Source organism: Coptis chinensis, chromosome 2 (assembly GCF_015680905.1).
Source record: "Coptis chinensis isolate HL-2020 chromosome 2, ASM1568090v1, whole genome shotgun sequence".
Classification (NCBI taxonomy): Eukaryota; Viridiplantae; Streptophyta; class Magnoliopsida; order Ranunculales; family Ranunculaceae; genus Coptis; species Coptis chinensis.
Window position 1 is genome coordinate 82,837,216 of NC_141457.1, and position 72,089 is coordinate 82,909,304.

General features: G+C 38.0%; 3 protein-coding genes and 1 long non-coding RNA gene across 11 annotated transcripts; 2 read left to right on the top strand and 2 right to left on the bottom strand.

Annotated features, from left to right (window-relative positions):
* Nucleotides 1-2,240: 2,240 nt before the first annotated feature.
* Nucleotides 2,241-4,726, top strand: LOC147518319 (uncharacterized). 2 transcript variants are annotated; one of them, XR_015214040.1, is made up of 4 exons: nucleotides 2,241-2,461; nucleotides 3,125-3,307; nucleotides 3,401-3,463; nucleotides 4,477-4,726. It is a non-coding gene; the product is annotated as an uncharacterized LOC147518319 (long non-coding RNA). The 2 variants fall into 2 exon arrangements; XR_015214039.1 differs by having other exon boundaries at nucleotides 3,130-3,307.
* Nucleotides 4,727-10,259: 5,533 nt separating this feature from the next.
* Nucleotides 10,260-15,398, bottom strand: LOC147518320 (uncharacterized). Of its 7 annotated transcripts, none has more exons than XR_015211760.1 (9): nucleotides 15,050-15,398; nucleotides 14,581-14,664; nucleotides 14,298-14,399; nucleotides 14,114-14,182; nucleotides 13,599-13,657; nucleotides 13,441-13,512; nucleotides 12,636-12,771; nucleotides 10,595-12,531; nucleotides 10,260-10,446 (listed from the first exon to the last, which is right to left on the bottom strand). XR_015211760.1 is itself a non-coding variant. In XM_086590185.1 (8 exons), exons 1-6 carry the CDS (start codon nucleotides 14,856-14,858, stop codon nucleotides 13,481-13,483), a joined length of 327 nt encoding a protein of 108 aa, XP_086446311.1. In that variant the 5' UTR covers nucleotides 14,859-15,019; the 3' UTR covers nucleotides 12,048-12,531; nucleotides 12,636-12,771; nucleotides 13,441-13,480. The 7 variants fall into 7 exon arrangements, 2 of the variants coding, with proteins under 2 accessions (XP_086446311.1, XP_086446310.1); XR_015211759.1 differs by having other exon boundaries at nucleotides 14,320-14,399; nucleotides 15,050-15,397; XR_015211758.1 differs by having other exon boundaries at nucleotides 13,599-13,771; nucleotides 15,050-15,396.
* Nucleotides 15,399-30,251: 14,853 nt separating this feature from the next.
* On the top strand, nucleotides 30,252-31,332 carry LOC147518321 (uncharacterized). Its single transcript, XM_086594762.1, has 3 exons — nucleotides 30,252-30,353; nucleotides 30,467-30,751; nucleotides 30,832-31,332. The coding sequence occupies exons 2-3, from the start codon at nucleotides 30,530-30,532 to the stop codon at nucleotides 31,240-31,242; spliced, it is 633 nt and encodes a 210-aa protein (XP_086450888.1). The 5' UTR covers nucleotides 30,252-30,353; nucleotides 30,467-30,529; the 3' UTR covers nucleotides 31,243-31,332.
* A 5,379-nt stretch (nucleotides 31,333-36,711) lies between these two features.
* Nucleotides 36,712-37,656, bottom strand: LOC147518322 (uncharacterized). Its single transcript, XM_086593888.1, has one exon. It carries the CDS (start codon nucleotides 37,654-37,656, stop codon nucleotides 36,712-36,714), a length of 945 nt encoding a protein of 314 aa, XP_086450014.1.
* Between the last annotated feature and the right edge of the window lie 34,433 nt (nucleotides 37,657-72,089).

Sequence of the window (72,089 nt, forward strand, 5' to 3'; positions counted from 1 at the left end):
CATGGACTATTATAATATATGGTTCGAAACTATAACCAAAACCAAAATTGCCCAACTAGATTTATCACAAATAAGGATTAAAAAGGAAATGATATACAAACCTGCTGACGCAAGAAAGACAAGTGATGTACAAGGAGATAAGACTTTGAAGAAACAGCAGATGATTTCATCTGGAAGAACTTGTGAGTCTCAGGTTTGCAATCTTTTTACCGAACTTATGATTTGTCTACGCGTCTATTTTTCACTTTCCCCTCGTCTGACATACTTTAGGCTTTCACCCTTCTTTCTTTTGAACTTGTGACCAAGCCTTTAAAAGGTTAATTTCTTTCAGAAATTTAATCAAACGGTCGGTATTCATTTTCATGAAGACTTTTTAGAAGTCAAAGCTGCCAATTGAAATAAAAACATACAGGCTTAATTCGAACCTGATGATAGATTGAGAGAGTGATAACCGTTGCTACTCCTTGGTTTCGCTTAAACTTCTACTTTTCGGATCGAAACACCCGGTGTTCTAGTTTTTCCCTCTCCTCATCAAGCTTTGCTTCCAAAATATAATAACAATATTAGAGATCATCAAATTTACGGTCAGTAAAACTAAATTCATTAAAGGGGGAAATCAGGAAAACCCACGCCAATTAGCAGGAAATGAAATGAAAAGGGTTAGAGAAATTAAGACATATATGGAGGGATACCTTGATCGATCCAAAGCCTTCCACTGCTATCGTTTCAATCTGTCAAAAACCCGAACAAAAATTCAGTACTGATAACCAATTAAAACCAGAATTTGAGAGAAAAGGAGGCACCTTTTCTCCATGGCCATATGAGATGAGAGGCAAAAAAAGATTCGTCCAAAAGAAAATGGTGACATTCCAAGAAGAAAATGAGGCGCCTTTTTTTTTCATAGTGAAAAATAAGAAGATGAAAAAGAAAACTTACTTGTTCGCATTATAAGTAAGGGAAAAATAGAGCCCTTGACGCTTTTTCTCTTTTTTTGGTTTACTTTTGTTTTTCCTGAGACATGCTCAAGTCTAGATTGTTGACGCTTAACTCCCGAGCCTTGAGTTGTTGACGCTTCCATTAAACACACCAGCAACCCATAAGTTTTTCACTTTTTCTTCTTGGGTATTTCTCATGATGCCTTGACCACTCTTAACGCTTGACTATAAAATAGAAACACTAATTTAAGGGTCCCTTAATAAAATGTTAACCAGCAAATTGTATTGACGGTTTAGGAACTTCGGGAGTTATCGGTAGTGCTAGAACCCGTCAAAATAATTCTTGATGGATCTATCTTTACTCTCATAAAAAATAGAACTATTTTAGCTGATGGTTTCGCTAAGTACGTCATAAATTATTATGACACCTGTCTTGGTTACGTCAAAATTGGACAAAACCGTCAAATTTTTTTTAAGTACTTTGGTTTATTATATTGATGGCTTGACTGTTTTAGGAAACCCGTCAACAAATTATCAAATTTTCTTGACGTTTGTGTTATACGCGACATAATATTGCAACAGCCGTCATAAAACCATCATATTTTCTTGACGTTTGTGTTATACGTGACATAATATTGCAACAACCGTCATAAAACCATCATATTTTCTTGACACTTATGTTATACCCGACATAATGTTACAACAGCCGTCATAAATTTTTTACCAAAATACCTATGAAAACCGTCAAGATAGATGAAAAGCATGCGTCATAATATGCCTTTTTTTTTAGTAGTGAGAATGTAGAGAAAAAGGGTGTTTTTTCTCTTTGGTGTTAAGGGCGCGACCCGCGCTCTATTTTTGCCTGGACAAGGCGAGACCCGCGCTCATGCCTTTGGCAACCTCCAGTACTTTTGGCACGACCAAGGCGCGACCCGCGCTCGACTTTGCCTGGTCGAGGGCGCGACCCACTACTAAAAAAAGGACATATTATGACGACTATTTTTTTTCTATCTTGACGGCTTTGTTGAAAACCATCAAGATATGTGTCCTAGTGATATATTTATGACAGTTGTTACAACACTCTGACGTATGTGACACATGCGTCAAGAAAATATATGACGGGTTTTCTTAAACAGTCAAATTAGCAATATAAGAAAACAAAATACTTAACAATTTCTTGACAGTTTTGCCCAAATTTGGACGTAATTAAGAGAGGTGTCATAAAATTTAATGACGTGATTGGCAAAACCGGCAGCTTCTAAACGATCATTGTTTTTTTTGGTAACTTAAACAGTCTCGCCAAAAATGAAAAGAAAAGAAAAATAGGGTCAAGGTAGTTTTCAGAGCAAATATAACGAAAAAAAACTGAAAAACAGATGAACTTTTCAGCCCTGCTGTGCCGCACCTCTCTCTCTCTCTCCCTGCCATTTTGAAACCAATTGAATCGATTGAGAAAAATGAAGATTTTCGCTCGAACTCGACATGGAACTTAAAGGCTTTATTTTTGCATGACTTATTGAGAACAAGTAAGTTTTAATTTCATTTCCATCTTCTTATATTTTTCAGTGTTTTTTATTAATGTTTTCGTATTCTGAATCTTGTTATCCCTAACTTGAACGTATTGGTTGAAAAGTTTGTATTTTTATCGAAACTTTGATTTCAAAAAAGTGAGGTGTTGCGTTAATGCGTAATTAAAATGCTTATATCGTTGTTTAGTTGCTGATTCTAATATTATATGTAGTAGTTTAAAATTATTTCAACACTTGGGGGGTTCTTTGTTTGTGGGCGGCAGATGTTGATAAAATGGTCAGATGGGGTTTTCATTGAGCAATCTGGTTATATCAGAGCTTACTCAGCGAGCTTTTGTAAAACCTTTTTAAGTGTGCAGAACGCCTTTAGTCAAGGCTTACTGTTAAAGTGTTTCTAGGATGCCATATACCAGAGCACAAAATATGTTCTTGGCTGGACCTCCCGTGGGTGTGACTATTTGAAATAGATAGCCTCTTCATGAAAGTTTTATTGTAAAATTTTCCTTTTGGTACCCCTATTCATTATGATAGGTAGTAAAATAGAACAGGAGATCATAGATGGGTTTAGCCGAGTGTATTCTTGCACTTGCTTGGTTGCCAACCCTTGACATCGTCTAATGTTGACTCATTTAATTTATTTCTCAATGCCTTTGGATAAAGTTCAGTTTGCTAGTTGTGAATGGCCGTATGCCTGTATGTCATGCCTTGTTTCTTAGGAGTTGGGTCCAGCATGGGCTTATTGCCAGGCCATATGTCATGCCTTGCTTCTTCCCTTAATTTGCTGGAAAACATCTCTTGAACTTCGCATTTATCTACAGATGTGTTCTAGTCTCATCACCAACGGTATGCATTGTTCCTCCATATACTTCTCTTATTTTAAATCATTCTGAACTATCATCTCATCATCTCATACCCCCACCCCTTTCTTATTGCTAGGTTAGGTCCATTCGAATAGGAATAACGGTGAAAGGAAAGAAGCAACCTCCCGTATGTCAAGTGGTGAGATATAAGCTTCCTTTAATACTTTATCCTTAACACTTGATTAGTTATTGAACCCACATGCACACTAGAAGAGGCTCCTTTCGTTAATGAAGTCAACATGATATTTAGCTACAACATTAATCTTTACTTTAAATAATTAAAAGTGTTGGTAAGACTGCTTTTGAAGTGTCAGTAGACTGCTTTTGCTGGTTAAGTGGTACTATTTGAAGAATCGAGAGATAAAGATTCATTACTTGCAATTTTCATATCATATTTAATTGTATATACTATGTGGATTGAAAATTGGTTTTTAGTTCACTATGTATGCTTGAATATCATGTACGCTTTGAGTCCTTTTTATATTTGGTTTTCTTCATCTGGTTTCCTTTGGGTTTTTGGTTTTGGTTTTTTTCTTTTTGTTTGTGTTTTTCCGCTAATCTTCTAGGTTTTCTTTATTTGTGGATTAAGTAGTTGGTAACAAAATTTTATACTGCCACATTCCTCTTAGGCTTGTCTACTATGGTCTCCCTAGCAATTTTCTTTGTTTGAAATCTATAGCATGTTTTCAGTTTGTACACATCCATTATGAGGGTGTTGTCCTAATTATATCTATAGTTTGGTTACTTTTGTATAGCATAGGAATTCCAATGCTATTCGTGTGGTGCCACCCAGGTGAAGAATCTGACATCTATATATCGAACTTGTAGTTGCACATGTATTAAGCTTCATTTAATTTCATCAAAGATGTTATTTCTCTCATCTACATAGGACTTATTCAAGTACTTTAGCTTGGTCCTTACTTTTGCTTTGGCTCAAGATGTCTTCCCATTCTCTATGTCCTAGTTCTTGACTTGATGTGCACACTTATTGCTTTCTTTACTATACCCTTGACCTAAACTTACTTGCTAAAGTGTTTACGTGTACTAGCTTAAGATTAGCTGATTTGTATTTTTGTTTTAATATATGAATATAATCGGTTTACTTTATTAGACAAATTTACTAATATTTACTTTATTCACTTTGTTTATTAGGTTGGACAATGTTGGCTTTGATAAAGGAAGGACTATATTTTAGACCTTGGCAGCTCGCTCATTTTGTTGAAGATAAAGTTTGATTACAACTTTTGTTGAAGTGTTCAAATTATTGTAATTAGGGTTCTATTGAGACGAATTTTGAGTGTTTTAGATATCTTCAACTAGTACTTAATAAGCTCTTATTTTTCTTGGTGAAGAAATCTTGTAATACCAATTTTTTTGAATGATTATATATATATGGTTGAAGTTTCCATATTGAGGTTCATTATTTACACGTTAAAGATCCTTTTGAAGTTTTTGTATTGTTGTTTTTTTACATACAGGTTTTTATAGTTTATCAAATTTTAGAGGCAGTATAGAAGTGGTACAAAATGTATTGATGTAGTTGGCGGAGAAAAAAATAATAATAAATTCTTCAATGTCAGGTGCGCCAATAAAAGTTATGACAGCTTCACTAACAAATTATGACAGTTCTAGAACAAGTGTTTGAAACCTTGCTTTATTTCTTGACGCATTTGCTTGTCAGTAATGATGGTTTCGCTCCATGTGACATAATAGCTCGTCCCTATTTTGACGGTTTCAAATACGGTTTCAAATAAATATGTCATGATAGCAGGAGCTTCTAAGACAGCTTTCTAATAACTGTCATAAACTTAATGACGGTTTTGGAACACTTTTTATGACACCCCCAATAATGACAGTTTTTACTTCAGCGAAAAGTTGTCATCACAAGTATATCATGATAGCAAAAAGCTGTCATTAAAGGCCATTTTTTTAGTAGTGACCCGCGCTCCACCGTATTTCAGCACGAATTTGACTTATTTCGGAAGTTTTCTGAAATAGTATAAATATAGGTTTTTTCTGTATAAACCTAACTTAACCAAAACCAAGAAAGAGAGAGATTATAAGAGAGTAATTCTGTGTGAGTTGAGTGTTCATTCTTTGTGAGTGAATTGAGAGACTTGTAATCTATTACTCTGGACATCTAGTAAAGCTTGGAACTCGCAGTGTGGACGTAGGCAAATTGCCGAACCACGATATATCTCGTCTTGTGGTTTGTTCTTCCTTTACATTAATTGTTTTACTTTAGATACTTGTTTATTTGATATTGAGAAGTGTTGGGATTACTTTGGAGGGTGTTGAAGTCTTGTCTAGTGAGAAGGATTGATCTTTGTGTAGGATTGATCTATTTGTTGTGGTTAACGTTGTTTCCGCATACTATTCACAACAAGTATGTTGGGCAGGACATCATGCAAGAACAAACATTCATGTGAGTGTGTCTGTTCTTCTCCGGGTAGAATATCGCTAATTTTAATTCCTAATTACTACTACTACCACTACTACTACTGATGCTACTACGTACTGCTAGTGGTGGAGCCAGGTGGCAGGGTACGCCCTGGCTCACCCCTTAAATTTTGATAGTAAAACAAAAAACCATACCGTATAAATGTGTTATCATTCCTTCAACCAATCACTTTGACTTTTGTATTTTTAGTTGGTCTTTCGGTTTTTGTGACCACTTCCATACTTTGCCCTTTAGCTAGCTATGTGTCTATGTGTCTGTTTTACGTGGCCCATTATAACTATTTGTTTTTTGAGAACATGTTTAATGGTAAACATTGACATTGCCTAGTGTAAAATTAGCGATTGAGAGTGTTTTCCAGACGTGTGCCTTTGTCGAATTCTATTGGCTAGTCTCACAGAAAAATTATTTGTTACAATTTGGTATATGAATTAGTCTCAATGTTTTAGCCCTAAGAAAAACCCTTAAAAAATACCACCAAATTCCTTTTCAAAGTCTCAATGGTAGACTAATTTCTGATCCCTTACCTCCCATAAGCGGCTAAGCCTACGTATTTACATAGAATTTGAAAAAAAAAAAATCTTGTTTTTTCAAAATTATTATGGTGAGCGCTATATATATAATCTATGATAATTGTACATTTTGCCCTAGCTTCAATGGCTACTCTGCCCATCTCACAAATGAGCTATGAGATTACCTTTATAAATAAAAGTTGATCATCCTAATGAAATTCAATAATATACTCCAATCAAAAGTTAATTATATCTATTTGATACATGTTAGTGAAAATAAAAATACCAGAAATTGTGTTTTTCTTTTCATCCATTAATTAGTGAAGTGATTGGTATCTTAATTGGGCTAACGCTCACCCGAGTTCTTGACTCTGCCACTGCGTACTGCTACTGCTACTACTACTACTACCGTGTTATGTGTTAGACAAATTTGTTCTATTTTGGTTGATTTGAATTGACTAAAGCGTCCTTTTTTTGTTCGCAGTCTTCTTATGGGCTTTGGCCTATAAATGACTTTTGAACCAATTTGTCTATTTACTTTTCTGGGACCATGCAATCACCACATCTTCTCTATATTAAAGGCATAGTAGAACTGATATGGAAGGTCTCTGCCCTAGGTGGCATTTTACCAAAACAGAGATCACCCATGTGGATAGAGTTCTCCCATGTGTATCCAATTACGTATCATAACCCGAAGGAAAAAAAAATAAAAACCTTTTTACGAGATAGTTCTTAATGTGGCTAAAACTAAAATATTTTGGCCATCACCGGATCCACACCACTTTACTCCCAGCCTTTTCCTTCAAATTTGTCCTATCCTTAGCAAGGAGACAGGTTGCTTGGAGGTGTAGTTAGCACTGATTCATCTTTTGTCATGGGTCTTTCCCGCAAGCGTATTGAAAAGACTATGACTTTGATGGACTGTTTAGTTGTATTGGAAGATTCACAATGTGAGTTAGCGCTCTTATGAGCTTGTGTTGGGCTTTCTAAGTTAGTTTTCGCGATTTGTACTTGCCCACCATGCCTTTTTAAAGAGGTAGCTAAGACTTTTGATCGACATCTCCGCAGTATTCTCCAGGGTATTATGGTTTTTGATGATCCTGACTTTGGTGATTTGCAGTGGCGTTTAATTATCAATATTCCCATTACGTGTGGGTAGGTTAGGTATTTATTGTGCCACTGATGTCTCTACATTTGCTTTTGTGGTCTCTCGTTTTCAGACTTCTGAGCTTCAAAACCACATTCTTAGGAGTTGTGGTCTAGTGCCTTTGGATGAGATTCTTGATGTTGCTAGCACTGCATTGAGTCTCTGTCTGCCCGATTTTGACCTAAATTTTATGGCTGTGAATGTTACCGTCCCCTCAAAACCACAAAAAGTTATGGCAGAAGCGTTATATTGTAAGATTGTTGTTGGTCTTGAGAGGGAGTTTGATTAATTATCTGCTCGTCAAAAGGCAGTCATGGGATGCTTGTAGTCAGAACACACAAAAGATTTTCTACTTTATATTCCAATGGAGCTGGAGGGACTTGGACACATCGTATGTTGCCGGTGGAGTATCGTTCTATTCTCCAGTACCGTCTCATGATTCTTTTGTACTCTGACAGTGGTCTATGCCATGTTTGCAGATAGAGTAGATTGGATGCTTTCGGAGACCATGCAACACATTGTAGACATTGTCTAGGTTTAAAATACCGACATGATTGATTGTCAGAGACATTTTATGTGATGCATTTTGGAGGGCTGGGGTACAAGTGAAGAATGAGGTTTCTGTCAATTTTCTCACTAATCCAAATGAGGAAAGATCGACGCTTCGGCCTACGGATGTATTGATCTACAATTGGTCTGAAAGGAAGCATACGTGTGTTGATGTAACTGGAGCCTCTCCGTTGGTATGGCTTGGGAATGGAGTCTTTAAGGTGGGAGAAGCAGCTAATAGAGCGGCAGGGAAGATTGAGAAACACGAGGATGTTTGTAGGGCTAACTAGCACTGTTTCATTTCATTCATTTTTGACACTTTCGGTTTCTTGGCACAACAATCTGTTGAGTTCTTAAAGAGGTTGCAGAAAGTTATAGATAGTAACGTAATGACAACTAGTTCTAACAAGTTTATATTTAGAAGGATAGGATTTGCCATTCAGAAAGGACTTGCATAACAACTTGTTGCATAACTACTATTACTACTAGGTATAAAAAATTTACCCAAAAGAAAAACCCCCGGGCTGAAAAACCCACGATTGATCTTCTCCCCACGATTAATCTTCTCTTTATCAGAAGAATTTTGTTGCACTATCTATTGCTGATCGAAAAAAAGATATGATTTCTTTATGAATTTAATGTATTCGTCTCCAGGTAATTTAATGTGTACCTGAAAACTACACACAATACATAAACTTCTTAGAAATAAATTATATAAAAAATCATAACATTCATTTATAGTTAGTGAAATGCATAGTTTTTATGGTATTTAAAATGTTAACTAATTTAAAAGTATAGCTAACAACCTTAAAAATGGTTTTTCTTCACATACAATTACAATCGAATGAAATAATCATTTTATATCAATGTGTGGTGAATTAAATAAAAAAAATATAATATATTAAAAAAATGTGTGGGGCCCTCAATAGAGAGAGAGAGAGAGAAAACCCAAAAATAAAATAAAAAATGGTAAATTAACATATTTACCACGGCTTGTTAGTTGTTGGCTCTCCCATGCCGCATATAATATAGTATAGATCTGGGTCATTTATTGTTTGTGTGGGGCCCTCAATAGAGAGAGAGAGAGAAAAAAAAAACCCAAAAATAAAATACAAAATGGTGCAAATTAACGTATTTACCACGGCTTGTTAGTTGTTGGCTCTCCCATGCCGCATATAATATAGTATAGATCTGGGTCATTTATTGTTTCAAGTTTTCAATACACACTCACTTAAGCCCTGTTTGGTAGCATGTATGGGCCAACCTGTACATGAGTTAGGGTGCACTATCCAGGTTTTTATGTTTGGTTCTTATATTTTGGGCCCAATTCGGTAGATCGTAGGCAACTAGGTGGTTGGCCCAACCACAAAAGCATATATAATGGTACCCCTTGTGGAGCATTGGATTTCAATCTACAGATTAAGTTAGAAAACCTGCAAACAAGAAAATAAATGAGAAAAACCATGAGAAAAAAAAAAATGACCGCGAAAGAGAAGTGAAGAAACGACCTACCAACTCGCTCCCACCATTTTTATCCATTGATCTCTCCACCTTAACGTCTTTTGATCCAAACTCAAGTATGTCTTCTCTCTCTTACTTTTATATTTCAGTAACATTGGTAATGGAAGTGTGAGTTTGACAATATAAAAGGGTTTCAAAATTTAAGGAATGTTGGTAAATTGAAAACACAAATTCCCCCCTTGAAATCCATCACTTTTTTGCAATCATCACACGTTATATTCGCACTACACCATAACAAGCTATTTGCAACGGCAAAAAACCGTTGCTAATAATTTTTGCAACGCATTTTAAACATTGCAAATATGGCGTGGATAAAGTGTTGGAAATATTTGCAACGGTTAATAAGCGTTGCAAACAGAAATTTCCAACGCTTATTAACCATTATAAGAAAAACTTTCCAACAGTTTTTAAGCGTTGCAAATATTATTTGTAACGCTTGTTTATGCCTATTTCGTACAAAATTTTAGCAACGTTTTTAAATTTGTAACGGTTATGAACCGTTGCTGATGGGTTACAAATAAAAAAAAATCTCATATTTTGTAGCAACTAGCTAAACCTGCCCCATTTTATTATGACGCACTTAACCTGCAAAAATAACACTACTTGTTCTATATTGAAACAAACATCTCATTTCCATATTGAAACAAATATCTCAATTCCATGATAAAGTCCCCATTGCCTTTTCATACCATTTGACAAGTAAATAATCGCAAACACAAGTAAAAGACTGAAAAAAAAATAGGATATATTCGTTAAACCATGTATGCAATATAACTTCAAAATATTTTCTAAGAGTTACAAATTCATATTTACAAATAAAGGTAACATATTCAATAAGATTTTCCAAGCAATCTCGAATCATTGCAATACCAAGTATTGGTGATGGCTTCACTCGCTATAAATCCTAGTGCGGCTCCACAAAGTCCATCTAATTTCTAAAAATTCACAAAACAAATAATGAACTTAGAAATACAATAGTACTAATTAAACTCGTGCAATTAATTAAATATTTGAAAAATCCACCTAAAGAAAGTAAGAAGTTGAACAAATGAGAAAATGGATGGTGGAATTTTAAACTTTTACCTTGACGAAGAGCTTGAGGTGAGCATGATCATTTGATTGGGGAGCAATTATTTTGGTCTGCTTCTTGCTTTTCCCTCTATCAAATTGATACCCTACACAACACACTGAATAACACATTGAACGACAACAAAATGATCTATCTAGCTATTCTAAAAGGCTTTGAAACACTTTATATATAAACAAAAGCACCATTTCTATAAACCTAGGACTGTTCAAAAATATTGTCATGCATCAACATGTACTAGCAAGCCATGGACCCAACATAACTCTAAAAAGGCGGGGTCGGAACATAACAATGTATAGAGCAGGTCGACCTACTTTGTACCAAGTGAAATTCAAATTTTCAAACAAACACTTGTGTCCAATGATAATATATAGAGCAAATAATGTGGATTCTCTAACCATGACACCCAACTAGAAACATTTAGTCATCAAGACATTAGTTTCAAACACGGAGATAAATGGGGCAGAGAAATTGTAGATAAAAAAAAAGGTAAGAAAGAGTTGTACGAAAGATTTGTCTAACCTGTTTTAAATTTCTTAAGCACAATGCAAACTCAGATACCGAGTAGTCCACCAATAGAAAAAACCAAACCTAAAAAGTCAACAAATAATGATAAATTGTGAAGACATTGACACGTGGTCGAGCCGCGCATCCTTGTAGAGTTAGTATAGCAGGTCATAAAGAACAATGAGGGTCATGTGCTCCATTGCTCCGTAATATATATATAAAGTATTCATCCCATGACTAGCTATGTATGTACTAGTGCAACTGTGCAAGTTATGAATGAAACAAAACTTATGTGCTTGTGTACTTAGTCAAATATGCACAATAAATGCACAATAAACTTGTGTGCTTATGTACTTCCCAATAAATGGAAGCTCAAAAGGAATTAATTGGAGCTCTACAGTGTTAAGAAACTTAAATTACATGTTATAATTCACATATCTGAGAAACATGAATAAAGTGCAAAACCATATAAGAGTATAATGAATTCCAAAGGAATTTAAAAATATTGTGGGTTGCAACAATACATTATCAGCTGTATCTGTTGGTGTAGCACATAAAGGATCCAAAAAGATGTAAGATTTAAAAGTAACAAGTAAAACACACAAGAGGCAGAACTTTACATGGGAGTATCTGCTGGACAAGAGAAAAATCCGCTAACAGAAACAATGAACATTTTTTATAAGCAGATTGAGTTATTACAACTTGAGAAGCAGCAACCAAGTTCTATAAACAGACCACGCACTCCAACAAAGCTTCTTGAAACCAAGAAATCACCAAATGAGCTACAATAGAGATTCATCTCAATCTCTAGGTTCATAAACAATAGATTAGTGCAAGATACTTCCAAGTCGTCAAATTTCACATTAAATCTATTTATCGCACAAATATTTTTAAATATCAGAAAAAACATCTCTTAAATGTACCTATTTTTGCTAACAAATATTTTTAAATGATATATTCTTCACTGATTTGTAAATACCAAACAGTTGAGGTCAAATAATATATATAACAACATTCCACCACTCAACAGCCTAAAACATAGCAAAAAAGGAATTAAAACAAACATATTATTACTGGTGCTCAATGCTTGAATCCGCAGAAATAATCTCAGAAGAAATAGAAATTGTACAAGTGTTGTCAACACCTGACTCACCATCTTCATCTTCTTTCACTTCATCTTCTTCCTTCTTTTTCTTCACTTCCTTAACTTCATCAGATCTGACTTCTTTCACAGCTTCTAGTCTCGCATTCGTTGTAGCAACAACGTTTTTCGTAGCAGTTCATGTGGTAACTTTTCCATCCTCCAAGCTATTGAAGAAGATGTTCTAGGTACAGACAGAGATCTATTGCTTTCACCACGGATTGGCAATGCATGGACTAGCTGACTTTTCTTGAGAAGTTCGTTTTTTATATTATTCTCCAATTGCTGAAATTATTTAATGACAATAGATTCACATGTAATTTCAATACAAAATAACTGCCTATATATTAGGTATATTGATCAGCCTGTTCATTATAACTGTTTATTACCTGATCATCAAAACAAGTTTGAACGCTGCCCGACACTAGAAGAGAGACATGGCAAGAACTACAGGTTGAAAAATCACATCGCATGGTCACAACACCTTGACAAAATGCCCCTGCGTGGAGAGGAGGTGGGGGAGCACTGCAATGAACAACTCAAATTAGCACAACTTTTATTATTTTCAACCTTTAAATCCCTCTTCCCTGGTGAAGGTGGGAACCGATTTCGAGCCTTTTCTCAAAAATATGCTATATAAACCAGTTAAATTTCATCTCTCAAGTGTTTTTCAAAAAATCCATTTCAGAAATAACAAAGAATTCATCTCATATCATTTCCAACATAAATATATGTGAAGAAAAATATTTTATATGACATATTAAGATCAAGAAAAGGTACACAGTAAGCATAGAAACTCAGAAAGGATATAAGGCTTGACCATAGCTCTTACAATCACTCAAACATGTCTATTTTCCAAGGAACTATATAATATACTTGTATAAGGTTCTCTTGATTATCAGCCAAATTACAATCACTCATGCATTTAACTCATTATCAGCCAAATTACATACAGTTTAAAATTCACTAACCATTTATAATACTTACAATCCAATAGCAATTCAATAAATGCAACAAAATAAGAACATCAAGAGATAAAGATAGAGTAACCCCATCAAGCATCATTTAAGGTATTCAAAGCAATGAAGTTTTACCATTTTACCTGATACTAGAAACACTTTTATAAGATTCAAGTCATCACTTTACAAAAGCATGATTGTAACATGAAATGATCTAAAGGTATTAAATACATACCTTTGTTTCCATATTGGCAGTAAAACTATAGTCTGTCACCTCAGAGAAATGGTGGGCAAGAAAAGCTGACACCTGAATATCACAAAAGATCCACTTAAGAAAGGCTTGGCCCAAAGGACACAATGAAGGGAAAGGTACTAATCAAAGGCAGAACATACCATATGACCACGGAATTCTGGATGTAGAATTCGACTTTTTATCGTTGCATAGTTTTTGTCTTGATATCACAAGAAAATGGCATCAAATTTTCATCTAAACCCGAAGTAGATGATACTATTAAGCTTAGCGAAGATGACTTTCCTAGAAGTATCCAAAAATAGTAGAGACAAAGCTGAAATATTCAAAACATACAGTATATGACAACGAGGCAAAATATTCAAAAAGCAGACATCATCTCTGAGACATTCCTAGATATGAATATAAGATTACTCTCAAGTTCAACTAATGCACTAGCAGTATAGCACATAAATCTCTTAGACTAGATAATCACATAACTCCATAATCGAAACAAATATTCGTAATATTACTACTTAGACACTTCAATATAGAATTTATGCACAGACAGACAGGGGTTGGAAATATTATTTGGAAGTAACTTAATTTATTTATTCAAATTATAATTGAATTCAAATAGAAGAATGATAACATGACCAATTACACACTTCAAGAATACCTTGAGAACTTTAATAGTGCTTGCATATGTAGAAGGCCTTCCAATCCCAAGTTCTTCAAGTTTTTTAACCTTTCAGCATAGCAGGAGAAGTGACAAGTACGATCAGCAAAAATAAGAGATTCCATAGTCACTTTTCCAATTTAAGATGCTAAAACCTAAATAGATGTCGTAGCAATCAACATACATAGCAAGAAAATGGGACGCACCAATAATCCCTCATTGTACCATGACGGAGGCTGAGTGGAGTGTTCCTTGAGATCCACTTTACCAAGTTGCAATGAATCTCCTTTATGAGGAAACGAAAAAATGATAGTGACAATAGAAAAGAAAATAAAGATCGGCAATCATAAAAGAATGTAACTACTTAAGAGACGAGCACAATGCACCTAATAAGTAAGAGAGGTCATATAATTCTCTTAAACATGTGGTGCATATACTGATATACCAATCAAGATACTCATCGTTACCTTCAGTTTACAAAGAACTTCAAAAGCCTCCTCACGAGCGTCTCCTTCCTTCTCATTAGACCCTAGGGCAGCAGCTTCTTTGTCCTAATAACATTGACGAAATGAAGTTGAGTAACAATTAAAGTAATAGGATTTAACAAATGCAATTGTTGGGGAAAAGAAACTACTGTACAAAACTACCTTGAGTTGGAAGGATAATTGAACTATATTAAGGCTTGCCGCTAAACATCCTAGACATTTGTGTAAGACATGAAAATGGGTCTTCAAGTACTAACCATGAAAACAGTCTAGCATGTAGCAACAATAAATTTTTGCAGTCATCTTGGTAAATCTAGGACTATTAGAACATGACAAAGTGCAATCATGTACCAAAAGAACATCAAGCTTTATTTTTTAAGCTCAAAGTGAACAAACTTTTTAAGGTAATGAACATGAAACAGGGGAAAAAAAGCAAGTAAAAAGTAAAAACCTTGTAAAGTGCTTGATATCCAGGAAAGTTGACTCTTGAACATGTAGATCGGAGACCCAAGAAACTCCCTACACCTCCAATATCAACTTGAATCTAGTTCAGTCAAGATAATATCAAACGCCATTAAAGACTTTTCATTAAATCTAAAACCCAGATGCATAAGCGTAACAAATTAATAACGTTGGTCTCTTAAAGTTTCAAAATTTGGTAGTTAAAGTTTGAAAATCGAGCAGAGCAGTGAGAGAAAAGATAATAAAACCCTAACATTGGTAGCGCTATGAGAGAGAAAGAGAGGGTTTTTATTTCGACATACGAGAGTGATTTCTTTTTTGTTTCCCTATTTTTGAAATTTCAAAGTTGTTTTGGTTTTTTGGATTTCTAACACTTATCACACGGTTTTAAGCGTTAGAAATTAATTCTTGAAATTTATGTGAATTTAAGCAACACTTAACAACATTCCCAACGCTTAAAAACCGTAGGCGACTTACCAACGGTAAAAAACTGTTGCAAAGCAAAAAATATGTGTGTTACAAATTTCCTGTTATGGTGTTTCTTTTATTAAAAGTTTGAGCAATTTGTTGAAAGTTTAAGCTTTTCGATAACACTAGTTAGCTTGTACATTTCTCTTGTAGCATTTTGTTTCATTCTTTTCTAAACAAGATTATTGTGCCTAGTTAGCTCGTACATTTCTCCTAGTGATGGCATGTTGCATTCATTTGTTTTTCTAACAAACTTGATGTCTACTTTTAGCTATAATATTGTATCTGTATGATATTGTCTTTGAACCATCTATATCATATATTGTCTTTCAACTAACTTGGGTTATACTCTTTGCACCACTCGACCACGCACTGAATTATTATCCTTCTAACTTAGAAACAATGGAGAAAGAGACACATAATGTAAAAGGCCAAAGTAGTAGGAGGACAGTGTGGACGCCTTCAATGGATAAAAGGTTTATGAAGTTTATGGTGGCACAAGTGCATGATGGACAATACCTTGATGGCCAATTTAGTAGACATTCTTGGAAGTGTATAATGGAGCAGTTCAAAACTGAATTTGGTATGAATATAATTATGATATGGAAAATTTTAAAAATCACTATAGAGCATTGAAGAAGAACCATAGTGCTATAAAAACTTTAATTGATCAAAGTGTATTTGGTTGGGACAATGATAGAGAAATAGTTTATGTCGATGATGACCAAGTTTAGGATGATTATGTCAAGGTGATTTTCTTACTTTACTTTAAGAACTTATTGTCTTCCAAAAGAACCATGATTCACTAGAGAATTATATATGTCCACATATATGCAGGCACACCCGGATTTCGGAATTTGGAGAACTAAGTTTATTACAGGATATGAGGACTTATGCATAATATTTGGTGATGGTGGGCCTAGTGGGCAATATAGTCATGCACCTAGTGAGTTAAGAACCATGGAAAACATATTCTGAAAGATGCGGGGAATATGATTGGAGAAAATCTGAATGGAGAGGGGTCCCAAAGTCGACTTGACTCTGATTATTTGGGTAAAGGTACTCTAAAACTGATAAATTTAGACAGTGAGTTTGAAGGTTGTGCCCAACTAAAAAAGAGACGACCAAAGATGACGCCAAACCTTCACAATACTAAAAAACCGCAACCTAAAAGCAATGGAGAGGGTATGGTGGTAGAAGCCATTCAGGGAATGGCAACAACATTTACTGAAATAGCAAACAAGAAGAAAGAAATTGCAACACCTAATTTTGAACCATCATCTGAAGCAAAGTTGATTGTTGAATTAGAAGCCATTCCTGATCTTGACAATCGTACTTTCATGCACGCTTTGGATTTCCTAGAGGATGAAAAGAAAGCAAGGGTATTCATGGGGTTGCGTATGGAAAGGCGAAAGGAATGGTTGCTTTATCAGCTTGAAGAAAAGTGATCAAAAAGTTTAGGACTTACTTTTTTGATTGATCCCCAATATACTTGATGTGGAAAAATGTATATTTTGTATGTTAGCCTATTGGGGATCATTATGCGTCTAGGTGTCGTAGACTTTACAAGTCTACAAGTATATATTTTGTAAGGGCACATACTGGATGTGTATTCTTTTTGTTAATTATGTTGGCTCATGGGAATACAAAACTTGATTGAACATGTATTTGTTCTATGTATTTAATGAGAATGCAAAACTTGTTTGAATGTAAAGTTTGTTCTATTTGTTCAATGGGAAAACTTGTTTACTCATAATGAAGTAGTCCTTTTATATTTGCTCATAATGAAGTAGTCCTTTTATATTTGTCATTGAGTGCAAATGATTGGTTAATGCCAATATCGTTATAAATCGTATTTCAAATCAACAAATTAATTTCCTACTTAATATTCAATGAATAGTATAGTGCTAAGTAAGGTCGTATCCACAAAGACTAATTTAATTTCTACTCAATTTAAAATGACTTAACAACTAGAACAATAATAATTTAATATTTATTTTTAGTGAAATTTATAACTAATGAAAATAAAGCGAGAAAAATAATTGGTACTTAAACGATTATAACTAAAGTCTAGGATTTCAAAGTTTCATCTATATAATTCATGTACACTTTTCTCAACTTCATTTATTTTATATGACTCAAATTAAATCATGGCTACATGCATTTAATTTGGAGAATATATCTTTAGACACCAATATTAACGTAGCCATGATTTAATTTAGAGAATATATCTTTAGACACCAATATTAACGTAAAATATATAAACTTTAATTCCTCATCTTTTTAACCTTCCATAAATTAAATCTAACTATTGCATGGCAAAATAAGTACACATTATCAAAGGACTCAACCTAAGTATAACATGTCAAATTAAGTACACACAACGAAAGATATTAATTAAATATTTAAAGCTAAAGGTGTGCTCTCGTAATTGGAACTAAAATTATTTGACATGCAAAACAATAATGAATGAAGTTAAGAAAAAAAATGCACAATCATTATATTGACTACATCTTGAAATCCTAGAAAAGAAATTAAGCTAGACACATGTAGAATGAAGAAGCTATATAAATTTTATTCATAATGAAAATAACTTACATAAACTTCTTCTTCTACAATGAATTCTTTTAAAACTTCTATCTCTACTAATAAATCTAATAATGAACTAAGGAATGAATGAAAAGTGGATAATGTCTTGAATCCTCCCCAAAAGTCTTTATTTATAGGCTCACAATGTGCTAACAATAGAAAACTTTCATTCTCAAAACAATTGAAAATGGTAGCAAAATATTTAGACACCAAACAAAATATTCTCTTGCATAAAATCTTGCAAAAGCTTTCCAATTCGGGCTTGCCATTAATATTCCATTTGAATTGTTTCCCCATTATATATTTTCTCCCATGAAATTATGGAATGGATAATATTTAGGTGGGAATATTTTTGTATGAAAATGGAATGGTGAAATATTATATGGTTGGCGGCTATGATTTGCTGGTGATGATTAATAGGATGGAAATATGTGAATATATGATGTAGTGGTTTTTTAATGGGTAAATTCCTGATTCGGCCATGATAATGTCATTTTGTTCTTAATCCGGTCATTGTCAGCAACTCAGTGCAAAAAGTTGCTGACATTATCCCACTAATTGCTGACAAAATGCGTTGAGTTACATTTTGTGGCCGAATTGGAAATACATTGACATTATCATGGCTGAATCAGAAATTTACCTTTTTCTAATGGAATAAGAGATGGTGTAAAGATACTAAGAATATTCTCTAAGCTTGAGGCGGCAGTGCTAGTTTGGTAATTTTGGAATGAATTAATGGGTAAATCAAATTGTGGTCAAAGGTGTGGTGGCGTAAGATGGAAGGGAATAATGAGAATCGTGGGTTGGAAGGTCCAAATGTAATAAAGATATGATATGGGTGACAAGGTTAAAAAGAAAAGATTTGGGCTACCACGAGGATATCCCTATAGGGATGAGTGTTTCGAGACCGTTGGATCCGACGGTCCGAAAATCAAAAACAAAAAGGAAGAGAGAGAATATGGGTTTGTTTTTTATTTTCGGACCGTTAGATCTCGGATCCAATGGTCTCGGCTGGTGTCCCTATAGGGATATCCTCGTGGTAGACGAACTCGAAAGAAAATATGAGGTGAAATATAATGGACAAGATTGCATGTGGGTCCAAAGTTCAAATAGGTAATTACCAATCTTTTCAATTCTCCTTGTTGTTCGCGTGCTTGGCTAGTTCCAGATGATGTCATCCATCAATTTCCATACTTTGCAATTTTCTAGCACCAAACTTTGTAGCAACATGGATCGGTCTTTGACTTAATCACCTTACTTGACTTTTGCAACTCACTTCGGGCTTGGGGTTTAAACATTAATTTTCTGCCTATCAAAATTAGAGCTAATCAAATTTGTCACATTGTATGGACCACTTCTAGAACATGCAATATATCATAGAACTCGTAAAAATACGCATTTCACAATGAAATAATAAAAAATCATGATTTTATGTGAAAAATGTGGAATTATACATAAAAGAAGATTGATAAGGGTCTGTACTAGTATATAAAAATAAACATATTTGGGCACTTATCAATTTGTTCTATATGATTATTAGAAGCTGACAATGTCTCTAGAAGATTGCCCAGGCCATTTGGTTACTTATCCTTTGTTTCTTGGCAGACTCCCTTTCTTTGCTATAATTTTTACTGGGGACTTATTCTTATAATTTTTATTGGTGACTTATTCCTATAATTTTCTTTTTAACATTATTATTAAATGTGTGGATAGAGACTATATCATGTCTGACGACTCCGATGAAGAAGGTATGATAATAACAACATTGTGTGTTACTACCATGCTAACAAGTACATATTATCAATATTATGTTAGTAAAATTCCGATCATTGTCGCACTTCATCCCTTAGTGGCGCAGAGCGGGTGGAAGAAGTGATCACTGGACATGATGTGCGGTGCCAAGAAAACTTACGTAGGGAAAAACATGTGTTCTTGCGACTGTGTGATATTTTACAAACAAAAGGTCTACTTACTCACTCTGATGGGGTACATGTCGAGGAACACCTAGCAATGTTTATGTATAATGGTCATGACGAACGTGACCGAATCCTTCAAGAACGTTTTCAGCATTCTGGAGAAACTATTAGTCGCCACTTCAACAGTATCTTGAATGCAATAGTAGCACTATCCGAAGATTTTCTACAACCAGCTGGAACTAGTACTCCTGAAATTCTTGAAGGTGGCTATATTTTACCCATATTTTAAGGTATTGACTACATGTGATTATCTTTTTCCTTATTTACTTAAATTGCATGACACATCTTAATTACTTAGCTTGAAATATAATTTTATTAGGATTGTGTTGGAGCAGTAGATGGAACACATATCCCCGCATTGATTGGTTCAAATGAGAGAGTTATTTTTATAAATAGGAAAGAAAATGTTACGCAAAATTTTTTGGTGGCATGTTCGTTTGACTTGCAGTTTCAATTTGTTCTTGCTGGTTGGGAAGGTTCGGCTACAGATTCATGTATTTTAAATTCAACACTAACAAGGAAAGACAAATTACAAGTACTTGAAGGTACATAATGCTTATTATTATGTTAAATCAGTGTGTAGCTTCATTAACCTAGGTTTTTATATTGTTTGAACATGTTTATGATCATATCAACTTAGATGTTTGGTATTGAATTCAAATTTAGTGCGGGCTTGATGATTTGGTATTAAGGATGAATTGTGTAAAAAGTGAAAAATTTCCAGTTCTGCAGTGATATTTGAAATTCCGTCTAAAATTGAATACTTAGTATTGTTTACCAAATCCAACTCTGAATGAAATTTTATTGAGTCCTATATCCAATGCAGCAAACCACACTCCTTTTGGATTTGTGAGGAGAGAGTTATGGGCTCGACAACTTAGGCTACCAGAATTTTCTGACTGCAGAAATCAGGTTGTGTGCACTAGATTGGGTCTACGATTTCAGATTATTAAGTTGAGATTTAAGTTTTAGATAAACATGAAAAAGTAGGTTTTGCGTGTCTTGTTTCTAACCCAATTAGCCTCATCCCATTCTGAGGTCTGTGAGATAGAAATGGCATCTACAAATTTGATTGGCAGAAAAATACTACATCAAAATATAGTTTTTACGCACTGTATTCGAGCCCAGTTTTCGTATAGTTAGCATAAGAGTTAGAATTTTTGTAAAACATATAAAAGTAAGGTCTGTGAGTCTTCTTTTCAACGCAAAAGGCCTCATAGTTTTTGGACATATATGGAAAGACATGTGCTATCCGGAAGATAGTCGGTCTGATTTCTAGTCTGCGGAAATCAAGATTTTTACTGAGTTTGTGCAATATTTACTTCTAGATAGGCTGGCATTGGGACTTTGTGTTCAGTATGAAAAAGTAAATATATATATCCTAGTTTCTAAATAATCAAGTCACGTGTCATTTGGATGAATGTAGGTAAATTTATAGCTTCACCAAGTTGGCTAGAGAACCTACCATATTCTCGTTGTAGGTGCATGGACCTATTTTGGAAAATATTTATAGTAATAAACTAAGAGTTTATTGAATCTTTCTAGGGTGTTTTGGATTTATTTGTAACATGATTTTATTTAATTTGCAATATAGGTAAAGATTATTTGGCGGATGTGGGCTATGCCAATGGACCAAATTTTATTGCTCCATTTTGTGGCACTCGCTATCATCTAAAAGAATTTGGAGTGTTACATCCTACAAATTACAAAGAGTTAATCAATCTTCGTCATTCATCTCTGAGGAATATTGTTGAACGTATCATTGGTATTTTGGAAAAGCGGTTTGCCATTTTGGCTCTTTCACCTCCATATCCATTTGAAACACAAGTAAAGATAGTAATAATAGCATGTTGCATTCTACACAATCACAACGAAGAGAGAAACTTAATGATGATTTTTTTATTTATAACGATCGGAAAGAGCCAGAAGAATTTGAAGGAGACTCTGGAATGATGAGACAAGATCTAGGAAACCTTAGTAGAAATTGAATATGAGAAATGGCATTAGATTATAGAAAGTCTATTGCAATGTGGAATGACTATTGTGACTATCACAATGCAGATTGATGTAATACTTTTGATTTTGCTTTGGATTTGTTTCATCTTAAGAGTGAAATGATCAGTGATACATGTTTCTAATTAAATACTTTGTTGAGTTTTTTTATTTTTTTTTTTTTTTTATGTTTTTTTGGGTGAGAATATGGACCTTGTAATTAAGTTAATGTTTTCATTTTGCTTTATAATGTTCTATTATTTTTTTCACGTATGTAACAAGTTATCAATGTAACAAATACAGTGTGAACCAAACAATGGGCACACTAAACTTGTGACAGAACGAGTATCTGCCAAACAACTTCCAAGTTACCACTACACCAAAACAGAAAATCAGTAACGCACACTTTTTTTGTTTACTAACGCTTTTTAGGCGTAACTAAGTTCCTAACGTTTATTTAGCATTAAAATTGCAAATAATGTGTTAGTTAATTTTCCCGGATTTGAGAATTAATTTGTAACGTATTTATAAAGTTTTGTTTTGACAGGAAACCATAAAGGTTATTAAGATAATAGAAACTAGATTAGCGGAAAAAAAAAAAAAAAAAAAGATAATAGAAACTAAATAAAATCCAAAATTAGAATTTTTGGTTAGAGGAAAAAAAAAAAAAAATCGCACTCTTCTCTCTTCTCTCTTATATTTTTCATCCCTCTTATTGTTTTTCCAACGCCTCTCTCTCTCTCAACCAAACAAACACTTACGCCACCGACATCAGGTAGTTTTCTCTTCCTTTTCCTTCTTCTTATCACGGTGCATTAATTTTCATTAACTAATTTCCACTTTTATGCTTTTTTCACACTTTGCTCTAGGTGTTTAATCCACAACCTGCATGTAATTTCGGTGCTAGTTTGCTTCAGTTATAACCAAAGGTATGATATTTATTTTGAAATACAACTAAAAAATTTCAATTTTTATTTGATATCTTGTGTTCTTCAAATAAGTTTTCTTGGTTATCCATCCATGTACACGACACACACTCTTGAGAAGTATGTCTTTGTTGAAGCATGCCAAACAAGCACCTTAGGCATTCTTGAACTTGTTATGCTAAAATATACTTAAGCCTAGTAACGAGACCTTTAGTTTTCCTTGTAGATACACCATCAAACCAGTTAAGGAGAGCCCAAAAATAAAAAGAAAAGTTTGGAGAAAAGTAAAGTGGCTCAAGTTATGCTCTTGCTTGTCACGATTCTAGGCTGTTCCTTGGTGATTGGAGATGAAATTTTGACTCCATCTATCTCGGGTAAGTTGTATAGACTCCCATCTGATGTAACAACCGTCTAGTTATCATCCCATATAACAGGATTAAAGCTACCCATTGTCAGCATTGGTTTGTGGATTGTTAGATTGTTAGTAGTATCTAACTCCCCTTTTTTTTGGAGTTAGATAGCGTGGATAGGGTTTTCTAGAGTTCATGTTGGAATGGGTTGAAATATTTAAACAAATAATAACCCATGTCTTGTTTCTGGCAACTGTGGGTTTTAATAGATGAAATCTGAACTGGCACACAAAATATCTCTTTTTGAAATTCAGACTCATTTGAAGCAGGTTCAAAATATTTGAGTTGAGAGATAAAATTCATAGCAGGTTACATAGGAAACCCACGCAAATATTAGAAACTATGAATTTTATATAAAATTCATAGCAGGAAACCCACGCAAATATTATATAAAATTCATAGCACACGCAAATATAAAATTCATAGCAGGAAACCCACGCAAGTATTGAATCTCTCTCATTCAGACAAAGATTGGGAATTCTTTCCTGTTTACTTGACTGGGAATTGGGAGTATGCCGAATCTCATCCCATTGCGCCAAGCTGATATCCTAAATTTCTGCCGATGGTGAGTATATGTCCTATTCACGGTCCACGTGCTTCCGAAGTCCTTACATGTCGGGTTTAGGTATACAATAGCCTGTGTTAGTATACTATTTGCTCAATCTACCTATTATATTCTAACCTATACCCACTATCATATGGTTTGTTGTTTTGAGTACAACCATATTATGTATCATATCTTATTTGCTTTATATATGCAAATACATTTTAAGGGGTTAAGTAGTAAAGATACCTTTCGATTGAAGAGGGTTTTCTTAACTTTAAGCTCACACCCATCATGATCCATACCGACCATAAGTTCCCCGGTTTGCAATAGTTTATTTTTCTTGCTCTTTTCATGGTTTCTTGCTTAGCTTAACTAGAAAGATATTCCAAAGTCCCCGCAGAACACCCATATGTATGCGTTTCCTTTCTTCTAAAGAAACTTTTTGATCGAGAGAGCCTAGGATTTGATGTTTTTGTCTTGAAATTCAATGACCTAGTGCAAGACCATATAATAGATTTCTCTACGATTGGGTGTTCTTTAGTGTATTTAGACTTAAGACCATCTTTTCACTTTACTATTTTACTTTGTTTGTCCCTTTTACTTTTTCTTCCCTTACTTGTGATAGATAATTGATCTCTTGCAATGAGGACTTGGATTTAAACTATGAGTACACGGGGGACTTGGGCCTGCAAGTAGACATTGCTCACACATATGCCCCCATAGTGTAGGAAATTCATAGTTGGGCAATATAAAATTCATAGGAAACCCACATAAAATATTATATAAAATTCATAGCACACGCATAAATATAAAATTCATAGCAGGAAACCCACTTAAATATTTATATTTGAGTTCATACAATATAAAATTCAAAGCCCATTAGAAACTCAATTAAATAATTTTGTAACCAAGAAAAACACAAATTACATAACAATCGGGGCATAAAAAACAATGTTTTTGGGAGTTGTTAGTTCTCTGTTTCGGTTTGTTGGTTTAATCGGGCATGTAATGGGTATGCTCTATTAGTACTATTCAATATATGAATACTATCTTTGTTTGAACTCTTCTTTTGAGTCTCTGGATTGTTTGTGGAAATGCATCTTTGTGGTTATTATCCTGTTTACATGTTATTATCGTTGTTTTATCCTATGGTTTTTTTTCAAGTAAAATGATTGTGGTAAGTAAACTAATCGATGGTGTTAAAACCGACTTTGAGAGATCTTTTCTTATATGTCATTATTTGGACAAATATCTTGTCGTCATTGTCATGAGTGAACTCGAAGTGTTTGTATTTTTCTTTAGTGTTTCCTTGTCAAATTTGTTATGGTATTTGGATTAAAATATTGAGTATACTTACCTTAGTGGTTTGATACTTTGCCGATATTTCTACCGAAAAAAAAAATGATACTCTGCTATTACCTATACTAGACTTGCATATTGAAGGAACTCCCTGATTTGGTATAATGAAGTTAAGTAAATAGTTGTGTCTGATATGTCATATTGCAAGCTCAAAGTCACTTTCATCCTTTTGCCTCTAAACTATTTTGCGTAGATTTTATTTTATTCTAAACGGTGTAGTGTAAGGAGTTATTTTGCAGTATGTCTCAACCAATTCCAAAGGATTGGATGAATGAAATTGACAGATTTGGGATTGTATACAAGCAAGGGGTGTCGGATTTTATTCAATTTGCTAGTGACAAGGACCCTACATCGACCACGTGTGTCCTTGCCCCTTGTAATAAGTGCGAAATAGGAAAAGGTTTCCGTTTGATATAGTGAGAAAACATTTGATTTTACATGGTATAGAATCAACATACCGTGTATGGGTTTTACATGGTGAGAACCCATATAAGGATCGAATGGGTAACCGAGATGCGAAGAAAAACGATGAGGTGAAGGACTCGAATGGGGAATCTTGTTGACGTTGCTTATGGCATACATGAAGGGCTAGCAGGTGATTTGAATGGAGGCGATGAAAGTGAGGGTGGAGATTTGGAACCACCATATGTTCTTGAACCAGATTTGGGTAAGAGGTATAATGAATATAAACAAAAAGCAGAAGAAAAATTATACCCTTCATGCGAGGCTCCTATAACAACTCTATCTGCAGTGGTGGACCTACAAAACTTGAAGAAGCAATATAATTGGTCAGGAAACAGTGTGACCGCGCTCTTGTCCATGTTAAGAAAATGGTTGCCGGAAGGAAACACGTTGCCTTTAAAGTATCCTGTAATGAAGGCAATGTTAAAAGATTTGGGAATGAAAGCCAAGTGTATAGATGCATGCGAAAACAACTGTATGTTATATTGGAAGACTGAAGCTGACTTAACGGTATGTCCTCAATGTGAAACACCTAGATGCAAAGTGAAGGAGGGGAAAACGGGGAAGAAAGAAACAAAAGAGGCGAGAAAAGTATTGAGACATTTTCCTTTGATTCCAAGACTCAAGAGGTTGTACACAATAGCATGGATAGCGTGTGAAATGACATGGCACGATAGAGCGACACCTTCTTGGAATTATATCGACACCCAATCGATTCACTTCAGATTGGAAGACATGTAAAGATGATTGGCGGACTTTGCTATGGAAGGGCGTAATGTTTGGCTTGGAATTGCAACTGATGGATTCAATCCACGTGGAGTTCAATCCACTAGTTACAGTTGTTGGCCTGTTTACATAGTTCCTTATAATCTCCCTCCGTCTTTGTGCATGAAATCTGAGTTCCATATGATGTCATTATTAATACCGGGGGCGAAGGCACCGAAGTCAAAACATTGATGTATTTCTTCAACCACTAGTTGATGAGTTACAACAGATTATGGAAAGAAGGGGTGGCAGCTTATGACATGTACAAAAGAGAGCACTTTACTTTGAGGGGGCTATGTTGATGTGGGGGATTCATGATTTACCGCTGTGTATGGTAACTTATCGTCGTGTAACACATGGTTACAAAGCTTGTCCTATTTGTGGTGATGAAACTCCGTCTATGCATCTTAGGAATGCAAGGAAGATCGTTTATACAAATTACCGGATGTTTCTAAAAATCGATCACCCATTTAGGCAGGGCAAGTACTTAGGACTTAAGACAAAAGAGTTAAACCCCCCTCCACCAAGGTTAAAGAGAGAAGTAATTGAGAAAATGCTAAGTCGTGTCCATTATGTACCTGGTAAAGTATTAAAAGGTGCCAAACGGAGTGTAGATGATGTAGATGTGGTTGCTATTGGAGATGATGAAGATTATGAAGTTACTGAAGCATGGTATAAGAGGTCTATTCTCTTTGAAATGGAATATTGGCCGAAACATAAGATTCGACATGTTATTGATGTGATGCACGATGAGAAGAATGTGGCAGAACACATAATAAATGCGATTCTTGACAAGAAAGAGAAAACAAAGGATACAGTACAGGCGCGAGAGGATTTGAAGAAAATGGGGATTCATAGTGGTCAGTGGATGCAAACAGACCCAATCACAGGGAGATTTGTTAAACCAATGGCCCCATTTGTCTTGAATAAAGATGAGAAACTTGAGTTTTGCACAATTTTGAAGAACTTGAAGCTTCCTTCCGGTTTTTCATCAAATTTAAAAAATGTTGTCACTTTGAGTCCTCCCTGGTTTGCTTACAATGAAATCACCCGACTATCACGCATTGATTATGTGTTACTTGCTTCAGTTTTGCTTCAACACGCTTTTCCAAAACATCATGATTTGCGTAGAGCTATTCACAGATTAGCTTATTCTTTAATCTCCTATGTTCGAAAGTCTTAATCCGAAGGAAATCCAAGTTGCCAAATACATGGTAGTAGAGGCATTGTGTGTCTTTGGAAAAGTATTTTCCAACCGCTTTTTGATATCAAGATCCACCTTTTGGTGCATTTTGGTGATGAAGGGCTGATTTGTGGACCCGTGTATCCTAGGTGGATGTATCCATTTGAGCGGTATGTACAATTTTACCTTTATTTCATATTTAATGGCAATTATCATCGAAACTACTAAGTACAATTTTGGATTTGTTTATTTTAATAGGGCAATGAAGGAGTGTAAAATATTCCGAGCAATAAACGCTATGTTGAAGGCTCTATTGGAGTCCTATATTGTTTCGAATCGTTAGGTATGCTATGGAGTACATGCCAAATTCACGGGATGGAAATCACAAAGCTACTCGTGAGGTGTTTCTAGATGAAGATGGAGAGTATTGTGATGAGGGGCCTATACTTGAGGGTAAAACTGTGACCCTAGGCAAGGAACAATGGATACAAATCCGTAGATGGGTTCTTTTTCGACTAGACGTCGAAAAGCTTGATGAACATTATAGGTTTGATTTTTTTTTGACACATTTGACTTGAAATTACTAGTCTAGAAAGTCGTAATAAATAGTCATGTCAAACTGCATAAACAAATTGCAATGAGTATCGTGCCTTGCAAGCAAGTGCACGTGGTAGAAGAAAAGGGATAGCAAAGACAGAAGTGGAGATACAAACTGAGTTCATTGTGTGGTTATATGACAAGGTATTGTTTTCTTCTATTCATATATTTAGTTTACTAAGATATTACAATTTGTACTTTTAACTTTCTAATTGTCGTTTTTTTTTTCACTTCACAGTTGTTGGCTGAAAAAGACACAAATTGTGACTTATGGCGATTTGTCCAAGGACCATTGTTCAAAGCTAAAACGTATAAAAAGTATTGTGTTAATGGTTTTGTGTTCTCTACTAGGTCGCATGATGAAACAGTTGCTACACAAGACAGTGGTGTTTGGATGAATGCAATCACTACATTTACGTCAAGTAGGAAGGACAAAAATCCCATTGATGCATCGACTAAGTGGTATGGGGTTATCGAACAGATAATAGAAATTTGGACTATAACGACCTTCCAAAGATGTTGTCTTTACCGCAATTGGGTGAAGGTGGAGGACAAGACCAATGGTTGTAAACTTTGTCCGTGATTCTAATTTGGTGATGGTTAATCTCAATAGGCTAAAGAGTGTTGATCAAGATATATTGATGAGAGGCGATTCTTGCTTCCGAGGCTAGTCAAGTATTTTACTCAAAGGATTTGAGAAATCCTAATTGGTGGGTAGTGATAAATTCACCTAGGCGATTGACAAGTCGAGTTGATGAACTAGATGCACCAACCGACTTCCAATCTATTCTTGAGGACCAACCTAATTTGCAGCCTTTGATGCAAAGTCTAACCTGATTGTAATAGTTGCATTATCACATTTTTAAGATTCTTAGATATTTTTAAGATTCTTAGTTGCATGCAATCTTCTCATTTTCTACTTTTTTCTATTTTGAAGTTTGTTTGTGCAATTAGGTGAGAGTTATGTTTTTTTATTATCAAGAGTGGTCTTTATAAATGTATACTTTTGAACTTTTTCATTTTTTTTTTGTGGTATCCTAGTTTTACCTCTCTGTTCTAACAATTTTTTTGTCATATTAGGCTATTTAATAATGTCATCAGGTCAATCACAACATACTGCTTCCCAGCCTTCGAGTTCAGTCCCACTTCCATCTCATAATTTAACTTCCGACTCACATACATCTCAGCCTTCGGAAGCTTTACCAACGATTACCAAGTTACCTATAGAGTTCAATGAGGATGGCGTCGCTGTGGGTCCTAACCATGCCAAATGGAATACCCAGGTTGGAGTTTATGTTCGAGCTCGTATTCCAATTCATTACAAAGATTGGAGAAAAATAGATGGAAGCTTCAAGGATAATGTCTGGAACAAATTAATGGTATGGTTTACATGTACTTTAATTTCAATGATAGCATCCATTATTCTTGATAATTAGTATGTTTTTCCAATCCTATATCTACATGTTGTCTAGCCCTATGTGTGGAACTTTACTGAATATGAAATGAACAAACATCACTTTGTTCATGTAGGAAGAATTTGAGCCTAATGTTCCCCAAGCAACGGCACGCCGAGAAGTTGAAAAGGACTTTTCCCAAAAGTTTAGATCATCAAAGTATGCCTTTTCGAAAGAGATTTTTGGCGTAAGTGCAGAGCGTGGAAGAAGCTATTGCAGCAAGCCGGAGATGGCAAGGATCCAAATCATTGGGCTCGCGTTTGTCGAAATGAGAGTACCGCTAAAGTGAGAGCTAGAAACGCATGAAAAGAATCTTTGAGAATGCCAAAAAGAACATATATCGACATATACTAATATAGGGGCACATATGCCCATAAATTGGATAAAATGGTAGGTGTCTATTCTTGTACTAACGTTTTTTCTTATCACCTTATGTTAACAACTATTAAGGATTATTTTTGTAGGATAAAGAAGATCCTAGTAGAAAACATGGACGGGTAGATAGTTGGAAAAAGGACATGAGCGTCGTGATGGAACTATATTAGCGAGCGCTCAAACCCATTATGTAAGTTCTAATAACATTGAAGCTTGAACTTACCTGTGTGTTGGTATTGTATATAGGCTATGTTGCATACTTGCATACCATTCTCATAATTTATGCATGTATTACTCATATAGGAACAAGTGGAGGCTTCTAATAAAAGAAGAAAAGAAGCAAGTGCGGGTGGTGAGGGCAGTGTAATGGAAGTAGACTTCGATAATGATGAGTTGTCTGAAGTCTTTGGGCCTGACAAAGGGAGTAGAACACGTGGAATCAGCTCCAACAAGTCTAAGAAGCAATTGCAACGTACAGGTATTGCCAAGGCATTATTGCAGCAAGCAAGCTCTTCATCCAATTCTGAGTTGAAGGGGGAAATGAATGAGATGAAGTCTTCCTTATCTAATGTCATAGGCGTGTTAAAGGTGAGTTTGCAGTTTGCACTTGTGCTTTCTTGCATACAATTTCATTATGTATGACCAATTGTTACTATAAATTGTGTCAGGATGTACTTAAGGCTGTTAAAAACAATGGAACATCAACTACTCAACAACCGTGCGGCCTAACACCAGAAACTGAAGTCGGTTCCAGTTCTGTTCGTCACTCGACTCAACAAAACTTGATGAATATGTTTGCAAATTTGAATCCTCCTTCTGGGACGCTTGGTTCTTCACCAAATGTATCCTTATTAGATAGGGATGGTGTAGTGGTTGCTAAGGGGTATGTCATGACAGAGACAGCTGGAGATTGCAATGGCAGAAAAGTTCTCGCAGGTGAAAAAAAGGTCTACATAGAGGAAGTCTTGGTTGGTGATGCTCTTGTTTACGATGGGCCCCAAGATGGAGTTAGATTTTTGGATGGCTTTAGTGCTGGAGGTCCTTTAATTTGGCTCGAGTCAAGGATGCAGTTTTCTTAATAAGTTGTTTGGGATATGCAAACTTTCTGAACTTGGGATTTTTTAGTATGGTTTGGCTTCTTTATGTTTTGAATGCCGTTTGTTTTTTGTTTAATATGGATGTCATAGTGACTTGACAAACTTATGGTCTTTTTTTGGTATGGATGAGTATTAACTTTAATATGTTCGTACTATATCTATTTATTAAATTTGATTGCAGTGTATGTATGCTTGTTTGCTTAGTAGGTTGAAGAAAGCCCTAACCCATTTTTAACTCCGCCTGTGCAAATTAATATAATTGGTTTGCATTGCCGGTCCCAAGCTCGGATAAAGGAGGAGGGAGGATGGTGGAGCCTTGGACTGTTTTTCCATTGAACATTGGGATTCTCGAACTAAAGGTGTGTACTAGTCTTTGCTTAACATGTTGTAACTTAGTTTAGTTTCTCTTGTTGGTGTTTCTGTAGCCTATCGAATAATGTAAAAGCTGCATATGCCTAGCTTAGTTAAGACGGTTGTCACTTACACTCTTCTTGTTTCACTGGTATATAGATTGCGTTAGTATTACTTGATTTTGTCGTATCTCTATAGTTGGGTAGTATTATTTCTCGTATCTCTATAGTTTCGCTTATGAATTATTGAGTCATATATTGTCATTTTCTGAATATCATTTCTTAGATGACGCTGCATGCAGCTTCAGCTCACTTGGTTGCGGATAAATGCTCGGTTTCCAACCATGTAAGTGTAGCACCTTCATCTTTTATGTATATTATTTTTCTTCTTTTCATTTTCACTATTAACTGTTATTATAGAAAAGAATGATATTTGTGTGTGGGAGACTCAATGTTACTTGTGTTTCTATGATGTGTGTTATAACTCGAAGATCAATGGCAAATTCTTATAACTCAAATGTAGATTTCCTGGTGTTACAACTCGAACACTAGTTACAATCCTATTCTTGCTTTCTCTCTTGGCTGTGATCCAGCCCCCTCTCTTCTCTTTTCTTTTCCTCTCTTTCCTTCTTTCTCCCCTCTCTTCACTTTTATATCCCCCCCTCTCTCATCTCAACCCTCCACCTGTCCCTTTATCTCGCGGTCCACTCCCATCCATGTGTAGGGTTTAGGTTTCAATTGACCGCGTCTTTGGTGTCACGCTCCGTGCAGCTGTGCTGCCTCTTGGGTTATGTTACGTCCGCCCCACTCCCTATGATATTCCAGGGGCGGTACCATGCCACTACAGATGCCCCCTCTCGAGTCCGCGATGGTATCTCGATCGGGGAGTCGAGAGTTCGTCACCTTCCTCCTTCCGACCGGGGTTTTCCCTCTCCCCTCACCTCTGGGTTCGTGCGCGTGCGGTTTCCCCTTCTGCCCCCTCGTTTCTTGTGCCTCCACGTGTCTTTCGCTGGCTGGCTCCTTTCGGTGTCCCCTCGATTTCAGCACCCCTACAATTACCCTTTTGCCCCCACCTCTTATAAAAAGCCCGCTCGATTTCTTTTCTCTCTCTCACTCAGCCTATCTTTCTTCTTTCGGTTCCTCTTCCCCTCTTCCTCCATCTTTCTTCTATTTTTCCAGTTCCGGTTGCTCGCTCGGTCGTTTTCTTCGGGTTTGTGGCTGACATTCTTGCTCCGGTTGCTCTCTCCCTTCTCCTCAGGTTGGTCTCCTTTTCTCTCTGGCTTCCTTTAATTGCTATAGTGCTTCTTGCTCCTTTGTGTTTGGAATTGTTCGTCTCCACTTCCTTTCCTGCCTTGGGGTGGCCGTACGTCTTCCACCCTGTCCCCGATGTCTGTCTCTAGATCCGCCACCTCCTCCTCCTCACTACACCGCAGCCTTGCCCCTGACCAGACCGAGGCCCCCTCTACCTCCGGGCAAGCTTTTGCCCTTCCGCCGCCACCACCACGTAGTCGTAGACCTAATCTTGAGGCTGTTAAAGCGGCGTACGGGATACCCACTGACGTCACCTTAGAACACGTGCCTGACTTAACTTATTACCCCCATTTGGTCCCCCACAAGCCAGGGTGTCTCGTGGCCACGGTAGGACAGATCGTCGCCGGCCTTCGATTGCCCCTCACCCGTCTTGATGTCGAGGTGTGTAATCACTTCAACATCCCCCCGTGCCAAGGTATTGGCAATTTCTGGAGGGTCATGTATGCCGCGAACCACTACAACCGCTCAGAAGTACCCCGAATAACGGTTCGCGACATGACCGCCCACTTCTACCTCAAAAGGAGTACCAAGGAAGTCAGTGTGGGCTATCACTCGTTTTGCCTCCGCCCTAGAAAAAAGCACTTTATCCTTCGCATCACTTCCTCCGACAAATTGTGGCATCACTACCCTCTTTATATCTCCGGGAATTTCCTCTCCGCGGACCTTCCACCTGAGTTGAATCTCCGTCACCTGGCCTTCCTCCCCAGTGGTGAGTCCTGCTCTTTATCTACCCTCATGGGAGTATGTCTTTTGGTCACTAATCCACCTTGTCGTTTATCTATTTCAGGTTGGCGGCCCGACTCGAGATCGCGACCGTGATGCGACAACATCTTTTTTCCACGACCTTCCGGAGGATTCGCGGACTGGCGCGCGGCTTTCGATCCCGTGCTACTTGGGATCGACCCTGCCACCGCTACTCCCTTATTGTCTGATCCTGAGTTAGCATCCATAGGAAAATACAGTGCCCCATTTTTCCGTCCTCCTCCCCCTAAAGAAAGAAAGCCCCGTGTCACTTCCCCTCCCAAGAAAAAACGCCGCACCGCCGACCCACCACTCCGCCCCCAACCTGTTCGTCATACCACTCATCGCTCCGCAGCCCCTACTCCCTACCGCTCCCTGGAGACTTGGGAAGACCAATACTCCCCCTCTCATTCCTCTTCCACCACTTCTCCCCCTTCAAGCATGGGTGCTAACAAATATGAAACTCTTTGATAGCGACTTCGGATGAAGACGTGGTCGCGCTGCCCCCAATCCACCGGCTGTTCCTCCATCTCCTCCCCGGCCTCAAACGCGTCCGGCGCCTTCCGTCCGGGAGAAGGCCCCCCATCTAAGGCCGCGCCTCCACCTACCGCACCCTCTCAAGTGGAACAGCGCCCCGGGAAGGAGGTGGCGTCCCAAACTGAAAAGGAAGCCGACGAACCCATTCCTCCATTTTGCCCTCCTTCAAGCTCCGAATCGCGCACCGACCGTCAAGGACTCGCCTCAAGAAAGAACCCGGTGTTGGCTTCTTCCCCTGTTCTATGGGTCTCCTCTCCAGCAGATATGGCATACGCCGAAGGTGGCTCCTTTGAGTCCCACCGGACTTCCTTCTACACAGGCTGGGAGAAGGTACTCCTCTCTTTGCATTCAATATCTTTCTTCCCTCTCTTTAAGTATTCTGACTTTTGCTCCCTTCTCCAGATGAGTTTGGATATCTCCTTTATGATCTGCGGCCTGTTTGGTGCCAGGGCGCGGATTGATGAACTTGATAAGGAGGTGGCCCATCTAGAAGAGAAGAACTCTGCCGCGGACCTAGACAAGCTAAGGGCCCAAGACGAGCTCAGGACCGCAGAGGCCGCCCACCTGGCGTATATGAACGCGGCCACCCTCCAGCGCGAGACTCTTCAAGAGAAACATGCTGCCGCTCTGGACTCCCTTTCTCAAAAGCACCAAGAAGCTCTTGCAGTACTCCATGCGCAGCATGAGGCCGACATGGATGAGCTCCGAGGCATTTACCGGGCCCAAGCCGAGAAGAGGGTGGCCAAGAAGGTTAAGGAGGAGATGAACCGGCTCGCTAAAGAAGGCCGCCTCTTCCGGGAAGCTCCGCCATCGCCCGCCATCCGAGGTCATTGTGCCCCATACAGGACTCTGCTTCGGCAGGGAGAGATGCCGCTGATCTGGTAGCTGAGGCTTTAGACATGGCTGCGGACATAGTTATAGAAGAAGCCGCCGCTTCGGTGATCCTAGAAAGTGATATGTCTTGAAAATAGCCGTTTGTGCCCTGGCTAGCTTCCTTGATGCTATGTTGTCATACTCTTTTAGCTACTTTTTGCTGTATTCTCACTCCCCCCAGTTGGGATGTTTACATTATGCTCTGCCCCTTTTTCTTTTCTCCTTTTTATCTGATTGTTTCTGTCAACCCTCCTGTTTGTATGTTTGACTCGATTAAGCTGGCCTCTGCGGAGCACCTCCCCGTCGGTTGGGGATGTTTGACTTCGCTTGCCCCATGTCCATTGGGGCTCCGCTACTTTCTCTCTCTTCCTCCCGGCAGGCACTCGCCGCACGCATGACGCCGGAAGCCTCTTCGCTTCCGTTGCCCCTATCTCCCAGGGGTCCGGGGTGACTCCTCTCACCCCGGCCCTGAGAGACCTCACCTTAGTGTGGCAACTCCTTTTGCCCCTCTAAAGTTTGGACCTCTCGTCCTCGGGGGGCTCATCCCCCCCCCTTCCCTTCACTCTGAGGGGTAATGAAAACTCAAACAATAATATTCCACCTCAAAAGTGCTATGGTTTTATATATGTACAAATAGCTCATGCAGTTTTCAGTCTCTCTCATTACATTCACTCATGAAATATTTTCAACAACCTTACATTCCACGGCTTGTCCACCGCTGTTCCCTCCAAGGTTCGTAACCTGTAGGTGCCGGTTCCCCCTACCTCGATCACCACGTAAGGCCCCTCCCACGTCGGGCCCAACTTCCCCTCACTAGCTTTTTTGGTGCTGGGAGTCACTCTCCGAAGCACCTTGTCTCCCACCGCAAATCTCCTCACTCTCACTTTTTTTGTCAGTCGTCGCCTCCGCAGGCAGTGATGATGATCCTCAATCTCCAATCGCGCTACTGCGGTGTCTCTCCTTTCCTCTGCTAGGTTCATGTCGCTGCCCAAAATGCCCCAGTTTGACTTATCCTCGACAGCCGCGGTCCTAGTGGTCGCCGCCACCATCTCTGTTGGTATCACGGCTTCTACTCCATATGCCAATGCAAAAGGGGTTTCAGCGGTGGATGTTCGGGGGGTCGTCCGATAGGCCCAAAGCACCCGACTTAGTTCGTCGGCCCAGGATCCCTTCCTGCCCTCCAGTTTCCTCTTGAGATTGTTGAGTATGGTTTTGTTAGAGGATTCCACCTGCCCATTTCCTTCGGGGTTGTATGGGGCTGAGAATCCCTACTTGATGTGATACGTTTGTAGAAAACCCCTAACCTTTGAACCCGTGAACTGGGTTCCATTATCCGCAATTATAGCATAGGGCAACCCGAAACGGCAAATGATATTTTCCCACAAGAACTTGATCACATGCACCTCTTTCACCTGCTGTAACGCTGCGGCTTCAATCCACTTTGTAAAATAGTCAGTTCCGACCAATAAGAACCTCCTCTTACCGCGGGCCATGGGCAGCGGTCCCACTATGTCAAGGGCCCACATCGCGAATGGCCATGGGCTAGACACACTGTGCAGCGGCTCGGCCGGGGCCCATATCAACTGAGAAAATCTCTGACACTTCTCGCATTTTTTAGAGAATTCCACAGCGTCTCTCTTCATGTGAGGCCAAAAGTAACCCCGAAGTCAAGAATTGTAATTGTCGTCCTACCCGCCGAGTGGCTCCCGCAATCCCCTCCATGTAGCTCACTGAGCACCTCTCGAGCCAGTCCCGGCCCCAAGCATTTCAACAAAGGTCCCTTGAAATTCCTCCAATATAACTCTCCCCCTACTAATGTGTATCTCCGAGCTGTCTGTTCCAACCTTCGTCTCTCTCTGGGACCAATATTCTCTCCTCCTGTCAAAAACTGCTTGATGGGCGACATCCATCCTTCGTCGCTCTCTGCGGTATTCATTATTCCAGCTGGCTCCTCTGTGCTCGGTCTGTCCAGTCTTCTTACTTCTATAGTCCTTCCTTCAGACCCCGGCATGGCTGCGGCCACATAGGCCAGGGCATCAGCGTGACGGTTCTCCCCACGGTTCAAGTGTACAAACCGAATCGCCGTGAACTTCGACGCCCGACCCCGGAGGACCCCCAAGTATCTCGCCATCCTGGGACACCGAGCCGCGAATCCACCATTCGCCTGGCACACCACCAAATTGGAGTCGGAGTACACAGTAAGTTCCTTCACCCCCAAGCCTTCTGCCATTCTCATGCCCGCAATTACCGCCTCATACTCTGCCTCGTTATTAGATGCCGCGAACCCTAATTTCATCGTCAGCTCTAGCCTATTATTGTCTGGCGTGACCAATACTACGCCGATTCCGCTGCCGGCATCCGTGGCTGACCCGTCGGCAACCACTCTCCAACCGTTACCTTCGTCCCATGGATCCGTGCTTCCCTGTTCTTTTTCTCCCTCATTTTCCAAAACCATCTCCTCCCCCCAAGTAGGGTCCTCTGCGGGGAACTCCGCCAAGAACTCAGCCAAGGCCTGAGCCTTCTCCGCTGTCCTAACCTGATATTGGATCTCATATGCACTCAGCATCACGGCCCATTTCAACATTCTCCCTGATTTCTGCGCCACCGAGAGCTGCTGCCAAGGGGGGTTCGCGGACCACGATCATCGAGTGTGCTTCAAGTAGGGCTTTAGTTTGGGGCGAAAATATCAAGGAGAGGGGTGCTTCTCCACGCGGATCAGTATTCGGTTTTCGCATCCAACATTGTCTTGCTCGAAAGTACACCGGGTCTTTCTATCTTATCCACTACTCGAACGAGCGATCGGTGATTCGTAATCCGTGACCCTAGATCTGATACAATTTCTCCCCTCTTCCGGTCGCGACAACAAAGGGATCTCCCCCAGATACCTTTTGAGCCCCTGGAACGCCTGTTCACACTCTGCCCATCCATGAAATCCGGCGGTTCCTCAACTCGGTCGGTCTGGTGATTTGTCGACGACTTCGATATGAATCTATTGAGAGCCGCAACCCTTCCAGCCAACCGCTGCACCTCCTTTACTGTCTGCGGCGAGGGCATCTCTATCAATGACCTAATCTGCTCTGGGTTTGCTTCTATCCCTCGCTGTGTCACAATATACCCTAGAAATTTCCCTGTGGTCACCCCAAATGTACATTTCTCGGGATTGAGCTTCAAATTATGGGTCCGCAGTATCCGGAATGTCTCCTCCAACCCCTCCAAATGTTCCTACTCCGACATGCTCTTTTCCACCATATCATCGATGTATATCTCAATGCCCTTGCGAATTTTGCCCTCGAACATCTTCTCCGCCAGGCGCTGGAATGTTGCCCCTGCATTTTTCAACCCAAACGGCATTCTCGTGTAACAGTATGTGCCTCCTTCCACTACGGCGAGGTCTTCTCTGATCGGGACCATACATCGCCACTGGTTGTACCCCATCGATCGTCCCATAAATGAGAACATCTTTGAACCCGCCGTCTCCGTCTACCAACTCGTCAACTTCGCGGCATTGATAACCGTCTTTCGGGCACTCTAAATTTACATCCCGTGAAGTCAACACACATCGACCTTCCCATTCTTCTTCGGGACCGCGACTATGTTGGACAACCAGTCCGTGAATTCCACGTCCCTTATAATTCCCGCATTCTTTAATCTGGCAACTTCTTCTCGGATTCCTTCCGCGTATTTGGACCTCATACCCCTCATCTTCTGTCTCACTGGCTTCGCGTCCACCCTCATATGCAGGCGATGACATGCGAATTCCGGATCTAAACCAGTGATATCCTCTATTTCCCACGCAAAGACGTCTTTGTTTCTCACCAAGCATTGTATCAGTCTCTCCCTGCCCCAGGTTTACCATCTCTATCTCATCCAAAGTTTTTGGGATCACCGCGACTTGCTCACCCCCATCCGCGGCCCCCATTAATCGTAATTCTTACGCGGACCTCTTCACGGAGCTTCGTCGGCTTCTCTGCGGTCCGCGGGACATCCTCTTGATTGTATTCTGGTGACTATTTTTAGATGCCACCTGATCTCCGCGGACCTCATATGTTCCCGTTGGGGTAGGGAATCGAATAACTTGATAATACGTCGACGGCACCGCCCTCATCTCATGTATCCATCTCCTCCCCAGGATCGCGTTGTACTGGGAGCTGGAATCGACTACCATAAACCTTGAGAACACTGTCACCGGCCCCGCAGTTACTGGTAGCAAGAGCTCCCCCATAGGCTCCGTGACGCTCCCATTGAATCCGTACAAACTTGTCCACGGAGGTCTCAGTTGCCCCGGGTCAATCCCCATCTCCTCTATAGCCCCTACAACAAAGCAAATCCACGGGCTTACCGCGGTCTATCAGGACCCTTTTGACCACATAATTACCCATCGCCATTTGTAATGACCAACGATCCTCATCGCGGTGTATCTACGGCTCGGAGGTCTGCCTTGGAGAATGTAATTGCCTCTTCCATTGTCTCTTCTCTGTATCTCTGTCCTCGGGGCGACTCATTGACCTGCTGGATACTCGTTGTCCGTCTGACCTTGTCCCGGTGGGCATTATGGCTCGATGCTTCCTTCGAAAATAACATTTATAGTTCCGAGATTCGACCCGGCTAGGCACCCTGCTCCCTATTTGGTGGTTCCCCCACAAATTCCCTCAGCATCCCCTTCTCTACCAATCTCTGGACTAACCACTTTAAGGCATAACAATCGTTGGTCTCGTGATTGTGCACCTGGTGATAGTCGCAGTATGGCTTGTTAGGCATTTCCGCCGGAATGGTTCGCGGACCTTCGTATCCTTGCACATTTTTTATCAATGGTAATATCTCACTCAACGGTCTTATCAGCGGGACGGTCTCCCCACCAGCGGTATGGCTTCCTCTCCTCTGCTCTCTCGAACTACTTCCCTCCCTCTTTCCGGCCTCGATGATGATTGTCGCGGTATCTTTTTGCCTCGGTCATTTCCGGTCTTACGCGTTCCCTCTCTTTCTCCATCTGCCGATAATGTCTGCCCCCTCTTCGATTCCTTCTGCATGGTGTCTTCGTACCTGATGTACTTCTCTACCCGCGGGTATAATTCGTGCAAAGTCACAATCTCGTTTTTAGCCACGGACTGATGGACCGCCGTCCCGGGTCGCAGCCCCCTTTCGAACGCTATTATTACCGCGTTTCTCTCGTCGTCGATTTTCCACCTTTAAGGTCTCAGCCTTGAAGCGACACAGATACTCTCTGACAGACTCCGCGGATCTTTGTCTAACATTGAATAAGGCCGCGATGTCTACCACCCTCCTTTTCTGATGTATGAAATGGTCGACAAATGCCCGTTTCTAGCTCTTGGAAATTCGTTATGCTCTTTGAGGGTAATCGATAGTACCGGTCGAAGCCCCACCCTTAAGGCTAGCGGGAACATCATGCACCATGAGACCATCATACCTCGCCTCTTGCCGAGAGGCATCTCTTTATCTGAAATGATGGATGTGATCCGCCGGGTCCCGATGCCGCCATACCTCTCGAATCTCGGCCGGTGGTTAGGCGTTTTGGTACCTCGGACGTCCATATCGCGTCCGCCAGGGGATTGCGATTCAACCCCGCCACCACTTGACTGGCCGCGCCCGTTTGAGCCCTTGTCTGTTGAAGATTCGCCTCTCTGTCGCTGTTAATCATTTGCTGGACCTGCTCCATTGTTAACCCGGTCACCGGATTGTCCACCAAGGTCGGTCCTTGCTCCTCATCCTCCGCCTTTTCTCTCTCCGCTTCCTCTTCTGTCTCATCCCCGGATTCTTCCTCCCTTCTCTCTTTTTCTCTCCTCAGCTCCTCATTTTCCTCTCTCAACCTCCCAATTTCTTCTCGCATGAGCCGCGCTTCCTCCTCTGCTCTTCCCTCCTCTCGTCCCTCTCCTTCTTCCACCGCCGCTTCCGGCATTTGTTCCGGGACTCTCTTCTTTCGGGGCCTACCCGCTGCCTTCTTTGGTGCCATTTCTACCCTGTTGCTCCCCACAGACGGCGCCAAATGTTATAACTCGAAGATCAATGGCAAATTCTTATAACTCAAATGTAGATTTCCTGGTGTTACAACTCGAACATTAGTTACAATCCTATTCTTGCTTTCTCTCTTGGCTGTGATCCAGCCCCCTCTCTTCTCTTTTCTTTTCCTCTCTTTCCTTCTTTCTCCCCTCTCTTCACTTTTATATCCCCCCCTCTCTCATCTCAACCCTCCACCTGTCCCTTTATCTCGCGGTCCACTCCCATCCATGTGTAGGGTTTCGTGCCACGCGACCGTCTTTGGTGTCACGCCCGTGCAACGCGGCCTCTTGGGTTATGTTACGTCCGGCCCCACTCCCTATGATATTCCAGGACGGTACCATGCCACTACAATGTGCACATAAGCTCTTGTGGAAAAATAATACTTGCAACACCATTACTTGTATAATGTGTCATAAACGTTACCTCTTTCTTATATGCATTGTTGGTTTTAATTAGCTACTTGAGTATAAGCTTTTTTTTAGTAATCTATTTATTAGCTATCATTGCTTTCTTGGTTTCAAATATATTGTCATTGTTAGTGAAAGAAATCTGCATATGTTTTGAATCTGCTGGCTAGTTATCTAGTGGTAGCCTGGTTGGTACCAATTTTGAATCCAATCCTTAGTGGTATGGTCTCTGACTGCTTCTAACCTTAAATAAGGTATGTCTTTGTTAGTGTGAGTTGCCCCTAAATATTATGCTAAATGTATGCCCTATGGTGTCAAGGTACTTGGTTTAGAGTATGGGAAGTAATTACTCATGAGCAATCAAGAATACCCTAGACAGTTTTTCCAGAAATTATTCAAGTGACCCCCTTCTCTCGATTTTCTTCCTTTTATGGGTTTTTATATCAACAAAAAAAAAAGATAGTTTTATTGATTGTGTTTGTGCGATTGAAGGTCTGATCTATTCTAATCAAATCACAATCTATGGTCAGGTATCAATATATTCCCTTTAGTTTCTTCAAATCCGACGTTCTCTTTTCGTTTGCTAGAAGTAGTGAGCTTTTTTTTTTCATCACCTCATTTCAGCGATTAACTCCTCATTTCAGTGATTAACTCCTCATAAACCCTACAATCTCTAAGGTTATAATCCAAAAGCTTTAATTATGATTTTTTCAGTTTTCTTTGTAGATTATTACTTTTGATTACTCTTCTATCAATTTACAGGTTCGATTCATCAGTCAAGCTTCAGGATACAATTGATTTGACATGTTCAATTCAATATACATGTTTTCATTTTCGTTGAAATTCGTCCATCTATTTTCCAAATGGATTGTTGTTATTTCAAATCAAATATATTGATTTTTCTTTTCGAATCACAAATTTACTTGGGATTTTTGAACTTGTATTTGTTGATTGGGTTCTTAGCTTATTTGATATGTTGTTTATTGTATGAATATTGTTCATAATGTATTGTGTCGGTTAAATGAATGAGAGTTTGTTGTTTGAGCGAGATCTTCTAGTAATTTAGACATTGAGTGCTTTATAAGTGTGAACGTAACTCATGTAGTGTGCGGTAATGGCTCGGTTAGGATTTGCGTTAGATTTGTACCACGGACAACTTATGGGTGACTTGACCATTTTAGTATGTTACTAGTTTGGTATTCTGGAATGAATTTAGCAAGCAATGGGATTGTATCACTGTCTGTAGACTGTAGTGTCAGTTTCAGGACTATCACTAGGTTGGCGCAGTCGTGTAATCTGGATTAAACTAGTATTTTGTTCGGGCAAGACAATAAGAAATGAAGTCTAATGTGATTAATAGTTTAACTCTACTTATAAGAAAGTGCCATTCGTTATAGAGAATGTGCATTTTTGAAGACTTGGGATAATCTCAATAATAAAGTCTGTAAAGCTCTTGAGGTTGGTTTTACTCTATCTATCTATTTTACTAGTGTTTCAGTGTGTTCATCTGGGGAATGCATAATTTATTTTATCCGATGATTGTTTCTTGCTCTGGCATTGCGCATTACTTTTCAGTGACCCAAGTTGAGTTGTTTCGCAGGCTGTAAATCTGAAGAGTTCTGAATTGTTGGATCACCCAAGCTCTGAGGTTAGACGCCATTGTAGTCTAAATACTTATTTTCCTCTCTGCAACTGCTACTCACAGGTATATGCATTAAAAGCAGATCTGCAATGGTGTGCGTCAAAATGCCCTTGTGGAAATGTTTCAAATATTGACCACGGTATGCGAGAGCCATAAATTAGCTTTAGCTCAAACCTGGGTTCCATGCAAGCATCGCAGGGTTGTAGCCGACGGTGGTGGTGGTGTGAAGAAGAGCTGCAGAAGCTTTGATGGAAGCTGTATGGGGCAAGTTTGCATGTGAACAACTGATGTAGCATTATATGTAGTAGATGCTGACATGTGGGGTTTTGGCGACGCCTGGTCGAGCATCACTTACGTAGGCGGGGGGTTGGTGGGAGGGCATTTTCATCAAAAAGCTCGTGTTTCTCTAGTGATATGACACGGTTGAGCAAAAGTGAGTATCCTTGGTACACTACACGACGCATGTTTGGGTTAAGTAGCTGCTTTGCTATCGTTTTACATTAGCACTTACACCGGGTTGTCGGATGTGATGATTATATTCTAGAGTTGTTCTCGCCACCCGCACCACGGCCTTAAGCAAACATCGATATTTACGGACTCCGTCTTGGTGACAATGAAGGCGAGCAACATTACGGAAGAACCTCCATTGCTATCCGTTCAAGTAAGATATTCCCCTCTACCACCTTCCACCAACCTCCGCTAAGTCTTGGTTGTTTGACAAATCTAGGGAGTTTTATGTTGCAACGGGACAATAATTATTAGTTTTGTTTTTTTGGTTTGCATGGCGAATTTGGGTCGAGGAGCAATTCGTTGTGTCATTTAATCGATCCTCATTTTCATCTGCAGCTGCGCTCTTTCTCTTTCAATAACAATAATAATAATAACACCGACAAAGAGCGAGAAAATGGCTAAAATTTTGAACAATTGGTTTTGAATTGAGTAATCCCGATCTTCGTGAAAATGCTCTTCTTGATTTATCAAGGTTCTTTATTTAATTTAATTACTTACTTCTTTTTATTTAATTATATATAATATTAATTGATTTCATCCTTTTGTAGAAGAGAGATTTTCGAGGATTTGGCTCCCTTTACCTTATATAATATTAAAGTGCATTACCTTAGACCTCGTAGGCATTTTCGCGGGGCAGCAAAGACCATTCTTTGAAACTTATCGGGGGTGGGAGTTTCCTCCGATGGGGTCATGTTTATGTCCATGGATGGAAACAGCGTCTCTGTCGAACCAAATCGCCCGCCGGGAATGTTCCCCTGTAGAAGCAAATCGCCAAATGAAAAATCTTTGGGTCCTCAAGTTATGGTAGATCTTCTAACGTAAAGAAAACCATTGGGAGAGGCTTTCGAGAATCTTACGGATTATTTCAAGCGTATGCAGGCTGAGAATCCCGGCTTCTTTTACTTAATGCAACTTCGACGACGAGGGCCATATGACTAATGTTTTTTGGGCAGATGCAAGGTCAAGAAATGCTTACATTCACTCTGGGGATGTTGTTACTTTTGACACTATGTACAGACCTAACCAAGATCGGGTTCCATCTGGCGCGCCATTCATCGGTATGAACCATCACGGCGGATGGTGCTTTGTTTGGTTGTGCTCTAATCTTTGACGAAGTCCGAGTCTTCCTTTTTGTGGCTCTTCAAGACTTGGCTTGAAGCAATGTCTGGTCGTGCTCCTGTTTGAATTTTCAGGCATTCTCTGTAGGCATATATTGACAGTTTTCACTATAACAAATGTACTTACTCTCCCATCTCATTACATCTTGGCGTTGGACAAGAAATGCCAAGGCAGTCAATTGGATCGGATGAGCGTAATGGGGAGCTCCGTGTTCAAGAGTCCATGACCTTGAGATACAACAATCTATGTAGGGAAGCTATTAAGTATCTTTGAGGAAGGGGCAATAGCTACTGAGGAGACTTATCACGTGGCAATGAATGCCCTCGAGAGAGAGGGTACAAAGAAGATTGATGTTGTGAAAAAAAAGTGTTGCAAGGGTCACGCCTCCTAGCTCTCCGCAGAGTAAGCAATCGGGAAGATGGTAACAAGAAAATCCCTACTTCTACCGGATATGACTCCTTTTATGTGGCCTCGGCAAGATGAAATCACACGTAGATTCAATCTTAATGATTTTGGAGCTTCCACACCGCCCCATTCTTGATTTGAATTTGCCTCTCGCGATGGCCCCTTTTTTTTCTTCATCGGGATGATGGCCCTTCTAATAATATGGTATGGAAGGGAAATGCTTAACAAGTTCTTCATTCTATCTTTGGGAAGTTAATTTCTTGACCTGACCCATAGTTGATGGTTTTCTTTCAAGACACCATTTGTCGATAAGTTTTGAAGAAGTTGAAATGAATTTGGACACCGGACCGTGGTAACTCTTTGTTTATTTGTTTCTTTCAATTTATGCAGGTCGTTTTGCCTTGCCTCAAATCCATGACTTGGGTCATGGAGAATAAGAACTTCGCCGCCAAATCGAGTTCTTTGTCAGAATCAATTTGAAGGCACAAATTCTCTACCCTTGACTTCATTTCATTATTGCATATCGGTATCATGACCATTAACCTATGTTTTAATTGCATAGCTATAGTCGCATGCTTATCTAGTTCTCGCATTCATTTTGTTTCTCATTCAGCAAGATTATAGCAAGAACCCCGGGGAGAATCGAGAGGTGAAGTTCCGACTTTCAAGACTCACTTATTTGGAGCCTATGTTATTACTACAGTACCTTTGAGGGATGAGTTTCTCGAAAATGCCCGTCTTTTCATATTTGAAACTTAGTGCAAATACATCAGTGCATTGATATAGGGTAATTAAATGCGACTTGAAGAATCAGTTTTATATGTAAATTAGTTTCACTTTGTTTGTCTAGTAATTTGTGACGTGCAGAAATTCAGTGTCCATTCATCTATCTTTTCATTTATATCTGATAGAACACTTGCGGAAAAGTTGAATATGACTTATGACGGGGCTGAAAGATGGATAGTGAATCTTGTGCGAAATTCAAAGCTTGACGCAAAGATTGATTCCAAGTCGGAACTGTTGTCATGGAACCCAATCATGTGAATGTGTAAGTGTTATTTGGTGTTCCTCTGCTAAGCATTCATTTTGCGTCTTTGTCGGCTAGCCCTTTCCAACTCACTCCCTTTCTTCTCGATCGACTTGCAGTGCTGAAACAGATTATTGAAAACACCAAAGGCACTCTCTTTGCGTACTTACAAAAATACACTAATCTCGTTCTAGAATCTGCTCAAGTACAAACCGGCCACGTATAAGGTGTCGTGTTTGCGAAAATTTCTTGAAAGCTCCAAAGAATTGTTGTGAATGATTTTGTTTGTTTTTGTTTACTTTGTTTAGCTATTTAACCTTAAAGAATTGTTGCAAATAGTATGATCATACCCGTAGATACACACTAGTAGTGGTCAATAATCTTCAGCATATAGCTTTTTTTGGACTCCATGAGCTTCTTTAGTAATAATCAATAGAACTGTTCTCTTACTCTTCCCATGGATTTAATAGAGTGCGTAGGGTTGTATATGAGGCGAGAGAACACCTCCTTGCGTCAAAATTTTTCCGGAAGGCACAAAAGCGATTGTCAAAAGTAGGATCTTTGAAGACCGCTCAAGTGGAACGGTTTATTGGAGTTTGAATTGCTCATATTGTTAGGAGTATGAGACCACTGTTGCCACATTTTTTTTGTGAGTTTGGTTGTTGGACCGGTGAAAATAAATCTTGAACTTTCCGATCTCTTGGAAGGGACAAAACATACTCCTACTTAAGAATTATGCTACCATACTCACGTATTCTGAATTAGTAGTTTGAGTATAAGGAGCTACTACTTAAGAATAGGATATAAGTATATATCTATATATACATATTTGTTTTCTCTTGCTTTCGACTCCTTTTATTTATTTCTATTGGTGTATAGGATGAAAGGGACTTTTCTGATGATACCATCCCAAAGTCATCCCCTGATGCTTACAACTACTGAAGGTGCTAGTTTTGTACAAATGATATGAGAGCTTGAGTTTAAGGACAAGTCCCATTGATTTGGAAAACAGTGTGTATTTCATTAAGTGGCAAGTCCTATTTATGAAAGACGTTTTGGTGATGTTATTTTAATAAAAGATTATGTGATTGGATGTACTTGTAAGATTTCTTGTTTATATTATGGACGATTGTAAAATACCCAATAAGTGGGGGCATCTTTATGCAGGTTAAGTAGTCTCCCAAAAAGGGGGGGTTTTGGATTTTTTTTTTTTACATATGAAATAGTTTTTGTAACGGTTCTTCACCGTTACTAAGCTTTGCAATAAGTAACACAAAAAAGCGTTACTAATTTTATAAAAGCGTTACTAATGTTAGAAAAGAGTAACACAAAAAAACGTTACTAACTTTATAAAAGCGTTACTAATGTTAGAAAAGAGTAACGTAAAAAAACGTTACTAACTTTATAAAACCGTTACTAATGTTAGAAAACAGTAACACAAAAAAGTGTTACTATTTTTATAAAACCGTTATTGATGTTAAAAAAGAGTAACACAAAAAAGCGTTACTAATGTTATAAAACCGTTACTGATGTTAAAAAAGAGTAACACCAAAAAGCGTTACTAATTTTATAAAACCGTTGCTAAAGAGTAATACAATTGAGCAAAGAAAACCGTTAGTAAATATTTTAGAAACCGTTACAATAAATAATTATGTAACGGTTATAAACCGTTACGAATATTAATAACGAATTAGCAACGCCCAAACTGTGACGCATAAAAACCGTTACAAATATTTTTAGTAACGGTTTCTGACTGTTAGGGATGTCCTATTTTGGTATAGTGTACCCTGCTTTAAGTTGCACATCTACAGAATTAGATCAGCTAAATCAGGTTGGCTACTACGAATTTTTCTACTGGCAAATAGAGCCTTAAGGGCATCTCCATGGAGAGTGTACACTTCCACCTAGTCTCCACTAGACTTTTACACTCATAATTTGGCTCAAGGCTGGATGTGGCCTTAGGCGACGATCTAAGTGAGGCCTTTTTTTTTTTTACTAAACTCATTGACGAGTTGGCTAAAACATAACAACAAAAGAAATCACCTACTATTATAAAATAAGAGGCAAACAAAAATGACAACAATAATTCACAGGTCATGTTACAGCATACCCCGATTAACAAGTCACGTTTTTTTTTTCCATTACATACATGTGCGATAAAAAGCAGTGAGAACATTAATTATGATTAAGCTAGCACCAAACAATAACTAGTTGTACGAAGTTGCAAGGACTTGAAACAACAACATGAGTTTGTAAGGATACAAAAGTATTAGATACCAATTTGTAAGAATATGAGTTTCAGATGATCTATGGTTAAAACTTAATGATTAAACATGAGAGAGAGAGAGAGAGAGAGAGAGAGAGAGAGAGAGAGAGAGAGAGGTAATAGGAAAGGCGCCCCATAAAATGTGGATATTTTACATTAAACGTGGGATTTTCCATTTCCATTTCCATTTATTCTTTCCAATTAAGAGATCTAACTAAATGAGGACACTACCACAAAAAAATGAGGCTACTACGCATTTGTAACAATTAGATTTGTCATGTAACTTCGAGATGCAAATTATGTGGTGGACTATTGGATTATATTTTCTTAAAAACAATTCAATTCCCAAAATTTAGTGCGGGCAGAGAAAACAAATAGACGATAGTATCCTTTTTTGTGTTTTTTATTTTGCTTTTTAAAAATATGGTAATATCAAATATGTGTAAAGAGAACTAAGGAAATTTTGAGGCCTTAGGCGGCCGCCTAACTTGCCCAAGGGCTGAGCTGGCACCGACAATTCCTATAATTAGCTGCCCAAACCAAGAAAAACCATTCCAATGAGCAATTTTTAGCAATTGTTAATTTTGAAAGACAGACAACAGAAACTCTGCTACCTGTCTGTTTTTATGAAATTGCATATTTATACACAACTCTCTCACCATTTGCTCACAATTCTCACAAAATTTCTATCTACTCCAACTATAACAATGGATCCAAATGAACAAACAACCACATCAAAAAGAAAAATGAAAGAAAACTACTATAACAAGGTCCACAAGATTCTACACCACGTCAATATTTTTAGCCCTTTTAGCAGGAGAGTCAAAATTGTCATGCTCAAAACACAAGAACCATTCCAATGGTTGTTTCCTACTTTGAAGTGCTAAAGGGTTATGGATGGCAAAGTTTTTGTCGTCCGTCCATTAGTTGGAAGTATAAGTCGAATTTTGTTTTGGAAAGACGGCACAATTTCTACCATCCGTTGAAATTTAACGCATGGATGGCAGAAATGAGATTGAGGGAGTACCATTTGCCAGGCGTGATTTTAGAGGTAATGGTAATGATAATGAAATATGGATAATGATGGATGATGGGTGTCATTTGTCTAAACCACACTAGATCAAAACCTAATTATCCATCAACGAGTAAAGGATGATCGAGTAGGATATCGTTCCACTTCTAAGTTGCAATAATTATGAAGGGTGAGACTGGAAAGGGGGTTTGAGGGATTAAAAATTATGGTTGTAGAGATTGTGAATTAAACTAATGTTAAGCAAAACTAAACTAAACTATTGAGAATAAAAGAATGTATGAGAGGGGATTCAAGATAATCGAATCCACCAATGGCTTTGTTTTGTGACCTTTTGTTTCATGGTTGTTCTCACAAGTAGACTACAGTTAGGCAATCAAACGAATGTTGATGCCCTCTTGGATGAAACATCGTTAACAATTATTTCTACTGAAGGTTGTTCCTATATTTATGCTACTAGTATTTTTTTTTTCCTTTTATGTAAGCTTGGATAGCCATTCAATGTATTACCGAGAGCAACATCAAGGTGTATTTCCCAATTAGGCAGCCATTAAATGAATCACCACTTAAAGCAAACACAAAGAATACTTCCCCTGGGCAGCCACTCCCTGAGCTACCCCTTCTAGGGCAACACAAAGAATATTTCCCTAACTATAAATAACTACAATACTAAAAGAAAAGTAAATAACACTAGCATAATATTAAATTGTAAAACATAAACCCTATTCTATACTTCCATCCCCTGGTATGGGCAATGAGACTAATAACTAAAAACATAAAGAACTAACCTGATTAGAGAACACCATGAACCAAAAGAATCATCGAACCTTAAGCACCGACTTCGTCTGCTCCCTTGAAGGAGAAGATTAGCCTTCCATGAAAAAGGAATAACACAAAGAAGAAGAAAATAAGAACATAAGACTAGGGAGATTAATTTATTAAGACTTGGCTAGTGAAAACCGAATCTTTTATTATTAATCTATTTTTGCCTCAAGTTCTGGAGAGAAGAAGAATGAATGTGAATTGACAATTACAACTAGCACTGAGGTGCTCCTTATATAGGGATTACAATAAGCTTTATAAACATCTAAAACATGGCCTTTTGGGGTCAAATTTCCTATTACATATTGGCCTCCTTCTGATTCCAACTTCTGTTTCTAAAAATATTGAAGAGGTGTAGTTGTAGGTCATTTGCTTCATGCATCTAGATGCACGGGCTAGTGTAATTCCATGCGTCCCAGACACATGAGTCTGTTTTTCCTTTTTTTTCTCCAACTTTTGCTCTTTCTTTACGAGCTTTGGTCCAAGTAACGGGTCCATTTGCCTTGGCCTTCCAAATATGCTTTAAAACAGGTCCAAGTCCTATCTTTTCATAGCTTTAGAACCTTGGGCCTTCTCCATAATTATCCATGAGCTCCCATGTGATCTTCAATGCTCCTTTTTGCGCCTTTAACTCTAATATTTTCCAAAACTCTCTTTTTACATGTAAAGTCATAAAACATAACTTACAAACATGATTAGTCCACTAAGAGGGCCAAACAAGAGGTACAATTGAGGGTTAAAATACATTTTTTGAGCACTTATAAGGTATGCATTCTACCATATAAGAAGTTATTCGAGATCTGGGGAATAAGTAATTGATCCGTCAAATCCTAATATCGAGGCCATTTCCATGTCATTTGGCTATGGATTTCATGAGAACTCTGCAATTAAGCGTGCTTCATTGGAAATAATCTAAGGATAAGTGACCTCCTAGGAATTGAAGTTGTTGTCCAGAGTCAAAACCACACACACTGTGTGTGTTAGATGTTCGCAATGGCTAAGTGGGGACAATATCGAAGTGCCAGGATGAGGCAAATCGTTATATATGCACAATCTGTGTGCATACCTGATAAGTGCTCAAAAGTAATGATTTATATCCTCAATTATGTGTATGTTAGTCTCTATTTTATATTTAAATGTTCTAATATGATGCAATTTGAGTTTTTGTAGGTCAAATAACCTAAATGTGAAATAAGGGGGAAAAAAAGTCAAACAAGTAAAAAAGAAGTCATTGGGAATTACATTTAAAGGCCTAGGGCAAAAACGTCATATTTGTCTCCAAAAGTGTCAAGCCTAATGAGACTCTAAAAGAGAATAATAATTGAGTTAGAAGTGTCTTAAATCTGATCTCATTGCCTTAATTTCGAATTCATAGGAAGAGGAGATTAATATGGAAAATAATTCAGAGTTTCAGAAGAATTAGGAAATTGAAAACTACATGTCAGAAACTACAGCTTGGGAAATAGCATGCAGGGCAAAGTAGACCACATCTAAATTTTATGCAACTGAATCCAACTTTTCCAGGATTGATTCTAGAAAGATTCCAGAGCATTTGAAACCAAATAAACGTATGATTCGCATCTCTATACATAAAGAAAATATATATAAGGCATAAAAACCTTAGTTTTATATTATCTAGGAAATTTAGGTTTTGCATCTTAGATCTAGAATTAAGAGAGAAGAAAGTTTAGAATTTTTTCACCATTACCATCAATAAAGATTATTTTATATTGTGTTCATAACATAGTATAAGGACCTAATCTCCCTTCTCTTGGGAGGGGAGATAAAGCTTTTTTTTTTCTTCTTATGTTTTAGTTTAAATCCCTCATTGAGTTTCTTCTTATTCATCCGTTGATCTAATGCTTCTAGCGGAGGTTAGGAGGTCTTATTCATGATTATGTAGAACCTAATACCAAAAACCCTAGATTCTTTTCTTCTAGTTTTTAGCTAGTGTTATAGTGTGATGATTGAATTCTTTATGGCACCTCAATTAGTTGTATGTTTAATGCCACATGTGCATTTTCCATGTCTCCTAGACTTGTATATTGAATATCACTTAAAACACAATTTGGCTAGATAGAAGATATCATTAGAGATTGAAGAAATACTTTGTGGTAAGGTAGAAAGCACATTGAAATCCAAATTCTATCAGCATGGTTATGAGCATATAAGGTTTGTAGGTATATACGGTGAGTTTCTATTGGTGATTTATATTAAGCATGATTGATTGATTATTATCCTAATTCTAAGGATTTGGTGGATTCATCTCTCCCAAGATATTCTCTCTCTTGATTTATATTTATATTTATAAATTTAATTTAATTAGTTTATGCATATATAGTTTAAATCTCAAATCAAATCAACCATTATTCAATAATACTTAGCTGCATCTTGTATTTGTATACATTAGAGTAATTTAGATTTAGAATTTCTAGTATCATCAATTAATTATTTAGAGTATGATTGATATCTTGCTAGCCACTGTATTAATAATCAATATTTAATAGGCTAAGTAAGATTTGCAAAAGAAACGTAAAACAAACAACGACATTGCAAATAATGCATGTTTAACGTGCTTTTTCAATACCTATTGAGATGCATAAGTGTATTGGTGTGCATACCTATTACAGTATGCACAAGAACAATCAGCTTGAAAATCTAAAATAGGTTTGCACAATTTTTAAGCATACTTTTTTTTTTTTTTGCTAAAAGGTAATTGATTAACTTGAAAGAATAAAGGTTACAAGGAGAAAAAATAAGAGCATTATGAAATGACTGAACTAAGAAGGGTAAATCATTTGTGTACCCTTCTCAATACAATAGTTCTTAATGAGTAAATCTAAAGTACGTAGTGTTGTGGTTCTCAAGATGTCTCATGAATGGAGGTCAAGTCTGCCACCATACACTTTATCCTTTAATTAATCCTGCTCCATGTTTGGCACAGCTATCTGCTCTTGAATTAGTTTCCCTCCAAATTGAGGTGATATTAATCCATGTTGGTTGCGAATTTAGTATCTGCCATCGTGCCCTTACTTATTGAGATATGCACATTTATACCTAGCTATTGTGGTATGCGTAACAATAATCATTTTGAATACCTAATGCATACATATTGAGTTATGTACAATCAGCGTGCATATATATATATGTAAATTCAATGTGCATATGCAACAATCAATGAGCATTAACTAATAGGGTACAATGTGCATACCTAGTGGAGGTATGCAACACAATCTGTGTGCATACATATTGAGGTATATGCACATTGACACATCTAGTGTGCATAACTAATATCAAGATTTGTACTCAAAATTAATGTGCATACCTAATAGTGTATACCTAATCAGTATGCATACCTAATAGTGTACGCACAATCAGTGTGCATACCTATAGGGGTATAATTGGAATAAAAATATCTAAAAAATGGCTTGGTCAGTATTAATTGTCATTGCAGGTTATTTTAGCGTCAAATATGATTTTTTCATTAATTTTCACTTTGAATATGTCATAATGGGTGATTTCAAAAGCGGGGTGTCCTCGAGGTGATTTTAAACCAAAAATGGACCTTGGGCCCAATTTTTTGATGCCATAAATTAATACTAGTTTTGACTCTTGAGCACGTGGAGATGCAATGATCTATTTTAGGTGGGGTAGGAGAGAGAAATTTATGGAAACAAAACAAAAAAAAAAGTATTATTATTATTATTATTATGGTGCAACAAATCCCAATTATTTTCTTTTATTTATTTTTTTATTTTTATTTTTTTGGATATATAATTTACATGGAGATTCAAATTTTGTAAAACTTTTTTTCTTCTCGTTGCATCTTACCTTTAGCATGTTGTCTTATTGAACTTAGAATGAACCAAGTGCGCCAAACATGTTTTTAAGGATAATTATTGTTCAAGGATGCAAATGGAATATAACAGGAGGGAAAAAAAGTAAATATATATATAAAAAAAAAAATCTCAACTCAAATATAATTGTATTTTTCATGTTTAATCTCATAATTCACATAGGCAATAGGCCCGTGATTCATAGATGAAACTAGGAGTGCGTGTGGTGGCGGTCGCACCCCCATACATTAAATCATGGTTCCGTCCCTACCATGATTTATTATTGTCTTCGGATCTGTAAAGTCATGAATTCTTATGGTAAATTAGTAAAAGACACGTGAACCTTAGGGACGATTACGTACGTGGCCAGTCGGATAGACGTTTAGCCTGACGTAACTTAAATTAATTTAACACCGATTGAGAAACCAAGTTAGTTCAGGAAAACCACTTGAAAAAAATTCTAAGGTTTCATATCATTAGTTACCTAGAATATACGAAGATCGAAAAAGAAGATAAATAATAAGTGATAAAATAATTCGATACATGGTAAATTCGTGTGTGTATAATTAAATACTCACATAGTCAATACGAGTCTGTCGCCTGTAAACCCGGAAACTTGAGACAGGTTATCATTTGACGATAACTTCGCAATTACTGTATAACATGCGCAAACTTAGACATTACACGCGAGAGCGTGTGATCAAGCCCTTGCTTGATAATAGATAACAAGGTAAGGGTAGGATGGTCTTATTACCTAATACCCATAGAAAATGCTCCAAATTTATCGCACCAAAATTTCTTTCTTCTCCATTTCGCCAACTTAGAACCCTAAGAGAGAGAAAACCCAATTCGCCCAATTTCCATTGATCCAAACCTAAGGTTTCACACCTAATCCTTAGAAACACTAGATTCAAGTGTGAAGATTCGAAATTTCTTGGAATTGCGTCGTAGCACAGTGAAAGGTGAGTTTAAATTTGTCTCAAATAAATATTTAGATTCAATTTCGATGGATTTGATGTATTGATGGAAATAATTGAATTGGGGGTGATGTATTTCGACAGTAGCCATTTGGAGAAGATAGAGTTGAGTGAAATTGGTAGAGAAGAAAGCTAAGGAGCTATTTTTACTGTCTTGGTAAGAATTATTATATACTCACTTTATTTTAGAGAAGTTTATGTTAGTTCTATACTTTGTTTGAGAGCATGTTGATTAATGATTGAATGAGAAAGAACACACACTTAGTTATTATTAGATTTAATGTGAATGGAAGGGCGTGGAATTTGTTGGAGTTGGGAAAAATCTTAATCGTTAGTGGAATCGATATGATTGGTGTTGGCATAAGGTCTTACAGTGGCTGTAAATGGACTGTAGAGACCTGTCGGAAGAATAGGCTAGAAATGACCTGTAACCGCTGTTAACTGTAGTTAGAGGAAAAGTTGCCTGAAACCAAATTCTCAGCGTCGAGATTTCTTCTCGGCTTACGTTAGATAAGAATTTCTCGTTAAGTTTGATAAATTCTAATAACCTACATATATATATGATGTTATAGGAGTTAAATACGAGTGGATTCGGTTGAGTGGGGCTTGAGGAGAACGGAGCTGGCTAAGGTAGGAACTTACATACCAATATCTAGCATGCTTATTTTTATGCATGATTTGATTGGTTTAAATTAGTAAAAGATAGTTGCTTATCAACCATGCATATATATGTGATATTCATGTTTTGCATTCGTATTTTTTCCTGATAAAAACTAGATATATAGATAGCTTTTGGGTGAAAAATGAGTTTTGTGAAATCTAGATAGTGGGGATTGTTTTCTTTTGTTAAAAGAGCAAAACTAGTTTTGGGAAGGGCTCTCATCTCGTCTCAGTAAGGAGACAGAGAGATGGATTTTGTAATGTGGTAAGGATTACCCGGGTGTTTGTAACTATGTGTGAGGTTCTGGATTATTCTATGGATATAGTTCGTTGTTATTTTCTATGATTCGCCGTTTGGGAATCATAGGTTGTCATTTACTATGACTAGGCCATTTGGGAGTCATAGGCTGTATTTAATCGATTATTGGAAATCCAGGAACTCACACATACAGAACCAACAGTTTTAAAGGAAAAACTAAATATGTATTTATAGTATTTGGAAATAACCGGTAATACGAGTATATATTACTATGCTTATCACGAGGGGATTTAGAAAAGAAATTGTGAATTCCTATAAAGAAGGAATTGTTGTCGCATTTCCGGAGACGGTAGTTCATTCTAGGATTACAACTGTGGTGTATACCTTTCGAGGTGATGGGCCATCTTTAAAGGGATGCATCACAGGATGTAGTCCGGGAATTCCTTTTCTACTTTTCTAGATAACCATGCTTGTACGTGTCACGCTGTATGGTGCTTAGCTTGTGTGAGATTACATGCTACCTTGATGAGGTTTAGACGCGAGGAGTGAGAGTTTAGTCCACTCCTGGACATGTGTCAGGATCCTGAGCAGTCTACAGTCATCGAACGGTTGACCACCATAAGTTAGGTGACAGCCCGTATGGGGGTCGTGGTTATAGGACCCACTTGAGCCCTAAAAGCTTTGGGTTTTGTGTGTATGAACACAACAACGGTATTTCAGCTCCCTGCCAGTAAAATCAGGAAAACAACGGTGCATGGTTCACACTGGGAAGTACTGAACCGAGATATGCCTGGGACTGGGGTTGAGTGCCAGTCGTACCCTAACCATTCTAATAGGATGCAGCGGCCACAATAGTTGTATGATGATTGGAAAAACTCTATTTTGAATATTAAAAAAGCATGCCGAAATGATTTTTGCTAGTTAGTGATGTATTATATAGTCATGATATTTCGATATTATTATGAAAACCCTGCATGTTTTAAATGGTTTGCTATAAGTACATTATTTATTGGTTATGTGCGTTTCTACTGGGCATAGTTGTTTTGCTCATCCTACATTAACATTTTCAGACGAACCAGTTGCGGAGGAGACTATCCCTACCACTAGTGAAGATGGTTATGGGGATTTGGGTGGTTTTCCTTATGCTTGACGAGGGACAGAGTCAAGTTATTTTGTTGTATAGAGAGAGTCTAATTCATTTTTGGTTGTATATAGAGAGCCAATTTATTTTGATGTAATAATCGATGTATTTGGATAACGGTTCTCACTTAAACAGTTTTGTAGATATACAGATGTATCCCTGTCGTATCTAAAGTTAAGAGCAGTATATATATGGTTGTTGGAAGGGTGAATTATGCGATTTCCAGGTTATGACAGGTTTTAGTTTACAAAACGTCGATAAAACAAAGGAAACTCTGCCGAAATTTCAATAGAATTGTGATAGTGATTGCCTCGAGATTCATCTCCACGTCCTCGGGATGTGTGATGGGTCTCGGGGCGTGACAGGATCCGCAAATGTGTTTTAACTTGGAAGAATCACATTTAATTGGACCATTATTGGTGTTGAATTTTTTTAAAGGCAACGACGAAAAAAAGACTAAAAAAATTTAAATAATAATAATAATAATAATAAATACATGAAAATTTAAATAAAGATGATAACTCTCTAAAATTTTCACTCAATTTTGCTATTTTTTTATTTCGTTTTTGGCTCGCAAATGTTTAACTTAAATCGTTCAAAATTATATTAAGTGTTTAAAATGTTTTATTAGGTAATTTTAAGGAGTATTAGGTAAAGGACAAATTTTTTTTTTTTTTTTTTTTTTTTTTTTTTTTAAATAAGTTAAAAATTCTATTAAAGTAAAGTATTATACAAGTACATTAACAGGACATCACTCCCCCTAATCTACTTGGTTCAAGCAGATCTCATAAAGGTTTGGTAAGGCACCTCCCATTTATGAATCCATGGGGGTTTCTCATTACAAACAATTAACAGATCTTTCTCTAGGTTTGAGGCTTTTTTGGCTATGGCATCCGCCACGGTATTCCCTTCCCTCCATATGTGAGAGAGGTAGAAAAAATGAAGTCTCTTCATGCAAGTCTGTCATCTGTACCTCATCTGCCACGACATTGAATTGGAGGTGAAAGCAGTAGCCGCATCCGATTCTACCCACACATTCAGCCAACCCTTCTCAATAGCTATTTCCACACTTTCCAAAATACAAATGCACTCGGCCCAATAACTTGTAGCTTCACCCAATCCTTTTCCACGAATAAGCAGAAAATTCCCATCATGATCCCTAAAGGATGACCCATACCCCGCCTGACCTGGATTACCTTTGGCAGCGCCATCCGTATTGATTTTGACCTGACCAGAAGCCGGTGGCAGCCAGATGCCCTGCTGAACCCTCGGAGCTACTGTGGGTCTCATGCTCAATCCCCAATTCTGAGTAATCTCCAAGTCTTGTAAAGAGTTGTGGGTGTGAGCTTTCGAGAGAGTAGCTGCATTATGTATCTCTTTTCGAATTAGAATTAAGCAATACTGAAGTGTGGGAGTTCTTCCTTCAAAATGTGCTCTATTTCTGACTTTCTAAATAGCAACCATGCCACCACTAACTGCCACCGTCCATGTTTCAGAAAGGGACTTACTTGTTGGGACCGACGATGGATACCCTTTTTCTTTGCTGCTAAATCGATCGCTGCTCTTCCACTATAAAGTTTCCAAGCATTAGCCGCTAGCTTGGGATGAGTAAAGCGATTCCATACAGCTCCATGCCAGTGAACCCTTACTCCTTTATTTCTTATAGCTTCAAAAGTCGAGGCTGTAGAGAAATCACCCTTTAAGTCAGGTAGCCATATTAGTGTATCATCTTCAGCCCTTTTCATGTCGTTAATGCTTAGGCCAACATTTTGAATCAGCTCCAGGATAGCAGGTGGGCATGATATGTGTCCGTTGCCAATGATGGAGCTTACTCTAGATGAGCAGCCTCTGAGTTTCCTGTCAGAAAGATGGAGTGCTTCCTGGATAGAGCGTGTGCCTGCCCATCTATCCCTCCAAAAATCAATCCTATTACCTAACCCACTACCCATTTTTTTTCTTTCGATAAAGGTAATTCAAGGAGTACAATATTTTGGTTTAAATATGCCGAATAATATCATATGGGTACCCTATAATACTATTTGCTATTAATTTCTATAAGTGCAATTGCACTTTATTTTTTATTTTATTAATTTATTTATTTTTAGAATAAGTTCACTTGCATTTAAAACATAATATGTGTACACGTGATATCTTGAGATAGAAAAGTTATAAAAAAAAACAAAATAAAAGGAAAGTGGGGGACATGATTTGATTGATGGACCTTAAGGGAAAGAAAAATAAAAAAGTTGTTTTCTAATTAAAGGACGAAGACGTCAATATGTATGACAAATTTAATAAAAAAAATATGGGTGATGATATCCACACTCACCTTATTACTTAGAGCATTCCCAATGCAAGTCACTCATATGCACCTACACGTAGGCTCAATTTTCCCTCTTTTCCACCGTTTTGGTGAAAAGCAAGGTGAGGTTGTCCAATGCAAAGGTGAATATTAATCTCGGGCGGGATGTTTGATTCTATCTGGAGACATTTTGATCGAGACGGAATAAAACATCCCATCTGGTATTTTATAACGAGACAGAATGAAACATCCCGTCTAGTGAGTCTAATATAACGGACGCGAAACAACCCACTTTCACCTTCTTCCAGCGCCTCCATTGCAATTTTCGAAACCTCCATTGCCAAAAAAAATTCAATTTCTTCAATTCCCAATGATTTCTCCAACCCCCACACCCAATGATTCCCTATATCTGCCCGACCATTCACCAAGAGCGTAGTAGATGGTTTGGAAGTTACAAAATATCAAAAAAAAAATGGGCAAAAAGGATCATCGTCAAGAACTCAAAATGTGGGTGAGGAAGACAAAATTGAACTTGGGTTTAACTTTTCACCGCGTTGTGAAATCGAGCAACACCCACCATTAGCGTCAACATCTGTCCAACACGTAGCAAATAGAGTGGCGGCGTCTCAAGTAAGTTTTAGATTTTTCTTTTTATGTTAGTTTATATCAAGTTTGTTGTTGTATAATTAGTTTGAATTTATTGCATTGCGTTAAAAACATTTGAGTTGAAATTATATCGTGTTGAATAGTTTGTTGTATTGCATGTAATATATATGAATGTAGGCAATACACCTATGAAAAGTGTGTTGTGCACTTTCAAATGTTATGTCATGGTAGCGTTGTTTGAGATAGAAAAACGAATCCTAATTTTGTCACGGTTACCAACATTATAGCCGCCACACCATTTGGGAACTTTTTAAATTCAAATTTGGAACAAAATGATTAAGCATTGTTGTTTGCGATAGTTGAGCGGTGGTGAAAATCTACCCACACCTCTAGCCCTTGCCCATTCAGCACGTATTTCAGCTTGTTGTTGCTCGATCATAAAAGCGGTATCGGGATGGAGGACACTTGTATCGGTAGCTAAAATCTTAGCTTCATATTGCATCTTTTGAAGCCAATTTTTTCCATTTGAACCCGATTTTTTTCTTCTCTTGCCATCACAGCTCTTTGACCATTTGCAAGCTCTATTTCCCTAAGTTCTGTGCACTTTTGTGTTGCATTTGTATCATTTGCAAATATATCCTCTAAACGTGTAAAGAAACCCTCCAACATATCAACTGATTTTTCTTGGTTCCTCTTGGGCTTGGCTTTCTTCGATCTAAGAGGACACTCAATTTCTTGAGAACCCTCCAATTCAACTCCACCAACACTTGGTGAATTAGAAGTTAAATCTTCACCATCACTTTTGCGACCTTTTCCCTCTGTGGGGCGGGTTGACTTTGTCTCAAAAATGTTACTCCACTTTGAATTATCCTTGAGTATAACATAGCAATGATCAAGTGAAAGATATTCATCAAAAGATATCCACTTTGGATTATCCATCAAAAACCGATTTGTGAATTTTTCCAGGAAGAATGTAAAGATATTAGGAAGCTCCAAGGCCGACTCAATAAATTCACTCAAGGCAACCTTTGGAACTTCTCCAGCAACATGACTCAAGTTCTGCAACTCATCAGTACCAATCCCTCTCATCTGCAGCAACCTGACAATTCAAAGGAAGATGAGAGAGTCTGGCTCTCAGACGTTAAGGGAAGTTTACAGTCTCAGCAGCGTATGAGGATATTCGAACGAAAGCACCGAAGCAAAAAGGGTGCAAGTTCATCTGGAGCTCTAAAGTTCTTCCAAAGACACAAGGTATAGCATGGAAACTGATTCGGGGGGTATCCAGAACAGATGACATGTTACAAATATGGAAAACTCAGCTAGCCTCTCGATGTTGTATATGTAAGCAGGAGACAGAAAACCTTGAGCACATTCTATATCACTGTGAATTGGCAAAGCGAGTTTGGGATCATGCTAGAAATATCTTCAGCATTACTTCACACATTGATTCCTTCAATGACATCATGCAACAGGCCAAACACCATAGCTCTTTGATTCTGGATATATGGAAAGCTTGCTCGCTGACAAGTTTGGTAAGCTTATGGAAGAATAGAAATCAAGTGCTCTATGATCAGAAAATCTCCAGCTTTTCTAAAATTTGCTTTCTGACTAGAAGAGCCATCATCGGAGCATACCAGAAATTGACAAGTACCATGAACAACACAGTGACCGAAATGAAAATTCTTCACATCTTTAATCTCCAACACAAACTGAGAAGAGCACCCAAAATTCTGGAATGTTACTGGCTTCTACCACCTCCTGGCATCATAAAAATTAATGTGGATGGAAGTTCAAGCAGGAACCCAGGCAGGGCTGGTTGGGGAGTGATTCTCAGGGATGACACGGGTAACATTTTGGGGGCAACAGCAGGAGGCCTTGTGGTAGCTACCAACTTATAGCATAAACTTATGCTATTATAGAAGGGATTCAAAGGGCACTGGATCGGGACTGGAGATATATTTGGGTGGAATCTGACTCTACATCGGTAGTCAAAGCCTTTCAGGAAGACACGGTGCACTGGAGGGTTAGAACAAAATGGAAGCAACTCAGGGAGAAAGCATCATGGATCAATGTTACAGCTACATGGAGGGAGACAAACTCAGGTGCAGATAGATGTGCGAGACATGGAGCAGCATTGCAAAATGGAGAAAGTAAACGGTGGGACAACAAACCTCCTTTTGTGAGAAATCTGGAGAACCACTTTACTACTTACTTCCGTTTCATAAGCTAAATGTAGGATGTAATAGGTGGGTACACAACTGATGATACCCATACTATACAGTTCTTAACACTTCTTATTCTTTTTCCTTGTAACCTTTTATTCTTTTAATCAATTATCTTTTAGCGGTAAAAAAATGATCAAGTGAAAAACACGCATTTTCTTGTTGTTGGTACGTCATCCTTGGCTTGGACAACTAAAAAATAAAATAATAATTAGACTAAGATAATCATAAACATATTTATAAATTGACAAATTGACAAAGTTGGAATTACTCGGCTTTGTATTGTAGTGCCACTTGCATTTGGAGCCTCCACCGCATTCACAATTGCAACAAACTTGTTCATCATTTTCGAAATATATTATCATACAGCAACTTGAATCGGAAGACCTATCCGACCCACGTGTTTGATTGAACTCGTTTGTTGCACGATTCCAAAATTCTTTTGCATTTTGAAAAACACCAACAACGGAGTCTTCACTAATTTTTATCCAAGCAAGACATAAAGCTTGATCTTCGGACATGCTAAAGTGAGTCAATGTCTTCTTTGGTTTTGCTTGAGTGGTACCACTTGCTTGAGTTGTTTGAGATGCTTAAGATGACATTTGAAAGTAAATCTACTGATTTTGAAGAACAATTTTTTTTTTGAAGAACTGATTTTGAAGAAGAAGAAATATGATTGTTGGAAGTGTGAGTTAAAATGGAACAAACGTTGTATATATACCAAAGTTTTAATTTTTTACCGTTTTTTACCGTTCTGACTTTCTAACCGTTGTTGAACTAGCTGTTAGGACTCCGTACAGGATGTTTTATTCCGTCTGGAAAAAAAAGAAATATAGCGAGACGGGATGTTTGATTCCGTCTGATGAGTTTTGTAATCCAGACGGAATCAAACATCCCGTCCGAAGTTCACAACTCAGCTATTATCTCAGTTGGAAGTTTCACTCTCGTTTTGACTTGGGGAAAAAGTCACCCCCATTGTCACTTTTGCATTGGGCAAAGGTTTTTGAGCATTTGGAGGTGAAAATTCTCAATTCCCCTTCATATTGACATACATTGGGAATGCTCTTACTAAACCTATTTATGCACTAAACCCACCAGCCAAAGAATTTGCACCTGCACACACTTTGTCAATAAACCCACCATATTTTCAAAAAACCTACTATTTTCCCTAGCTCGCTCGTATGACCTACAATATTTGACTAGGACTGGACTGGAAATATGGTTGGTATTAAAGTGACCCACCATATTTCCTAGCCAAATTTTAAAGGGTTAACAAGTATTACCCCCTCCCAGATGGGAAATTAGGGTCTCCCCCCAAATACACACAAAAAAAAACACGGTCAACCCAATTTGATTTTTTTTTTTTTTTTTTTGGTATTTAGGAGGGAGACCATAATTTCCCATCTAGTGGGGGGTGGGGGTAATACTCGTTAAGCCATAATTTTAAAAAGAGGTTTAATTATTCAACAACATCAAGAACCCATACACTGTTTGGTTGATAGACATAACTACTAATCTTAATGAAAACCATCAAAGAAGACAATTGTTTGCTCAATGACTTCCAAGAATTCAATTTATCCAACAAAACAAGAACTCATTTATACAAAATTAACTCATTAGATGATTTATTAATTATAAAATTCATATTATGATGAATATTTGTTTAGATTAAAAGTTATATCAAATTCTAATCATATTTAGTTATTTTTGTTAGCATAAAAAAGGCCCCCTGCTTAAAAAATTAAAACGTGAGGTGAGGTGAGTGAATGGACGTGGGTGTGATCAGCAATGTACGGGGGCAATCTTGTCCAAACAAAACAAGCACTTTAAGTGGGTGTTGTGTGTAAAATGGTGGGTTCATATAACACCACCCAAAAATATTAAAAAGTTGTGTGGCAGCCCGATAGGAGAGAGAAACCCAAAAATAAAATAAAAATAATGGTGCAAACATATTTGCCACGGCTTGTAGTTGGCTCGCCCATGCCGCATATAAGCATACTAGCAAGATGCACGTGTCTATGCCACAATTAGTTTGCACAAAACTTGCTTATTATTTTTTTGCCCCTAAAATATAACAAGTATTAGAATGATATAAGAGGAGAGAGTGGAGTAGAGAATCTGGGCCATTCCTATCAGCAAAGGGTACGGGTGTATTGCCCCAAAGAGTATTGTCCAAGGGCAAGAAATCCAACGCACCGGTGCAGTAGGCGTACTCTAGAAGTGCTAATGATATAAACACAATTCTATTGTAATTTAAGATGCAAAATAGGGACAGAATTGTCCAAATTGCTTGTACTGATGGAGACAACTCAATCAAAGAATTGGCCCGCACCATTGATAAAGTAAGTTTCATCTTTATAATATACTTTTTAGCCTCTATAATATAATAACTATAGAAAATCTAGAGTGCGCTATAGAGATAGAGTGGAGTAGATCATCTGGGCCCTCCAATCAGTAAAAAGTACGTGTGTACTGCCCCCCACAAAGTCTTTAATCAAGAGTCATGAATCGAACAAATCGGTGCAACAGACGCACTCTAGAATCGCTATAATAACTATTACAATGGTATTTAGGCGACTCTCTTGTTTAATTTAAGGACTGGAATAGGGATAAAATTGCCCGATAAACTGTTAGAAGTTAGAACGATAGCCAATTTGGCTAGCACGCCCATGCCGTTTATAAGTAGTATTTGTTGTTTCAAGTTTTCAATACACACTCACTAAGGGCATCTCCATGGAGTGTAGATATACACTTCCATCTAGGGTTCACATAGGAGCCACTAGACTTGGACACTCGCAATTCCACTTTAGCGTATGATGTGAGATTGATCAGCTAATGGAGAGTGATAGCAGTTTGAAAATTAAGCTCACGGGGGTCATATAAAACAACATACTAGTAGTGTGTTTCTAATCTAAACATCTAAACGTCATTAGAAATGGCGTGTCATTGCTTTATACCGTAACCACTTCCCTCAAGTTTAAAAACATCACGTGGGGTGGTGTGTTTCTAATCCAAATTAAACATCATTAGAACTGACATGCCCTCACTTATCACTAAATAGAATACAATTTAAAAAGTCGTCACGTGGGATGTTACTTTTTGTTTCAATTCTATTGTATCATAATTCCTTGTTTTTTTTGGAATTCTTAACAGTTAACACACTTACACGCACCTTTTAATATAAATCCACAATAGTAACGTCATATTATCGAAAAAACCCAATAGTAACGTCATTTTGAAAAACATCCATATCGTTGTAAGTTGTAACACACGTCAGACCAAATAACGCCTAACGCCTGCCGTCTCTTTTAAGCCGTGTGCATCTAGGTGGTGTGCATCCGGGTGGAAAATTTCCCAGCGAGTTTACAAACTATTAGAACATCTTTAATGGTGAGCCCTGAAAAACACCAAATTTTTTTACCAAACCAACACCAAACCAAATAAATACCAAACAACTTAAGTGGAAACATCAAAGAGTGAGCACCAAATATACGTCGTGGTGTTTTCGAAACCGCACCAAATAAAACCCAACACAACCGCTGCTTTCAGAACACCGCGACAGAAAAACCCACAATAGAGGCTTATTTTTTTTTCCAGAAATAAGGTGTTTTTGCCCACACGGTGTTCGAAACACCGCAACGTACATTTAATACAGCATCAAAGCAAACACCAAATTAAAACCGATTTGGTGTTTGGTTTGGTATTCAAGAGGTCTCACCATTAAAAATGGTTTTTACCAAATTTTCTGTTGGGGTTTATACCAATACCAATCGATTCCCCCACTACACAGATAATTTGTATTTGAACTCAATTCAACTCCAAACAAATTCTAAATATCAACTACAACATATACTAACATGTCCAACTCACTAAACAACTATTAACAACAGATAATAATGTAAAGCAGAATTAAACGCATACCACAACACAAAGATATACCGTGGTTTGGCCAATGATGCCTACTTCCACAAGAGCTAGTCCTTTTATAAAATGGGAAGAAAGATTACAATCTCTCCTTCCAGTCTCTCACCTTACTAGATCACTCTTATCTCTTTACAGGATTGTATCTCTGTAAAGGTTATCTCTCAATCTTGATAACTTTTAAGATTGGATTTTCTCTGACTTTTGTGCTGCCTCTCGTGTGTTTTTCTGGGTGTTAGGTTTTGCCAAAAACTCTAACTCTTATTACAAACTCGCGGTCCACAATTTCTTCTGAAAATAGACTTGGGCTCGGGTCGCACCTTGGGCAAGACCAAGTTGAGCGCGGGTCGCGCTGAAGGTACTGGAGGTTTACCAAGGCATGAGCGCAGGGTGCGCTTGGGTCAAGACCAATCTGAGCACGGGTCGCGCTCAGACTTCTCTAAGTAGAAATCAACTCCTTTTCTCTCCTCATGTGAGGGATAACGCCAATATTTTCAAGAATTTGGTGTTTGGTATTCAAGAGGTCTCACCATTAAAAATGCTCTTAGTTAACATATACGACATATACACTCCATTAGGATGAGTGTCTTTTTTAAGTTTGAAGTGTATAATTTACATATACTAGCTATACAGTTTACACTTTCCATTGGTATTGACCCCTGAGTTTAAACTAGTACTAGGGTGGGTAGTTGAATTCTTATTTCCCAATTAAAATAGCTTGTATTTTTAAAGAGTGACATTAATTGTGAAGCCCCTTTACAAGATATAGTATAGTTATAATCTTCTTTGTCAAAATCTCACTTGAAACCTGTGATTTGTGATATTGTTTACATTATACACCTAGACCGTGTTTGGTTCAAGGAAACTGGTGGAAAAGAAAATGTTTTCCAGAAAAAGTACAATCCTCTTGTTGTTTCATTAACTCCGGAAAACAGAAAAATGGAAAGTGGATTCTTCAAAGACGTCAAGACGACGAAGTTCAACATCCTTTTTCGAAAAGAGGAAGTTGTTTTCAACTTTGAGGAGAGAGGCGCCTTTACGATGTTTTGCAGGCCTTGATCCAATGCTCTAAGTATAACTTAATTAAAATAGACTTTCCCACTTTTCAAATAACAACCGGAAAACCGATTTTTGTTAAATGAATTCTTTGAATTCAGTTTTGGGGATTTTGATTTCCACTTGAAACAAAATTATGCGAACCAAACACATCCCTAGAGTCATGGCACAATTATTGTAAATTTGACACGGGAAACAAAGTTGTGATTGCTGACACACTCATAAAATGTAAGATCGGCTGATTTTGGGGGCAATAATCTCCTCACTTTAGAGATGATATCTTAAGGGGGAGCAACTTCTCCACTTTCCTTTTAATAGAGTAATGAACTGAAGAATTCAATTAAAAAAAAATGATATCTTCAAAAAAATCAAATTATTTTGAAATTTCTAATTATAAAGGCACAAAAAGTATGTATTAGCAAAATAGAAAAGAGAATGAGACGCGCGACAAATAATTTTTACGAGGTTCCCTAAATGATAAGCAGGTACGTCATACGTCCTCAGACTCGTGGAGCTGTATATTGATATTGCTTGAGTTGACAATGGTGTAGATGATCAAATTGTGTGTAGAATGGAATTATAATGCATCCAATTCCATATGCAAGCGATAACAGAGACTGACATTAGGAAGAAGCCATGTGAAAATGTAGAGAAGGTGGGAAGAGAGAAGACCTTGTGTATATTTCTCTAGATTGGTTTATAAAGGTGGCTCATAATAGCTCACCATGCAACCATTAATCAAATAATTTACTTTGTACCCATTTTGGTGTTTGATTGTGTTGATGACAATTAAACACAAAACCATGGCTTGGTCAAACTGTAACTTATTCCCTTGTAAATTTTTTACCACGTGTCATGCTCCTATTGGTGATGAAGAATATAATGTCTCATGTGTGGTCATGTAGTGCCACATGTCATCTTGTGATAGGAGGATAATATTATGTACTTGTAGAGCCCTCTCTATACTAGCTCGTTAGGTAGTTGTTGCAAAGATCGGCCCAACGAGAAATAAAAAGTATTTGGACTCGTGGTGAACTGTGATGGTTGTCTGTTGTTTGAGTAGACGTGCTTTTGTAATTGTTGAAGTAATTATCATTGATGATGGACGGATGTGACTCACGTCGAGTTTGTTGAAGTATACAAGCCTTCAGTTAGATGAACTTGAGCTCGTTGTGAAGGAATACATCATTTGGTTACTCAACTCATTTAAGTAGTTCATTATTTAGAAGACCTAAGATTTTTCATACTAAGTCAGAAAGCATTGACTGCTTGTGAGGTCGCGTTAGAGACCTTTGACTCCATAGGGCTAAGTTGAAGAAATAAATACTTGTTAGATCGTTCATAATAGTCTAGACATTGTCCGGTATTTAGTTTGTCAAGTTGTAGAAAAATGTTGTGGTGTGCTGAGTCAATAGATTTCATCTAGCCCATAGATACCAAGGAGTGTAGACGTCTTAGCGATGGTGTAATGCATTTTAGCCCACTCGTAGGATGCTTAGCACGTTTACCATGAATACTATCAGGCGTAGCTTGGTACTTAGGTGATAATTAAGTTGTAGCCGTGTATTTATTAGTTAACTTATGTAGATAGCGATGGTGTAATGTGTTTTAGCCAACTCATAAGGCATTCAACATGTTGACCTTGATTACTATATCAAGGCGTAGCCTGGAACTTTGTTGAAAAGTTGTAGCCGTGTAGGCTGTTAACTTAAGTAGATAGTGATGGTGTAATGCATTTTAGCCAACTCGTAAAGCGTTTTGCATGTTTACCATGAGTGTTGTCATGGCGTAGCGTAGCTAGTACTTTGCTGACAAGTTGTAACCGTGTGTAGCTGCTAACTTATGTAGATGGTGTTATACACTGGACCTTAATTTAAGGTACGCAACTTGTTATCCATTTGTCAGGTCATAGCTTGGTATGTAGTAGCAATGATGTTGTTTCGATCATGATATGATATAGATCTTATCTTGTAAGCACTGGGTTCGTGAGGTTAGATCTTTCTATGCCAATAGCATTCTCATATACAATCTTTCTAATATCCTCTGAGAATGAATTAGGAATTATATAAACATTTCTCACATTGGGTACAGTATTAGCTAACGCATCAATCAATTTATTTGCTTCTCTATACACATGAATTATATTAAACTGCTCTAAATGTCTCACCAGCTCTTTAATGCTCCGGATAAGCTTCCTTGCTTGCCATGGGTACTGCCCTTTTGTGTTCATGAACGAGACAACATTCATTGAGTGTGTTCTTGCTTCAATCCGCAGAATACCTTGATGCATTATCATTTCCAGTCCTTTTTCCAATGGTATTTAGGCGACTCTCTTGTTTAACTCAAGGACTGGAATAGGGATAAAATTGTCCGATAGGCGGTTAGTAGTTAGAACGACAGCCAATTTGGCTAGCTCGCCCACGCAGTTTATAAGTAGTATTTGTTGTTTTTAGTTTTCAATACACTCACTAAGGGCATCTCCATGGAGTGTAGAAGTCTAGTGGCTCCTATATAGACCCTATATATCCACATCGTATGATGTGAGATTGATTACCTAATGGAGTGTGATAGCAGTTTGAAAATTAAGCCCACGGGGATCATATAAAACAACATATAGTGTGTTTCTAATCTAAACATCTAAACGTCATTGGAAATGACGTGCCTAGTGTGTTTCTAATCTAAACATCATTAGAAATGACGTGTCATTGCTTTATACCGTACCATTTCCCTCAAGTTTAAAAACAGCACGTGGGGACGTAAGGGCATCTCCATGGAGTGTAGAAGTCTAGTGGCTCCTATATAGACCCTATATATCTACATCGTATTATGTGATATTCATTACATAAGGGCATTTCCAATGGAAGGTGTAAACCGTATAAAATGAAAATTTTACATCTCAAATATAAAAAAACTCTCTCCAATGGGGATGCTATACTGTAGGTAATAGTGTATTAGCTAATAGAGAGGGTGGAGAATTTCCCCTCTCGCTATTAGTTAATAAAAAGCCCGGACGTCACTTAAAATAATGTATGTTTAACTTAAAAACTCGGACGTCACTTCAATACACGTTTGAAGCTTTATTTTTCTGTTTGCGACGGTCTAAGTCCATCGCTCAGTGATATATTAAACTTAAAAATACAGACGTTGTTTTGAATGACGTTTGAAAGTGGACCACTATTTGTTTTAAGCTTTTGCGACGGACCAAATCCGTTATTTTACATTATTTTGAATGGGTTGTGACAGTTTAAGTCCGTTGCTATCTATTTTTACACATTTGCCTCCACCTACTATTAGAATAGCCACAAATAGTAAATATATATTTTATGTATTTGGAATTTCTCTAGAGTGTATAATCCTAATAGCGACTATGTAGAGCCTACATGGAGGTGGATTTTTCCACTCTCCATTGGAGATGCCCTAATAGAGTGTGATAGCAGTTTGAAAATTAAGCCCACGGGGTCATATAAAACAACATATAGTGTGTTTCTAATCTAAACATCTAAACGTCATTGGAAATGACGTGCCTAGTGTGTTTCTAATCTAAACATCTAAACGTCATTGGAAATGACGTGCCTAGTGTGTTTCTAATCTAAACGTCATTGGAAATGACGTGTCATTGCTTTATACCGTACCATTTCCCTCAAGTTTAAAAACAGCACGTGGGGACGTGGGGTACTAGTGTGTTTCTAATCCAAATTAAACATCATTAGAAATGACATGCCATCACTAAATAGAATACAATTTAAAAAGTCGTCACGTGGGATGTTACTTTTTGTTTCAATTCTATTTTATAATACTTTTTTTTTTCTTATTGGAATTCTTAACACATCTCGTTTCGAGCTTGTAGTCCGATGCGACCTTTTAATATAAATCCACAATAATAAGGTCATTTGGAAAAATATCCATATCGTTGTAACACACTAACACTCCACACTCTACGTGAGACCAAATGACGCCTGTCTCTTTTAAAACACGGGGTTATTTGTTTTTGCTTTTTATAAAACCTTGAGGTGTTATAACCTCTTATATGATATGGCCTAGTGATTTTGGACATTTTTTTTGTTTATTTTTTGCTTCTTATAAGAGGCATTCTATTATAAATGTCTTATAAGAGGCTCCAATTCTATAAGTACCAAAATTGAATCTACTTCAATTCTATAAGTCTTATAACTTTAAAAATAACTCAAACACCCCCGTCCATATACTCCTAACCTCATTTCTCTCTTTTTCCCTTTTCATTATCTTCTTCTCCAAATAACTTTATTGCCCTAAACACCACTGGCTACCACCACCACCACCACCAAATTATTAAAACCACCACCACCACTACCACCACCACCATCACCACCACCACTACCACCACCATCATCACCTCTACCACCACTACCACCATACTATTAAGACTATCACCACCATCATCATCGTGATATTAAAACCATCACCACTTCTACTACTACCATCACCACCATCACTACCTCCACCACCACTACTACCGTACTATTAAAATTATCACCACCACCACCACCACCGTACTATTAAAACCACCACCACTTCTACTACTACCACCACCACCATCACTACCTCTATCACCACTACCACCGTACTTTTAAAATTATCACCACCACCACCACCGTACTATTAAAACCACCACCACTTTTACAATTACCACCACCACCATCACTACTACCGTGTTATTAAGACCAATATCATCACCTCCACTACCACCACCACCACCACCACTACCACCACTACCGTACTATTAAGACCAATATCATCACCTCCATTACCACCACC

What these genes read in the sequence shown, in the direction of transcription:
- LOC147518320 (XM_086590184.1), bottom strand. An exon ending in AAGTTCTTTGTAAACTGAAG is followed by an intron (nt 14,400 to 14,580) that starts GTAACGATGAGT and finishes TTCCTCATAAAG; the next exon opens with GAGATTCATTGCAACTTGGT. An exon ending in GCACTATTAAAGTTCTCAAG is followed by an intron (nt 13,513 to 14,113) that starts GTATTCTTGAAG and finishes TGTGATATTCAG; the next exon opens with GTGTCAGCTTTTCTTGCCCA.
- LOC147518321 (XM_086594762.1), top strand. Translation starts at nt 30,530, where the DNA reads ATGGAAGTAGACTTCGATAATGATGAGTTGTCTGAAGTCTTTGGGCCT. An exon ending in ATGTCATAGGCGTGTTAAAG is followed by an intron (nt 30,752 to 30,831) that starts GTGAGTTTGCAG and finishes AAATTGTGTCAG; the next exon opens with GATGTACTTAAGGCTGTTAA.
- LOC147518322 (XM_086593888.1), bottom strand. Translation starts at nt 37,656, where the DNA reads ATGTTGAAATGGGCCGTGATGCTGAGTGCATATGAGATCCAATATCAG.